This window comes from Peromyscus maniculatus, chromosome 4, assembly GCF_049852395.1.
Source record: "Peromyscus maniculatus bairdii isolate BWxNUB_F1_BW_parent chromosome 4, HU_Pman_BW_mat_3.1, whole genome shotgun sequence".
Taxonomy (NCBI): Eukaryota; Metazoa; Chordata; class Mammalia; order Rodentia; family Cricetidae; genus Peromyscus; species Peromyscus maniculatus.
Window position 1 is genome coordinate 9473791 of NC_134855.1, and position 68743 is coordinate 9542533.

General features: G+C 55.0%; 3 protein-coding genes across 22 annotated transcripts; 2 read left to right on the forward strand and 1 right to left on the reverse strand.

The window, feature by feature from the left end:
- Positions 1-286: 286 nt before the first annotated feature.
- Positions 287-4784, forward strand: Asb6 (ankyrin repeat and SOCS box containing 6). 2 transcript variants are annotated; one of them, XM_006983427.4, is made up of 6 exons: positions 287-543; positions 1529-1704; positions 2613-2719; positions 2817-2925; positions 3201-3287; positions 3398-4784. In XM_006983427.4, exons 1-6 carry the CDS (start codon positions 431-433, stop codon positions 4060-4062), a joined length of 1257 nt encoding a protein of 418 aa, XP_006983489.1. In that variant the 5' UTR covers positions 287-430; the 3' UTR covers positions 4063-4784. The 2 variants fall into 2 exon arrangements, with proteins under 2 accessions (XP_006983489.1, XP_076425097.1); XM_076568982.1 differs by lacking the exon at positions 2817-2925 and having other exon boundaries at positions 322-543; positions 2613-2725; positions 3210-3287; positions 3398-3637.
- Positions 4785-4870: 86 nt separating this feature from the next.
- Positions 4871-19506, reverse strand: Ntmt1 (N-terminal Xaa-Pro-Lys N-methyltransferase 1). Of its 8 annotated transcripts, none has more exons than XM_006983429.4 (4): positions 19337-19506; positions 7965-8104; positions 6984-7236; positions 4871-5555 (listed from the first exon to the last, which is right to left on the reverse strand). In XM_006983429.4, exons 3-4 carry the CDS (start codon positions 7132-7134, stop codon positions 5299-5301), a joined length of 408 nt encoding a protein of 135 aa, XP_006983491.2. In that variant the 5' UTR covers positions 7135-7236; positions 7965-8104; positions 19337-19506; the 3' UTR covers positions 4871-5298. The 8 variants fall into 8 exon arrangements, with proteins under 8 accessions (XP_006983491.2, XP_076425101.1, XP_076425100.1 ...); XM_076568986.1 differs by having other exon boundaries at positions 7901-8104; positions 19337-19459; XM_076568985.1 differs by lacking the exon at positions 19337-19506 and adding an exon at positions 19238-19261 and having other exon boundaries at positions 7901-8104.
- A 1764-nt stretch (positions 19507-21270) lies between these two features.
- Positions 21271-33657, forward strand: C4H9orf50 (chromosome 4 C9orf50 homolog). 12 transcript variants are annotated; one of them, XM_042274939.2, is made up of 8 exons: positions 21271-21858; positions 21989-22073; positions 22170-22262; positions 24272-24505; positions 25185-25348; positions 26936-27101; positions 27217-27358; positions 32672-33657. In XM_042274939.2, exons 1-8 carry the CDS (start codon positions 21405-21407, stop codon positions 32864-32866), a joined length of 1533 nt encoding a protein of 510 aa, XP_042130873.2. In that variant the 5' UTR covers positions 21271-21404; the 3' UTR covers positions 32867-33657. The 12 variants fall into 12 exon arrangements, with proteins under 12 accessions (XP_042130873.2, XP_042130870.2, XP_042130871.2 ...); XM_042274936.2 differs by lacking the exon at positions 32672-33657 and adding an exon at positions 28839-29242; XM_042274937.2 differs by lacking the exon at positions 32672-33657 and adding an exon at positions 28839-29242 and having other exon boundaries at positions 25188-25348.
- Positions 33658-68743: the final 35086 nt, after the last annotated feature.

Here is a 68743-nt window from a genome sequence, read left to right on the forward strand (position 1 = left end):
CACCACAACAGCCTGCAGCGTGGAGACTGAGGTGGTTGCTGCTCTTCCTTAGGGAGTGGCCCAAGTCGAGCAAGCTGCAGGGAGCAGTGTTCTGGCTAGGAACAGGGTCTGCGTCACCTCGGGAGGGAGCCGGCCGTTAGCCGGGCCGAGAGCCCCAGCGGAGCTCGGACGCCCTCTAGCGGCGCCGCGGGGAATCGTAGGGCGGGGCGGAGCCGGAGCAGCGAGGCGCGCCATGAGGTCCTCCCGGTGGCAGGGGGCACTGTGGACGCACGCGCGCTCTCACAGGCCCGCGCGGGCAGGAAGTAGGAGTGGTAGGGTCACTTCCGGTGCGGAACCGCGGCCTGGGCGGAGGACTAGTCACCGGCGCGGGGTCTGAACCGGTAGATCGGGAGGAGGTGGCGTGTGGGTGTCGGGACGCGCGGCCGTCGCCATGCCGTTCCTGCACGGCTTCCGCAGGATCATCTTCGAGTACCAGCCCCTGGTGGATGCCATCCTGGGAGCCCTGGGCATCCAGGACTTGGAGCGGCAGGAGCCCCTGGACGAGTGAGTGGCCGCGGTCCCCTGTAGTTGTCGCGGCGGGAGCTGCGTGGCTCCGAGCGCGAGCTCCGGCCCGAGGCGGGCCGGCATCGTCTTGCAGGGCAGGGGATCTGGGCCTCGGCGCCGCTCCCTGTGCATGGATGCCAAGAGACGAGCTGGCTGTGGCCGAGCGCGCTTTCTGCAGACAGCAGGCCTCGGATCCTCTGGGGAAGGAAGCCGGTGTGGTTCTTGTGCCCTGGGCAGGGCTCCCCGGGTATTCGGAGCATTGCGACAGGCCAGCACCCAGACCGGCAGCGTGATGTGGGATGCAGGGGGCGGGGTGGGACGGAGGTGGGGGCATTGGGAGAGGCATGAGCTGGAATGGCAGACAGATTCCCTCATCAGGGGCGTCTTTTCTCAACTCCATCAGATCTTTCCTCTGAGGCCTACTCTGTGGGTGCAGTGTGAGACTTTTCCAGAACTCCGAGGCGGGGCTGGAGGGCTGCACATCAGGGCGCTGCCGCCCTCCCTTGGCGGAGCCTAGCATATTCCCGAGGGCTGCCCCAGATAAGCTTTTTGCGTCCGGGCGTTGGTCGAATCTTGGGGCCAGCCTGTTGCAAGAGGCCTGGTGGGTGAGATTAGAGAGAAGGCGAGTGGTGAATATCGTGGGGGAGAGGGTGGCTCTGAAGGTGAAGGTGTTGGGGCCGTTGTCAGAGCTGGGTGCAGGGGTGGGGCAGCCCCCAGGCCCAAGAAGCTTAGTAGGTAGTGTTGACTAGGAGGGGTGAGAACGTTGGGGCCACCTTCAGGTGGGGCTAGAGAGAGAGAGCCCCTTTGATAGCAAGCCGAAGGATGGCTTTGAAACCACTTCAGACTCCTGACCCAAAGGCTTCTGCCCCCGCCGCCGCCGCCGCCGAGCCTGGGCAGTTTTGTGGGTGGCCGTGGAAGGGCACACAGGGCAGGGCAGCTGGTCCCCAGGTGTTGCCACCGCGTCCGCTTTTCCTCTGATGTGCAGTTACGCTGCCGGCGAGGAGAGCCGCATCCTAGTCCTCACGGAGCTGCTGGAGCAGAAGACCCACTCTCCATTCTACCAGGAAGGTGTGAGCAACGCCTTGCTGAAGATGGCCGAGCTGGGCCTGACTCGGGCAGCCGCCGTCCTCCTGCAGCGTGGGGCCAACCTCAATTTTGAAGGTCAGCGGGATCCCAGAGGGGCCAGGCCTAGGCAGCCAGGCCTGGCCTCTGCTTTTCCTCTTGTCTACGGGGTGGCTTCCCCGCTCCCGTGGGCGTTCCGGCGGATTGTAGCATCTCTACTCCCACAGAGTGGTGTTGCGTCTGTCATGTGATCGAGTTGCCCAGCTTTTCTAGCTTCCACTCCTAGTGTGGTGAAATTACCCTGGCAGTGCCCAGAGCTGAGGGAAGGTGCTTTTCTGCGACTTTGAGCTGTCCTACAGATTTTACCCAGACCCTAGAGGTGGGAAGATGAACCATAGTAGGTATCAGTTACAGGAGGCCTCACAGGTTCCTTAAGCATCAGGGAAGACGAAGAGCCAGCCTCTGATCCTGTCACTGGCTGTCCCCCCCAGGAGGTAGAAGCAGGTAGACTGCCTAGGAGCCAGTGGGGGGCCAGTGCTGACCCCCACACAGTACAGCCCTCGTGTCTTTGGGAAACATGCTCGGAGGCTGCAGGCACCTGCGAATCCTGCAAGCAGAGGAGGCTCGTGTGTTCCAAAGCCCGTCCACATGGTCACCCGGCCTGCCTGTGGTCAGGCATGGAGGGAGGCTGAGGCAGAAGGACCTCCAGTGATCCTGGGCTACCAGGCAAGGTCAAGGCCTCCCAGGGCAGTGTAGTGAGAGCCTAACTCAAGAAGACAGAGGCTGCATCGCTAGGCAGCCGCACTTTGTGCTCCTTGGGAACAGACCTGAGAGGAAATACTGACCGAGAGGAAGCTGAGGCCAACACACAGGTTGCACACCCATCGGAACACGCCGGGACTTCAGGCCTAGCACCTGCACACTTGAGGTGGCAGTGCTGGGGAGGGGACCTGATGCTAGGTGCTGAACCTTCGAGAATGGACTGACCTGTACTGCTCTGCCTCCAGACCCCGTTACCTATTACACAGCCCTGCATATCGCTGTCCTGAGGAACCAGCCCGACATGGTGGAGTTGCTGGTGCGCCATGGGGCTGACATCAACCGGAGGGACCGGGTAAGGGTCGGGTCCAGTCAGCTTGCGGGTGTGTGTAGATTTATCAAGCAGCCTTTCAGGCCCCAGGCCAACATGGCTGCCATCCCCTTTGGCTCAGATTCATGAGAGCAGCCCCTTAGATCTGGCCAGCGAGGAACCTGAACGCCTGCCCTGTCTGCAGCGCCTCTTGGATCTTGGTGCAGATGTCAATGCGGCTGACAAGAATGGTAAGTGCCTCAAGGATGGCATGGCCACAGCTGGCCTAGAGGAGGAGGGCACCAGCCTGAGTCCAGCAGCTGGAGAGAGTGGTCACTGTCACCATGCTGCCTCAGAAGGGAGTGTACCCTGAGTCTGTGTGTGGATGCAGACAGGTCCTGACCTCGCTGGCCTGCTTGTTCTAATTTCTGTGTGGATGAAAAGCCAGAAGCTCTTCCCTCGGCCCTAGATTCCTGCTTCCACCCAGCTCTGGGCACGCTGACCTCACCCTTCCTCTCCTTCCTAGGGAAGACAGCGCTCCTGCACGCTCTGGCCAGCAGCGACGGTGTGCAGATCCATAACACCGACAACATCCGGCTCCTCCTGGAGGGAGGTGAGGTTCCACATCTGTCCGCAGCAGCTGCCACATCTGCTCTCCACCCCCCACCATTGTTCGTAAGGACTGTCGGCCGCCTCTCACTTTTGTTCCCATGGCTCTTCCAGGGGCAGATGTCAAGGCCACCACCAAAGATGGAGACACTGTGTTCACATGCATCATTTTCCTGCTGGGGGAGACTGTCTGTGGGGACAAGGAGGAGGCCCCGATGATCAACCGCTTCTGCTTCCAAGTCACACAGCTTCTGCTGGCCCACGGGGCCGACCCCAGCGAGTGCCCCGCCCACGAGTCCCTCACACACATCTGCCTCAAGAGCTTCAAGATGCACTTCCCGCTGCTGCGCTTCCTGCTGGAGTCGGGGGCCGCCTACAACTGCTCCCTGCATGGTGCGTCCTGTTGGTCTGGCTTCAACCTCATTTTTGAGAGGCTGTGTTCCCACCCGGGCTGTGCCGAGGACGAGAGCCACGTCGAGCTTCTGCACAAGGCTGAGACCGTGCTGGACCTCATGGTGACCAGCTCCCAGAGGCTCCAGCTGCCCGAGAACTTCAACATCCACCCAGTGGGTAGCTTGGCAGGGAAGATCCAGGCCCTGCATGCCTCCCTGAGGCAGCTGGAGAGCTGCCCACCGCCTCTCAAACACCTGTGCCGCGTGTCCATCCGGCTGTGCCTGCGGCCGTGGCCTGTGGACACCAAGGTCAAAGCCCTGCCCCTGCCTGACAGACTCAAGTGGTACCTGCTCAGCGCACACAGTGGCACAGAAGACAGCTGCTGATGAGTCCTGGGATGGAACCACCTGGGTTGGCTGCAACCGACCTGACGGTAGACCTGGTACTGTGTCAGCCTTCGGAGGGTCCTCTCACTTGGGCAAGCTGCGCCCTTGACTGATAGATAAACCACTAGGGTAGTGCCCTGGAGGCCAGAGGCACGGCTGCCCCCAGGGAGGCTCCCACCTCCTCCCTCAGCCTCAACCACGTTGGAGGGGCGGTGCGGACAGGGACATCTGCCCTCTGGATCAGGAGCTGACCGAGGAAGCAGAGGCCAGGCCCCTTGGTTGGTCCTGGGGGGGCACATGCCTGGGTCTTTCAGGACCAGTGCCAAAACCCTGGGCCATCCTGTTAAGTCCTACTCTGCCACCTCAAGTATCACAGTGCCCTGAGGAGCTAGAGATGGCACCGAGGTCACCACAGTGGTGGTGATCTTCCGGGTTAGAGGCCTGCCTGATCCTGTGGCCTTTAGTGCTCTGGCACTGTGGTTGGCGGCAGCTCTGCCCATGCCACGTCCACGTCTTGGGGACCGTGCCTTCTGCTTAAAGGTATCATGAGCGCAACAGGACAGTCTGTCTCAAGAGCCTGGGTTTGTGAAGGGCTCCCCAGAACATGTCACTGAGGCCAGAAGCTGGCTCTACTCTCTAGCGCTGAGCCCTTACGAGATCTTCCCAGTTAGCGTGGCCTTTGGGAATGAGCAGAGATGATGAAATATATTTATAAGATTAAACTCGGTGTCCTTGTGTGACCGTTTGGCACTTTCAAGTGATCTGACCCACGTCCTCCCACACACAGCATCACTCCAGACTACCTGGGGCATTTGAGAACAGGTTTCACCCTTTTATTGACCAAAAATGCCTTTCAGGGAGGAGCTCCCAAGGAGCTGCAGAGGCGAGGGAGGAAACCCCCTTACTACAGGCACTGTGACCCATCACCAAAGAGGGTTTGGGACTGTGACCATTTCTTGTAAGTGGTACCATCCGGCAGGCACCGTGTGTGACTCTCCTGGCTGTCCTGGGTCAGCAGTTGGCACACTTCAAGTCTTGGCAGCCAGTCCTGTGGGTGGTACCCCAGCTTTCCATATGCCTCGTGGGGAGTTGCCCGGGTGCCTTGGAGTGACGGGTGTACTGCCCCAGTCCACAGCACACCTTCCCAGGGCTTGTCCCTCCCCACTGGAGTCAAAGGTGGATGGCAGGTGTGTCTAGTGGCCCGCCAGCTGCTGGCCCCCAGCCCTGGCCCCGGCCTCATCTCAGGGCAAAGCTGTAGACGTGGTAGATTTCATCTGGCAGGTTCTCCTGGCGCTCCTCGGCCAGGAGGCTGAGGCCTGCACTACGGATGATCCGGCGGACCACCTCGAGGTCACGGCACACGCTGCTATCCACATCGTCCAGGATCACACCCTCCTGGGCCATGTTGTCTTTGATGACGATGATGCCATTGGGGCGCAGGCCTTGCTTGCAGCGGCGCAGAAACTCAGCCAGGTGCTGATCTGTCAGGTGGCCTGGGGAGAAGAGAAGTGTGTGAGCACATACGTGTACACATGCGTGTGTGTCTGCACCCTCAGCACAGGCCCCAGCAAGCTGGTGTCTACCCTAAACCCTGTTTCATGTCAGAGGCCAGAGTTCTGAAGTCATTCACACAAAAGCATATACACCGAGTCAGAAGCAGGGATTTGACCAGGTGCCCTCCAGCCCTGGGCGCTGCACAGCATACCACCCCCTCTTCCTAGGTCTGAGGGTGGAGCTGAAAGCTCCCAAAGAGAAGGGCCGGGCCCACAGTGTCCACAGGGGTGCTCACGGCTCCTCATGACGAGGCACCTGCTAGTGTCGGCAGCCCTGTGCATAGCAGTCCAGATGAGTTGTGAGGCCTGGGGGGCACCCCCACCCCACTGCCATCTCCTTAAAAACCCTGGCCTGGCCTGGCCATGCACCCTGTAACTCCATCACTTGGCAGGAGGATTTGAGTTCAAGGCCAATCTAAGCTACATAAGGAGATTGGGGGGGCGGGGGGAGAGTCACAATAAAAGGTAAGAATTTAGGGACTGGGGAGATGACAGGTTAAGAGCACACTGACTGCTCTTCTAGAGGACGACGATTCTGTTCCCAGCACCTACATGGTAGCTCACAACTCTGGAGGAATCTGATGCCGTCTTCTGGCCTCCATGGGTATTGCACACACATGGTACACAGCCATGCAGGCACTCGTATATAAACTGTTTAAATCTTCAAAACATTCTTTCTAAGCTGGGTATAGTGGCACACACCTTTAATCCCAGCACCTGGGAGGTAGAGGCAGGTGGATCTGAGAATTTGAGGTCAGCCTGGTCTACAAAGAGTTCCAAGACTGCCAGGGCTACACAGAGAAACCCTGTCTCAAAAACAAAACAAGGGTTTGGGGATTTAGCTCAGTGGTAGAGCGCTTGCCTAGCAAGCACAAGGCCCTGGGTTCGATCCTCAGCTCCACACAAAACAAAACAATTCTTTCTAGCCAGATGTGGTGGTGGTGCACACCTTTAATCCCAGCATTCAGGTGGTAGAGGCAGGCAAATCTCGTGAGTTCCAGAATGGCCAGGGCTACACAAGAGAAACGCTGAAAAAATATCCTTCTAAATTTTTTTTTATTTATTTTTACTTTTCATGTATATGGGTGTTTGGCCTGCATGTATGTATTTGCGTTGTGTGTGCCTGATGTCTACTGAGGCCGGAAGACGGCCAGGATGCCCCACAACTACAGTTGAAGACGGCCATGAGCCACCATGTGGGCGCTATGAACCAAACCCAGGTCCTCTGCCAGAACAGCCAGTGCTCTTAACTGCTGAGCCACTTCTCTGGCTCCTAAGACTGTAAAAAGGATAAATCCTTCCCAGGCTGGTGGGGCACCTGCGTGGTGGGGCCCGCGGCCAGCCTGGGGAACGGCAGGGGACACTTACCTATCACCCACTGGATCCAGATCACATCATAGGAGCTGGGCTCTGGGCTGAAGTCCTGTAGCCCACAGCAGAAGTAGTTCCTCACCCTCTTGCCCTCTTCCCCCAGGTAGGTCTTGGCTTTGGCCAGGAAGTCCTCTGTCACGTCCACCATGTCCACCACTCTGAAGAGCGGCAGGAGCAGGCGCTTGGTGATCCTGCCAATGCCAGCGCCACAGTCTAGGGCACAGGAAGTCCCCGTCTTGTTCGGTCCTTCCTGAAACACAGGGCAGCATATGACCCACGAGGCACCACACTACAGGGCCCTTGTCCTGAGTCCCCGGAAGCAGAATCAGGCTACTGCTCTGGCCTATCATGGGAGGGCAGGTGGAACTCTTTCTAAGGCTGAAGGCAGCTTCCACTGCAAGGTGACAGCTAGAAAAACAGGTGCCATCCCCTTCACTCCAGAGCCCCCAGGGTGACAGTGCTAAGGATGCAAAAATGCAAGCAGAGCAACTGCAGAGCATCATGGGAAGATGGCCAATGGGGGCGTGGGGGTGTGGAGAAAGGGTGAGGGCTTCCTGCAGGGCTTGCCCTGTGCTGCCACACGCTGAGACGGGAGGACAAGGAGTCACGGGGGGGGGGGGGTCACCACCCACAGCCCAGCACCCTCAGGCCCAGGTGGGGCTGTTCCCAGACTGCCCAGTTTGGGCACTACTGAGTCCCCAGTGCATGGCCAGCTCCTGACTCAAGGCCCAGAGACAAAACTCACAGTCCACCACGAGTCCCACCCAATCACCACCTGACCCAGCTCTTCAGGGCCTGGGTGGCAGCCACCAACAGATGACCAGAGAACCTGCAGTGTGGTATGTGGATGTGGCTCCCCACACTGCCCCACCAGAGCCACAGCCTCTCCTGGAGAGGACATCAGACCTGCCTACCCTTAAAAACCTCTGCAGAAACTTCCGGGAGCTGTTGAGGTCGATGTTGGAGATGTGGCCATACCCCCCAAGCATGCCGTCCACCGTGGGCGGGATCTGCTTCCAGTAGGTCTTGGCCTTGGAATAAAACTGTTTCTCATCTTCAATCACTTCACTTGTCATGATGTCACCAGCTACGCTGTCACCAGCCACAGCTTTGCTCCTCTGAGGAAGGAAGAGGAAGAATGATCAGGGCACTGGACGGCACGAAGCCTCTAGGACACTGTGAGGCCGTCTGGAGAAAGCAACGTCCAGTCACCTAAACAGACATCTACTTCTTAGACGACAGCCCAGCACCCCAGACATTTTGCAAAACTACAAAGCAAGGGACCCTGTAGCCTGGTGTCTGGTTCCTGAAGCTGTGTGACTCTTGCCTTGATGACCTACAACCTCAGGACAGGCAAAGGACCCAGAGTAGGGTCCCATGCCTTCTGCTAGAGGCCTGAGCAACCTCCACGCCTCTCTTGTTCCTCAGTGGCAAGTGAACAGCTCAGGAGGGCCAGCCCTTCACTCCAGAGCAGGGTCTCTGCCAGGTGCCAAGCTGTGTCCCAGGAAGCAACAGGCAGGAGCGAGGCACACACTGGACCCCCACAGTAAGGAGGTCACTAAGAATCAGGGAGGCATCCCCGGGGAAGGAGCACAGAACAGTGCCGACAGGGATGGACGAGTGAGAGTTGGCTGACTGAGGAGGAAGAATCAGGTGGAAGGGTTAGCAAGAGTGTCATGAGGAGTCCTGAGCTCCTGAACACTGCAGGTAGCTGAGGAAAAATCTGGGAACCACAAAGCCATAGTCCAGCCCTGGCCCAGCCTGCCCTTCAGCAAAGTGACACTGAGTTGGCGACACCCACACCAGCTTGGCTTTGTGTTGTGGAGGACACAGGATCACAACAGTCAGGAGTGGATGGCCCTTTGTCCCAGCTGCTGCAAGGATCTGATGTTCATGGTCCAGTATGATTGGAAAGCGGGAAGCCGCTCAGCAGAAAACAAGAGCTCCTCCGTCTCGGCGTGGCTTCATAAAGGCTGTGAACACTCAATGGAGGGATCCCTTTCGCTTCCGGTACTGGGGATGGAATGCAGGCCTTACACCGCTAGGCAAGCTCTCCACCTCAAGAGCCTTGTGCAGGCTCCAAAGGACTCCTTTCCAAATGGGGGGCAGGCTGCGCCGGCACAGTGAAATTGGCATGGGCAGACAGGGCCAGAGTGCTGGTGGATGGGAAGCCGAGGAAGAGGAAGACCTTTGCAGAGGACCAGCCCTGGACTGCAGCCTGCCAGTGCATGCCGGCTGAGTAGCTCATGAAGCTGTCAGTCTCAAGCTAATCCTAAACTTGCAGTGCACAAGGAAGCACCCAGAACTAGCCTGAGGGGTCAGACGGTGGGTACCGAAGTGGCTGTGCTAAAAGACACAGGACAAGTAGCAGCAGCAGGGATGGTAGTGTTGGCAGCTGCGCAGGCATTGCCAGCACCCATGTTTTCCCCCAGAGTAGATACCACCGTTACCCACTGGGCAGAAGAGGAAACCGGGCACATGGAAGGTCAGGGAGCCCATGCACTGCTCTTCCCACACGGGCAGCCTGTTCCCATGATGCTGTCCTCAACTTAAGGGTCTCCACTAGAACACTGGATTCGTGGGACAGGACCCTGCAGCTCACACTTCACTACTGGGGCCCCCAGCACCATGTCTGATGGGGAATGACAGAGGCTCTTTGGAGGCAACGGTGTCTCACCCCCAGGGCAGAGCCTGGAGAGTCAGAGAGAAAGCTGGGACCCCTCGGGAACATGGCCAGCCTAGCAGCTTCTCAGCCCACCCACCTGGGTCCCACTATGATAGACAGTGTCGCCCAGCACCAGAGTCACGGTTCAACACCAACTGTCAACATGGGAATCCAGGAACAGAAGAGTAAACCCAGTGAGCAAAGAAAAGGCCCACACCACAAGGGGCCCCGTGGGCTGCTGGGAGGTCTCTGGGAAGTACTTCTGTGCCTGGAAGGAGAAGGAAACACAAGCCAAGTGGCCCCATTGTCACCAGCCCTGAGCACCACAACTGAACTTTATTACAGAGGTTGGGGGCCAAAGGAAGACACACCGCCATCCTGCACCCCCAAGGGGCCCTTGGAGTAACAGGCTGGAGACCTTGGTTCTAAATTCCACACTCCTTTACCACAGTGCCCCACCAGCGGCAGCACTGGCCCAGGGAAGACGGTGGCATGCTTCACTGTGACCCAGGGAAGACAGTGGCATGCTTCACTGTGGCCCAGGGAAGACAGTGGCATGCTTCACTGTGGCCCAGGGAAGACAGTGGCATGCTTCACTATGACCCAGGGAAGACAGTGGCATGCTTCACTGTGGCCCAGAGAAGACAGTGGCATGCTTCACTGTGGCCCAGAGAAGACAGTGGCAGTCTTCAGCTGTGAAGTCTCTGGCCCACAAAGGAACGTGAAGACCTGTCAGTCTCGCGGACCACCACCTCTACAAGCAGAACCATACTGTGACTAGAGAGCCAGACTGGACAGGAAACACCAACCTGAACGTCACTGTGTAGCTGGCTGGGGACTTACAGGATGACCTGGGACAAGTGGGCTGTCGGGTGCTTCTCCAGGCACCGCAGTAACTATGTTCCAGATCTCTAGCAACCCCCAGCTCGGCGACATTCAGTCTTCTTCCATACCGTACCAGTTCAATGCTGGCCCAGCAACCAGCCATGCCCCCTGCTCCCTGTGAGTCCTAAGAACATTTCCAGCTTGCTGGTCAAGGCTGTCTTCTTCAACACTGAAGATGACGACCTCAGAGCTTTGCTTGTGGCCCATGTAGCACACAGGCATCCAACGTGAACTTCGCTTCTTACCAGGCGAACAGGAAGATTGGAGCCCATCACAGAAGGAAGGTGCTCTACCTGCCACTCTGTCCCCTTCCAGGCTGCCAGGTCCCATAGGGCCATGACCTGGCATGCCCTTTGCACAGTGCTGGAGTCAAGGACACTTGCTAGCTGGGGGTAGGATGACTGAGTGAGCATACGCAGCTGTGGCCATTTCTCACTTTTGGAGGATCCTACGCCACCCAAAACAGATGACACTTCAGGCTGTCACCCACACCATTTTTTTTCTTTACTCAAATCCTATGGCATAATTCCTTTAAATGCCAAAGTCTCTTGAAAAGTCTGATTTACAAGAATCGCCCTTGCTTCTAGGAAGCGGCTGGGGGTCGGGGTGGGGAAGCAGAGCACATCCAGTCTGGGAAATGCAAAGCCAGGGCTGATTTGCTCTTACAGCTGACTCATGAAGACCCTGTCCGAACATGTCTGCTGAGTGGCCTGAAGGCTCCTGAGAATTCGGGACATCAAGAAAAACATCCCCCACCCCAGCCAGGCGGTAGTGGTGGTGGAGACGGTGTACGGCTTTAGTTGCAGCACTCGGAAGATACTGTGAGTTCAAGGCCAGCCTGGTCTACAGAGTGAGTTCCAGGACAGCCAGGGCTACATAGAGAAACCCTGTCTCGAAAATCAAAAAAGAAAAACATCCCCCTACAACATGAAACTGCATGGCCATGGGTAGGAAGGGTCAGGAAAGTGTGGCTATGTGTGTATGCTAGGCTAGCTCATGGGAAGACAGGCCTCTTGCTCATGACAGACTGTCACTTGTACAGTCTGAAGTCTTGGAGTCATCTAGCCACCTCCCACTCCAGGACCCAGGGAAGAAAGTGATGTAGGAATTGTCACCAGAGGCCTTCACCGTCACCACACTCTGTGACATTCCAATGAAAAAGGCTGAATGCAACTGGAGACAGCATCAACAAACCTGCCTGAAGTCCCAGCGTCCCTCCCGCGGCCTGGTGGGCGGGGCCTGTGAAAATAGCAGAGTGCTCTGGGGGTGGGGGTGGAGCAGAAAGGGGAGAGGGGGAGACACAGAGAATGTCGGGAGGTTGGCTGCAACCATACAAGGCTGGCCTTTTGTTTTGTCTTTTTGTTTTGAGATCCATCTGCCTCTACCTCCCAAGTGCTGGGATTAAAGGCGTGCACCACCACCACCACCACCACCACCACCACCACCACCACCACCACCACCACCACCACCACCACCACCACCAGGCACCATAAAAGGTTTCTATACAGGCTAAAAATGTGTCAGGTGTGGTGGCACATGCCTTTAATCCTACCATTCTAGAGGTTGAGACAAGTGGATCCCTGAGTTCAAGGCCAACCTGCTCTGCACAGAGAAACCCTGTCTCAAAAAACCAAAACCAAAACCAAAAAAAAAAAAAAAAAAAAGGGAGCTGGGCAGTGGTGGCACACGCCTTTAATCCCAGTACTCGGGAGGCAGAGGCAGGCGGATCTCTCTAGGCCAGTCTGGTCTGCAGAGTGAGAACCTGTCCAAACAACAAATGGCCCTCATTTGTGAACTGGACCTGAATCTTGGCTCTCCTCACCATCCGTGCAAGCTTAGATAGGACACTTAGCTGGGTATGGTGTATTACACACCTATATTCCTAACATTCAGGAGGCTGAGGCCGGAGGACCGTTCAAGACTAGCCTGAACTACACAGTGAGACCCTGTTTCAAGAAAACAGAAACAGTTCAGTTGGTCTGAGTGCTTGCCTGATATGCACAAAGCCCTGGGTTCAAGCCTCAGTACCCCAAAAAGTGGACATGGTGGTGCATACCTGTCATCCCAGTACTCCAGAGATGAAAGCAGGAGGGTCAGAAGTTCAAAGCCATCCCTGGCTACAAAGTGACTTTGAGGCCAGTCTAGACTACATGAGACACTGTATCAAAAATTAAAGGAAGAAACTACTCCACGCAGATGCACAGCATAGCCCTCACCTCGCCAGACAACATAAATGAATAAATAACAAACCAAATGCTTTTGTTTGTTTCTTCAAGACAGGGTCTTGCTATGTAGCTCTGGCTATCCTGTAACTCACTGTATAGAACAGGCTGGCCTCGAACTGTCGAACTATCGTTGGAGATCTGCCTGCCTCTGCCTGGGATTGCTGAGATTAAAGATGTGCATCACAACTGCCTGGCTCTTTGTTTTTATTCAATGAGGACAGTGACACTGAACTTCATGGAAAGGCTGTGGTGATTAAATGTGCCTCTGAGAAGTCAGGTGATCCACAGCATATACCCTCTTGAGCTTTTAGGTCTCAGTGGAGGTGCGGGTGAGATGGTTCAGCTGCACTGGCTGCTCTTCTCAGCATCCCACTTTGGGTTGCTCACAACCGGCAGTAACTCCAGCTCCTGTGATCTAATGCCCTCTTCTGGCCTCCAAGGTCCCTACACTCACATGTAGGGCCCCCATATACACATAATCGAATATAAAAATAAAATATTTCTTAAAAATCTCAAACTCTTTCTTTTTCTTTCTTTCATTCTTTTTCTTCCTTCCTTCCTTCCTCCCTCCCTCCCTCCCTTCCTCCTTCCTTTCTTCCTTTTTGGTTTTTCCAGACAGGGTTTCTCTGTGTAGCTTTGGAACCTGTCCTGGAACTCGCTCTGTAGACCAAGCTGGCTTCGAACTCACAAAGATCCGCCTGGCTCTGGCTCCCGTGTGCATGTGCCACCACCGCCCGGCTTTCAAACACAATTCTTAAGAAGATCAAGTGAGGAAAATGTGTTAAAAAAAAAAAAAAAAAAAAAAAAAAAAAAACCCCAAACCCATAGACCCTAGGAAGGTTCTATGAGGTCATATGACCAGTGAAACTGATGATCAATTTGGAAGAGACAAACACAAGCTCTCCTTCCCTGTACACCCAGAACTAACTCACAGGTGAAGACTCGGATCTCTTGATCTATGTCTTCCGGCTTCCAGCAGAGCATTCCCCAAGAACCTCCAACACTCCCAACATCACCCCCCCCACACACCTCCAGTTTAGAGACAGGAAAACCAGCATGCTAAAGGACATGATGTGCCTTAAAACACCATATAGGAAACAGGAGCCACAACTCAGGACAGGATCCAGGCTTCTTATGTAGTTCTGGGCCCTCCTAGTGGTCCCTCCCATCTCACTGGGTGACCAGCCCACGCATGCATTACTGCCATCGGCTACACCACCCCAGTCAGGGCCTCCAACACCAGCTGTTTCAAACGCTTATCAAAAGGATAAAAGACCAAAATGATCACACAGTTGGTGGAGCAGCAAAGCCTGGGCTTTTCGAGATGGCAGTCTCCCCGCAGAAAAGGCTGACCTTGGCCCCAAGGGCTCACGACTATCGCTGTGTCGGCCAGAGCTGGACTAGTTAAACATGATAGCAACCTGTGCAACTGGGCACTTAACCACGAGGACGTGGGCCGAGTACGGCGCCAATTCCCCCCACCAGCCTCGCAGTAGCTGCTTTCTTATCTCGGAGGGGAAACTGAGGACTGGAAAGGGCCTTTCATTGGCTTAGAGGCGCGAGTGCCAGCCTCCGACAACGTGGCTTCCTCTAACCCGATGCGCGGTCACCACCGTCGTTGCCCAGGTCTGGTCGGTGGACTTCTCCGGGACACACACGTGGGGCAGGCCCGGGTCACTTGACGATCGGGCCTTACCACTTTGGGCAGTTGGGGTGAGCACTTCCCTCCTCCTTGACCACGTCCCCTCCGTCCACCTCGCGCTACTCACCCGGGCAGGGGGCTCTCGGGATCCCAGGGACAAGGGTGAGGCGAGAAGAAAGATGGCAAGGACGAGAGCCCACGGCAGCCGCCACCACTCTACCGGACCAGACACCTCGCGGCCTCTGCCTTTGTCCGCACACGTCACTTCCCCGAGCCTGGAGGGGAGTGGACTCAAGCTCGCTCCGCCCCACGGCCAGCTCACCCCGCCCACGGCCAGCTCGCCCCGCCCCACGGCCAGCTCACCCCGCCCACGGCCAGCTCACCCCTCCCCACAGGCGGATGGCCCTTCCCCACGGCCAGATCGCCCGTCCCACCGCCAGCTCACCCGGCTCCACCTCCAGATCGCCCCGCCCAAAGCCAACTCGCCTTTCTCCACGTCCAGCTCGCCCCGCCCCACGGCCAGCTCACCTGGCACATCCAGCTCACCCCTCCCCACGCCCGGTCGCCCCTCTCCACGCCCGGTCGCCCCTCCCCACGGCCTGCTCGCTGAGCCACACGACCTGCCCCACAGCCAGTTCACCCCTCCCCATCGCTAGCTCGCCCCTCTCCACGGCCATTTCACCCGCCCCCCTGTCAGCTCACTGCTCTCCTGAAGGCCCCATCCCGCGGGTTCCTAACCCAGTTTTTTGCCTACACGGAAGGCCTTCCTGGACTTCAAGGTGAAGGATCCGCAGCTGATATCTCTCGAACTAAGTACGTGCACCAGTTTACTTAAGGATGTCCGTCTACGTAACTGAGTGCTGGCCTTAAAGTCCGCGAGCCTTCTGCATCAGATTCGCTGTTGCTGGTGTTACAGGCATGCCACATGGGCCACAAGGCTGGATTCTTTTTCTTTCTTTCTTTCTTTCTTTCTTTCTTTCTTTCTTTCTTTCTTTCTTTCTTTCTTTCTTTCTTTCTTTCTTTCTTTCTTTCTCTCTCTCTCTCTCTCTCTCTCTCTCTTTCTTTCTTTTTCTTTCTCCTTTCTCTCTCTCTCTCTCTTTCTTTCTTTCTTTCTTTTTCTTTCTCCTTTCTCTCTCTCTCTCTCTCTCTCTCTCTCTCTCTCTCTCTCTCTCTCTGTTTTGTTTTGTTTTTCGAGACAGGATTTCTCTGTGTAGCTTTGAAGCCTGTCCTGGATTTCACTCTGTAGCCCAGGCTGGCCTCGAACTCACAGAGATACGCCTGCCTCTGCCTCCCGAGTGCTAGGATTAAAGGCGTGGGCCACCACCACCCGGCAAGGCTGGATTCTTAAAAACCAGCGTTTGTGAGAGTTTTCCACTTTAAAAAAGGAATAAAGGCCATTGTTGCTCAAATCCACCCATCTCAGCCAGTATCTTAATACACCAACACAGAAAAGAAAAAGAAACAGCTTTGATAGAGGCAAGGAAGCAGAAATCTAGAAGTTTCCCCTCCAGAGGACTGCCTCCCGATCCATTCACAGACATTCTGCAGCAGTTTGAAAGAAAGATGAGCTTGATGCATGTAAACGTTTAACCTCGGTTCTAGTCCTCTTTTCTGACTGGTGGATGTAAGGATTCAGCTACTGAGCTCTGAGGGTTCGGTGTGTAGCATTTGCGGGCTCAGGCTTCAGCCCAGCGTTTGCAGTGGGTTCCCAGGCAATGAAAGCTATGACAATATTGGCACCTTAAGCTCACCTCTGGCAGCCAACATCCTGATGTCAGACATATCTACAATGCCTTCCCTAGGTTCTGCATACAGGAGGTGCTTAATGTTGTGTCTGCCTTTATGTTCTCAAAAGTCAGCGACTTGCTAGGTAACCCACGATGGCCTGGAATTCATAGTGATCCTCCTGCCTTCGGAATGCTGGGATTAAAAGAATGCACTACCACACCCAATGTGTATGTTAAGGAAATGATAGCTATGGAGACTTGAGAGGCTGAAAAACCACAGCCACAGGTGAGTTCCCATCCTAAATTTGTGTACATGTTATTTGATATCTGCTCTGGACTATTCTAGGTCATACCTGGTTTCAATAATTTCAAGAGCTATTCACCACCATGCAGTGGCCAGCGCTTACAGTCCTAGCATTTCGGGGGTGGAGGCAGGAAGGCCAGAGGTTAAAGGTCATCCTCTCACATGTAATAAATTTAACACCAGCCCACTGTTGCTCAAATTGCTAACTGGTCTTTTAATAAAAAAACCCAGATCCAAGAGCCAGGCGGATCTCTGTGAGTTCGAGACCAGCCTGGGCTACAAAGTGAGTTCCAGGAAAGGCGCAAAGCTACACAGAGAAACCCTGTCTCGAAAAACCAAAAAAACAAATAAATAAATAAAATAAAATAAAAAAACCAGATCCAGCTATTGGGGTAAATGCTGCAAGATCAGAGAGACAAAGGAACAAGCCACTGCCACGTCTCACCTCACCAACATGAATCCTCTGTTGCCGAAAAGCTTTAGTTCCTGTCTCCTTGTGCCCTATATACCTTTCTCCGCCCAGCCATATTGCTTCCTTCCTAGTGCTGGGATTAAAGGCGTGTGTGTGCTTCCCAAATACTGGTAGAAAAGGCATGAGATCTCAAGTGCTGGAATTAAAGGTGTGTGCCACCACTGCCTGGCTCTGTTTCTCTCCTGGACTGAATCAATCTCTTGTAATCCAGGGTGGATTTGAACTCACAGAGATCCAGATGGATTTCTGCCTCCCAAGTGCCACCACTGCCTGGCATCTATGTTTAATCTAGTGGCTTGTTCTGTTCTCTGATCTTCAGACAAATTTCATTAGGGTACACACTATATCACCATAGCCCACACTACCTGAGATCTTATCTCAGAAACAAAAACAAAAGCCAAGGGCATGGAGAGATGGTATGGGGCTCGGCAGTTAAGAGTGCTTGCTGCAGGTGGGGTGGTGGTGGTGGCGGCAGCGGCGGGCAGATCTCTGAGTTTGAAGCCAGCTTGGTCTACAGAGTGAGTTCCACGACAGCCAGAGCTACACAGAGAAGCCTTGTTTTGGGGAGAGGGAGGAATGTTTGTTTCTTTTTCAGATATGTAGAATTCAGTTCTCAGGCAATCTGACCCTTCTGGACTCAAAAGAAAATAAAACTCATGGGGCAGAGGCAGGCAGATTTCTATGAGTTTGAGGCCAGCCTGTTCTATATAGTGAGTTCCAGGACAACCGGAGCTACATAGTGAGAACCTGTCTCAAAATTATTATTATTATTATTATTATTATTATTATTATTATTATTATTATTATTATTAATAAGCAGGTTTGGGGGCTGCTCAAAAAAAGCAAGTTAAGAGCACTCACTGCTCTTGCTGAAGATCTGACTTCAGTCCCCAGCACAAGCATTGGGAGTCTCACAACGCCCTGTAACTCCGACTCCAGAGGATCTACTGCCCCTTGTGGCCTCCAAGTGCACTTGCACCCATGTGCACATGCCCACACACAAGTACACACCTATACTCATAATTTTCAATAATTACACAATAGTGATGTAGCTCAGTCGGTAGAGCGATTGCCTGGCATGCATGAAGCCCTGGGTTTGATGCCCCAGCATCACATGAACCCAGGTGCAGCTGTGCATGCGAACCCGAGCTCCCAGGAGGTAGAGGCAGCCTTCACCTGGTAGAAGGATCAGAAGTTCAAGGTCATGGAGAGCTAAGGAGATCCTGTCTTAAAAAAAAAAAAGAAAGAAAGAAAACAAAAGAAAGAAAGAAAGAAAGAAAGAAAGAAAGAGAGAGAGAGAGAGAGAGAAAGAAAGAAAGAAAGAAAGAAAGAAAGAAAGAAAGAAAGAAAGAAAGAAAGAAAGAAAGAAAGGAGTTTAAACCTAGATGCCCCTCAACTGAAGAATGGATTAAGAAAATATGGGCTGGGCTGTGGTGGCATGCCTTTAATCCCAGCACTTGGGAGGCAGAGCCAGGCGGATCTCTGTGAGTTTGAGGCCAGCCTGGGCTACCAAGTGAGTTCCAGGAAAGGTGCAAAGCTACACAGAGAAACCCTGTCTCAAAAAAAAAAAAAAAAAAAAAAAAAAAAGAAAGAAAGAAAATGTGGTACATATACACAATGGAGTACTACTCAGCAGAGAAAAACAATGACAACATGAAATTTGCAGGCAAATGGATGGAACTAGGAAATATCATCCTGAGTGAGGTAACCCAAACCCAGAAGGACAAACATGGTATGTACTCACTCATAAGTGGATTCTAGATATAAAGCAAAGAACGATCAGACTACAAACCACAGAACTATGGAGGCTATATATATATTGCATGGGGGACCCTAGGATGACTGTGGCTTATAATAAGTTTTGGTTTTACTCAATCACTGGACAAGCTTCAGTGAAACATTTCATTATTAGGATAAGAATTTTTTGAGTAAAACCAAAATTTATTATAAACATACCATGTTTGTCCTTCTGGGTTTGGGGTACCTCATTCAGGATGATTTTTTTCTAGTTCCATCCAGGATAAGAATTTGTACTGTATGTATTAAGCTGTTGATCTATAGATAGATAGATAAATAAATGAAAGAAAGAAAGTTTATCTCCCCCACTTTATTTCCTGAGGAAATGTGTTCCTCCATCCCTCTGAAGCATGTTATAGCAAATGGAATACATGTTTCATGATGCCTCTTCTACACATGTGAGCGATACTCATTTTTTTAAATTATAAAATTATACCATACCTGGGTATCCTTGTCTCAACTGAATCCTCATCTCCCAACCTGAGTTCTACACTCCCATGGGCTTCCTCCAGCTCTCTCCCAACCATGACTCACTGGCTTGTCCATCTCTCTGTCCTATTGGCTCATGGAACTCCCAGGAAGAAGAAACCTGTTGGCATCACACAGCTAAGAGAAGCAGAGCATGAACTTGACCTTGGTTCTTGGATTTCCAGACCCATTGTGTTCTTTCTGTCCTCTGAGAGTAGGACTAACAGGAAGTCCTCCCCTTCCAGCTCAGCCAAGTACAGCCACTCTGGGGCTGGAAGAGTGGCTGAACCTGGCCTCGTCTCTGGATTAAGCATGGCCACCCTGGCCAGAAGTGCCAAGACCTCTGTGGGTGTGGCCCTGACATCCAGGGCACACCAGCCCCACCCTAGTCCCCAGGCCACAGTGCCTATCGCTCCCCAGTGTCTATGGGTGAGCACGGATCACAATGACTCCAAGAAGACTTGCAGGTATCTGGGAGGGGCTGCCAGAGGCGGCAGGTAGGAAGATGGGCTCCCCCAGCAAATAGCCCACCTGTTGGGGGGCTCTAAACTCACAGGACCTTCCAGGGTCTCACCCAGCGGACCACACACGGTGAGTGTCTTTAGAACTGATGACAGTCTGAGCATAGGATATGTTTGGGGAAAAAGCAGGCCTGGAGACTGCCCCAGCCCCCCCAGCCCCCCCAGCCCTCTAACCCCCGTCCAGTGTCAGCTGAAGGATAACTGGGCTTTCCTCCCTAATTGGGAGTTTGCTCAAAATGTGTCTTGACTGTGGATGTGGCTTGATCTTGATGGTGGAACACTGGTCTACGCTACATCAGGCCCTGCCAGGCCCTCTGTCTCAGGCCCAACCCTGGGGACGGGGCAGTGAAAATGGTCTTGGCTCCTCCCCAGACCACTGTCAGAGGCTAGGCTAGGAGGTGGGAGAAAGCCACATGTATTTGCAGCTTGTTCCAATTCTGAGAGCAGGCTGCCAGATCCGCATGGAATTCTACAACCATTGAGCCCCAGCTGTCCTAGGCCTCTTTCCTCCATGGTTTTCAGTCATGTGTGAGCTGCAGGTGGTAGCCCAGGTTTATAATCCCAGAACTTGGAAAACAGAGGCAGGAGGATAATGGAGTCTAGGCCAGCTTGTGCCAGGTAGGGAGACCCTTCCTCAAAATGAATGAAGAGAGAGGCAGGTGCGGGCTGTGCCTTATTCTGTAGCCCCGAGAACTGACTGGGAGAAGTTCTCTGGTTGTCCAGACCTCAAGGCTAATAAGGAGCAGAGCAGAGACAAAACTCCAAATCATGATATATTTTTGAGACAGGGTCTCTCTCACTCAACCCAGGTTGACCTTGAACTCGGTATGCATCCAAGATCTGAGTTTATTTTTTGTTAATTTTGAGACAGGTTCTTACTATGTAGCTCCAGCTGGTCTGGAATTTGTATGTAGACCAGACTGGCCACAAACTCAGAGATCCTCCTGCCTCTGCCTGCCAAGTGCTGGATATAAAGGTATGCGCCATCACACCCAGCAATAATCTTGAATTTTGTTTTTCAAGACAGGGTTTCTCTGTGTAGCCCTGGCTGTCTTGGAACTCACAGAGACACAGCTGCCTCTGCCTCCCAAGTGCTGGGATTAAAGGTGTGCACCACCACTGCCTGTAGCCTTAAATTTAGGAGAAAAAAAAATATGTGTATAAGTGCTTGGCCTACATGGCTTTGCACCACGTGGTGCCTGGTGCCCTCGGAGACTAGAAGAGGGTGCTGATTCCCCTGGAACTGGAGGTTGAAAACTGTCCTGTAGGTTTTGGGAATCGAACCCTCATCCTCTCGCTGATCCATCTCTCCAGCCTCTGCCTCCCAAATTCTGGGATCACAGGCATTGGCCGCCACGCTCAATTTCTCGCACATTCTAGGCAAACCCTCTCCCAACTGTGCTAAATAATAAGAAAGGCGGTCTTGGGCCGACAGGTGCCCGCGCCCTGTACTGTGCTAGGCGCCCGGCGTGTACTAGATCACGTTAACGTCACAGCCGCCCCCAAAGGGCTGGCGTTCCGCCGTCACCGTCTTTGCGCGCGGGCACAGCAGGGAGCGGACCCAGCAGGGGATGGTCCTGCCCGAGGAGCCAGCTCCGCTGCCCCTACCCGGCGCTATGGCCTGCGGGCTGGCGCGCGACCTCCCCGCGGTCCCGCTCGCCCCCGCGCGTCCCCCAGGCGCGAAGATGTCCTGAGCTGAGCTCGGACTTACGATGTCACGGCGCCAGCCCGCAGCGGGGACCCCGGCCTACGAGCCCAAGGGGTGTCCCAACGGGGCCGCCTCCCGCCGCTGTACTCCGCTGCTGCCCCGGCTGTTCACGCCCGACCTCCGTACCGGGCGAGAATCAGCCGGCGCGTGGTGGCAGGACTGCGAGCGCCTGCCCTACCTGTCCCCCGGGATCCCGTACGGGCCGCGGGGCCGCGGGACCCTGCGCGCGCTGCTGCTGCCGCCGCTGCTGCCGTCTGGCACGGCCCAGGGGGCGGGGGCCCGGGGAGCCGGGGCCCGGAGGGCGGGGGCCCGGGGGGCGGGGGCTCGGGAGACACGGCAGCCCGCGGCCCGCGACAACCCTGACACCTTCGGCGTGCTGCTGGGAAAGTTTCTACCCACCAAGTTCCGCGACTTCCTGCACCAGCTGCGCGCCAAGAGCGCGGAGCCGGAGGAGCATCGTGAGGCCGCGGGAACGCGGGTGGGGTGGGGTGGGGTGGAGACTAGGGTCCCCAGTGAGGACCATCTCCAGTTCACTGGGCTTTCCTCCTCTTCCCCCTTCTCCTTTTCTTCCCTCTCCTCCCCTCCCAGCACCCTCAGCGCCACAGTACCCCAAGGGTGCATCAGAGCACTACCTAGATTTGTGTCGCAGCTGCTCGTTCCTCCCAGACCTGTGGTAAGTGGAGATACCTTCTTGGTCAAGGAGGCGTTGTCCTGGTTGCTACCGAAGTGGGGCTCTGCTCCCATCAGCTGTGACCTCTTTGTCTTCAAGGGACCAATCATTGCACTCAGAGGACAGTTTTAAAGAGAAGACTACCCTGGGGCCCCCAAGAGGTGAATTCATCACAGCCAGAAAGGCCAACCCGTGAGTAGTAGCTGTGAATACACACACACATGCTATAGCTTTGTGGAGCTGACTCTCTCCTTCCACCTTCATGTGGGGGGGGTGTGGGGCAGACAGGGGTCGCTAGGCTTACCTGTCAATCACCTTTGCCCATTGAGGCATCTCATCTCCCCAACCCATGAGTTATAGGAGTGGAAGCAGTAAGGCATTCCTTTGCTCCCTCGATTCCAGTCATTCACTAATGGATTTACCATGTATCCATTGATCTATCCACCTATCCATCCTTGCATGCACCTCAGCCAAGAACTAGAAGCTATTGTGAATATCTCATACATCTATCCATCAGGGGCATCTATTGGCCATGAACCTGTAACTGCCCCCAGACAGTCAGATTTCTATCTATTCACAAATTCTCCCTGGTTATAGCTGCAGAATAACTATCCTTTCATTCACTTAGAAACCCAGGCGCCAATCGCCTCTCCCTGAGTAATAAAGCTACCCGCAAGCTTACACATCTGTCTGTATCAGCATCCAGCTCCCCACCCTGAGATTCAGCCCTTCAGCTCAGAGCCTGTCATAAATCCCACGGCTGCATCCTTCTCTCATATCCTATCGTTACCCGTTTGTGAAGTTTTACTGTGTATTAAATATTAGCAGAAAGACAAAGAGAAATGGAAGGAAGGAAGATCCTGGGGCACTAATGATGCTTCCCTCAACCTGGATGCTAGAGAGCTCTTAATGGAGATGGGAAAGAGACAACAGCTTTTAAACAGGCTACAACAAGGGTGAAGAGCACTGTCTGGGAGTTTAAGGACTAGAGACCTGGGTGTGGTGGGGTGGTCTTTAAAAAGAAAATTCTTTATGTGTTTTTTTAGGTATGAGTGCTCTGTCTGCATGTATGCCTGCATGCCAGAAGAGGGCATCAGATCTCATTATAGATGGTTGTGAGCCACAGTGCTGGGAATTGAACTCAGAACCTCGGGAAGAGCAGCCAGTGCTCTTAACTGCTGAGCCATCCATCTCTCTAGCCCTAGTGGTGCACATTTTTAGTTTCAGCACTCAGGAGGCAGAGGCAGGCAACTCTGTGAGTTGGAGGCCAACCTGGTCTACATAGTGACTTCCAGGGCAGCCAGGACTATGCAGTGAGACTGTCTCGATAAATTTAAGGAAGGAAGGACAACTGGACTGAGAGCAGGCATACACAGCAAGCATACTGTTACTGTTCCATCTGTACCCATGGCAGACAATACTAATGGATCACCACGCATTTCTCTGTGAGCCTCAGAACCCTTTCTGACACAGTTCTCCAGGATCAAAGTAAAGACTAGGAGGCTGGAGAGATGCCTCAGCCATTAAGAGCACTGGCTGCTCTTCCAGAGGACCTGGCTTCAATTCCCAGCACCCACATGGCAGCTCACAGCTGTCTGTAAGATCCAACACTCAGACATACATGCAGGAAAAGCACTAATGTACACAAAACAAAAATAAGTAAATCATTACAAAAAAAACCATAGACTAGAATTGGACACTTATTTGTATGTAACATTCCCTTGGTACATTAGATCACTCCAGTGATCTTCCCTAGGCAGGGAAGCTATGATCTCACACTGGCAGGCAGAGCTAGGAGATGCCTAAGCTTGGCCCTGTGGCCAGGACAGAGATGAGGTTTGTGTGCATCCAACTGTGGCCTAAGTGAGCCCAAACGCCTATAGCCAGGTTCTACCCTAGGCATCCCAGCTGCGTGGCTCTTTGATGGACAGATGAGAAACACACCCTCTGCGTTCACAAAAAGATGACACAGGATAAGTGGGTACAGAGGTGTAAATGTGTGTGCCCAAGGTGGAAGTGCAGTGGGTCATTTCCGAGTGACTGAGTAACCGAGCTTGCAGCCCAGCCCCTGAGGGAGAGACGAAAACACATCTAACCTTTTTATCTATTACATATAAAGATACCATGCCCTTCAGGGAGCACAAGCCCATGACAGGCCCTGTTCCAGGTGCTTCCCCACACGGGGTGTTCCGCTCTCCCAGCTCCGGTGACGGCGGCATGATCCCGCCTGTAACACAGCATATGACCGGGAGGAGAAAAGTGAGAAGTGGAGCCTTGAGGACAGTGTGCCCCAGCTCCCACGGCCTCGGTGGTACAATGGAGAGTGACAGCTGCCGTGACAGCTTGAAGCTAGAGATGTTCCCTCTGCCCGGCATCCTCTCGGCAGGAAGCTCCTGCAGCCCACCCTACCTCTTCACGCCAGTCCTGAGAAAGGGGTGGGGCACCACGATCTCCTTATTTTTATCTCCTTGTTTGTCCCTGCACGGTCTCACATAGCACTCACTGTGGCACCGAGGATGACCTTGCACAGCTGATCCTCCTGCCTCTACCTCCCAAGCGTCCCACACGGCACTGTGCCTGGCTTGACCTCCATTTCACAGATGAGGAGGCAGGTTGCAGTCTCTTAGGACCTCTTGCTTCCTGAGTGCAAAATCCTGCCCTCTGGCATGATGCTTGAGTGACAGCTGTGGGCCAGAGAACTCTGTGCCTCGGTCTCCCCACCTATAACTGGGAGCAGTAACAGGGCTTCATGGGCACTGTGCAGGTTTGGTGGGATAGAGCACGTCACACTATAAGCCAGAAGAAGCCCTTGGAAAAGGCCAGCTGATGTGCCTAGAGCAGATCATCTGCCGCCAAGCAAGAGCAGATCTCTCAAAGATTTGGGGGGTGTGGTGTGCACATGCACCCTGGTGCCTGCAGAGGCCTGAAGAGGGCCTCAGAGACGCCTAGAGATGAAGTCACTGCAGTTGTGAGCTGACAGTTGTGGGTGCTAGAAACAAATCCAGGTCTTCTGCAAGAGCAGTAGTACACTCCTAGTCACTCACTGGGCGTCTCTCCAGCCCCGTCCAAGATCTTCCAGGAGCCCCAGCTCCCATACCCTCTCATCTCCCTCAGCAGACTCCACAGCACACAGGTCCCCAAAGTGAAGACTCTACTCATTCACAGCCCCTCTGGAGAAGGCTCCAGGCCTCGCAGACGCTATTGTCCTTTTCGGGTGCGATTTGCCGACGAGACCCTGCAGGACACTGCACTCCGCTATTGGGAGCGCAACCGTGCAGGTGAGCAGACAGCTGCTTCTAGAGCCCTGAGTTCCAGAAAACTCCTGCCAGGAGTGCAGAGGTCAGAGGCTGTGGCTCTGGATCCTCCAAGAGCCAGGTAGGCCATTGACTCCAAAGAGGAGGGGTTGGGGATGTAGCTTAGTGGTAGAGCGCTTGCCTAGCAAGGGCAAGGCCCTGGGTTCGGAAGACTCCAAAGAGGAAGTACCTATAGAGACCTTTTCAGAAGATGTCAAGGTGGTTGTCAAGGTGGTTGTCAAGGACAAAGTAGGGGTCCTGAGAGCCAGCAGAGGTGAGTGGCATCGGGCAGGTGGTGTCAAGGACTATGACCCAGGAAACAATGGCAGCCAGGCCTGGCTGCCATGAAAGAGTCCTTCCTTGCTGCCACCCCAGCATGCACAGCCTCTCATTCCCTCAGCAGCTTCCTGAAGCAGCTGCTTGACAAATTCTTGAAAGTAGACCCCAGGGTCAGGCTGACCAGATGTCTAGACTCTGAGAAGAGGGAGTCTGTTCTCTTGAGAACTGCTGCAAGGGTCCAACAGAGAAATTCAGAAACCCCGGCATCTCCACTCTCAGGCCGAATGCAATGGTTTCCTTTGACATTTCTGACTGGGTGCGAGGAGGCAGGCAGGATAACGAGGAAGACAAGCGGTCGCCACACACCCCACTTTCCCGGTACTTGGGGCTCAGTGGCCCCCGGTACCTCACCTTACCACTCAAGAGTTAGAGAAGCCCAGCTTCTGGCTAGTCATATTTTGTACGTGTGTGTGTGTGTGTGTGTGTGTGTGTGTGTGTGTGTGTGTGTGTGTGTGAAAAAATATAATTTCAACTAATGGACTTAAGAGCTTTTGTGCCTAGGACTAGCAATATTGATTTATTGTTCTTTTTGGAGACAGAATCTCATGTATCCCAGGCTGTCCCACTACATAGCCAAGGATGACCTTGAAATATCGATCCTCCTGCCTCCACCTCCCAGCTGCTAAGGTTACAGGCCTGAGCTACTGCCGCGTCTCACCTCCGCTTCTGGTTATTTGATTGATGAAAAAACTGAGGCAAAAGGTGTTTGTGAAAGAGCCATGTAAGCCTAGAATAGAGGTCAGAATGTTCCAGAAGTCCAAGGACAGGCCAAGCACTGTGGCCATACCCCATGGCACCAGGACTCAGCAACGTGCTTTCTCAGGCTTTCCTGTCTGAGGCAAACCCTGGGACTCTCAGGTTCTAGGAAAAGCACCCTGAGACACCCCTCCCTCCATCTCTGGCAGATTCTTGGCATCCTCTCTGGAATTTCTGTGGTGGGGTGCCTGGCCCTCCCACTTCAGAAAAAGGGGTCCACTGGAGGTTGGAGCAGGGGCAGGAGCAGGGGCAGGGCACAGTTTGGTAACAGCAGCAACAGTCACTGGAGGTAGTTTTAAAACCCAGGACTTCTCTGGAGGCAGCCAGAAGGCACTAGGGAGCCTGTGGTTGCCATGGAGACAGGGCTCCGTCTAGCCTTGCCAGCCAGAGGGAGGAGAGAGGGTGGGGGCGTCGGTGTGCCCCTCCCCCGGGGAGGGGACAGGGAACTCACTCTGCTCCCCTCTCTCTCTCTTCTAGTCCGGCAGAATATCTTTCCATGTGAGCAGACGGCTTTGCCGGCTGTGTCCGCATCAGAGCGGGTGCTTGGAAGTGTTGGGAGATGGCTGGAGAGTCTGCCCAGAGCCCTGTGTCCCAGGGCCCAAGACACTGTGGCCGGCTCCTCGTGCTGGAACTGCCCCCGAGTGTGAGGCTCTGGGTAGAGGAAGCAGGAGGGTTGTGGTCCAGGCCCTCCCGGTACAAGCTGTAGATGGGTCTGGGACTCGGGGTCACAAAATCAGAGACTCCTATCGCCCCACCAGGTCAGCTCAGGAACCACAGCTCTACCTTTCTGAGGACGCCACCATGAGCAGCCGCCTACCCTTCATCTCCAGGGCCACCACCTTGCCAAGGCCACGGGGAGGCCTCAGGACCTTCCTGGACACCCCTAACACTATGGAGCAGGTGGGCAAATTGCCCTGTCCCCGGAACCAGAAGCTGGTGGGCAGCCCGGGGCAGCTGGCCACCAGAAGCCACAGCCCTGAATGACTCTGTAGGGGACCCTCTCAGCTGAGTCCCCGTGGGGCTGACTGCTTGGCCTTGTGGGGCCCAGCCTCCCTCAGTGAGGAGTCCTGCAGGCAATGGGGAGGAGGTGCTTAAGCCAGGCCATTAGCTGCTCTGCTGCCAGTGAATGGGTGGGCTGTGCTTCAGCTAGGCCAGCTGCAGAACCACCTGAGCCCTCGGGGACCTGTCTCCTCCCACCCGACCTCCCCCCCAGGAGGGGGGGGCGGGGGGCTGTCTCCTCCCACTGGGCCTTGGAGGACCTGTGTCCTCCCCGTCTCCTCCCTGAGGTCCCCTTGGCAGTGCCCAGCTGGGCAATCCTTCTCACTCTAGGAGTCCTTTCTGCCCAGCTTGGTGCTGCAATCCGTCCTGAGGAGAGGCCACCCTAAGGGCTACCGTCTCCTGCCGTCCACAAACCGGCAGCAGGCTCAGAGGTGGATGCCTGCTGGAGGCCCAGCCCCGGGGTGTAACCAGGCCAGGCAATGAGAAGCGTGCTCCCTCATCCCACAAATAAACACACCTCCCAGGTGGCTGAGATGGATCGCTAGGTCTCCCAATACAAGCCACTCTGGGTGCCTGGTTTGGGACCACTCGGGGTTCCTGGGTGGGGGAGGTAAGGGTGGACTCACATCTGGGATGAAGCTGAAGAGGGTGAGGTATTGGAGGTGGAGAGGACAGGGCATCCCAGGGCCTCAGCCCCATCCAGGGAATGCTTGCCTGGGGGGTGCCCAACTCACTGCACAACCTCGAACCTAGATCGGTTCACACCTGAAGTAGACCCCCAGCCATTGTCTTAGCCGGGGGCAGCGGAGAAACAACTCAACTCCTTCTGGTCTCTAGTGCCAGAGGCTTCTCTGCCCACCATCTGGTAGAGGGTGAGGGTATCCAGACCCTAGCCCAGGAAAAATCACCCCGTGTGTGGGCAAACCTTAGCCCTCTTAGCCTGATAAAGTGTTCAAAGCCACATGGGGAAGTGGCCCGAGACAGGATGGCAGGCATCACCTAGAGTTTATTTGCTGCATTAACCTAGCCACCTCCATACACCTGGGTGCCCTACCACACCATGTCCCAGCCCCTGGAGGAAACTTGGGAGCCTCCCTCCCTTTGGAGGCTCGCCTTGTCCTTGTGCTCTGGCCAGGTCTTTATCGCCACCTGCTGGCCGGTGAAGAAACAGCTCGGACTCGCGGCGGAGCTCGGTCTAACCGGGAGGACAGGATGCTAAAGCGGGGTTGGGCTGGACTGGGCTGGTCATCTTAGGGACCAGGTGGGCTGGGGATGGTGAAGGGCTGAAGAAAGGTAGATCTGGACCTGGCTTGCGGCGCGATGCAGCAGCGTCCCCAGCGCTGGGCTGGAGCTTGGCTTGGTTCTCTTTCTGGGCTTTCAGGCTGCGATCCAGAACGAGGGCTCCCCGTTTCCCCGGAGTGCTGCGGGCCGCGGGTGCCCTCTCTGCCTCGGTTTCCCCGACCGCCTGCAGCGCCGCGTCGCGCCGCGCGGGGGCAGTATTGGCCTGGCTTTAGGCCGCAAAACTTCATCTATCGCCCGGGATCGGAAACTTTCCTTAGCGCGGCGCCCACTGTGGATCCCTGAATCCCGGGCTCCCCCCGCCAGACCGTGGGGAGCCTGGCCTCCAACCTGAGACCCGGGACATGGCCACCATGGAGAATCTGAGAACTTATGGAACAGACCCACGCAGAGAGAGGGACTTGGACGCTGAAGCAGGACATAATGCAGAGGCATGAGGCACACAGCACACACACACCACTACATACCACATACACTACAGAGACCCCACACACCGGAGGCCTCCGGCACAGAAGCAGGACACAGGGAGGCACACATACACCAGAGACCCCCCACACAAAGAACAGCACATACCACCTGGAGACCCCACACACAGGGAGAACACCCCAGACACACACCATACCACAGCAATGGAGACCCCACACACAGAACCACACCACACATTCACACCAGATGCAGCCAAGGTATAAAACACACAGTAAACACACTCTATGCACACCATTTATAGACCCCATGCATGGAGGAGCACACCACACAAGACCACACATTCCACATAGCTACTCCACATATATGGGGACACACCACAGATACACATGGACATGGAAAGGCACACATAACACAACACATGGAGAAATACTGATGCAACACCCCCCCCCCCACACACACACAGAGATGCATGCAAACCACTGGTGGGCACATCACACACACACACACACACACACACACACACACAGCACACTGACACATCGGACCATACACATGGCACACAGACACCACACCCACCCACATGGAGAAGACAGGCATGCATACACCAGAGACACCACACACAGAGTGCATGCTACAGAATCAGAGATAACACACTTCAGAACATGTGTTGCACAGTGAAGCATGCATGCACCATGGGCCTCTGCACTACCAGGGTCCTGCAGGCCCTCAGAGGTGTTATCTACATGACAGCTATGACATGCCAGTTCATGTGCCGCCTGAACTTAGGTGACAAGAAGAGGCTGGGAATGCTGAGGCAGGGGAAAGACCCTTTTCAGATGACTTAGTCCTAGGTCCTCCGTCCTGGGAGTGATTACATTCTCCTTCCCAGAGTATTCATGGGCCTGCCTATTGGTCTGTTTTGTCTGGTGTCTGTGTGCTGTGTGCTGACCACCACAGGCCATCTCTCAAGGCGGGGAGCTGGGTCTGTTGGGGTGACAGGTGGTGTCCCCTCTGCAGGGTGGGACAGGAGGCTGTGCTTCTTTCTCTGGAATGTTCCCTGCCTTGTGAGCCTCTGCACACTCAGGAGGTGGTTCCTTAGGCCTAGAAGTGAGGGGTGTTGCTTATGCTGTGCTATGTGGGGGGAGCTGGGTCCAGTCCCCCTCAGTGTGGGGCTGGAGAGATGGCTCAGTGGTTAAGAGTACTTGCTATTCTTGCAGAGGACCCGGGTTCGGTTCCCAGCGCCCACATCCGGCTGTTTACAACTGTCTGTAACTTCAGCTCCTCTTCTGGACTCAGTAGTCACTTCACCCACATTTAGTTGTGAGCACCACACACATGTACACAATTAATTTTTTTTCTGACACAGGGTTTTTCTGTGTAGCCCTGGCTGTCCTGGAACTCACTCTGTAGATCAGACAGGCTTCAAACTCACAGAGATCCTCCTGTCTCTGCTTTCCTCTGCTGGGATTAAAGGTGTGGGACACTATGCCTGGCTTTAAAAATAAAAATCTTGAAGGAGAGGGAATGAAGCCAGGTGGTGGTGGTGCACACCTTTATCTCAGCACTCAGAAGGCAGAGGCAGGAGGATCTCTGTGAGTTCCAGGACAGCCAGAGCTATATACAGAGAAACTCTGTCTTGGGAAACCATAAATAAATAAATAAATAATAAAATAAATAAATATAATAAATAAATAAAAAATAAATAATGATAAATAATAAATAATAAATAAAATCTGTATCTTTAAAAAAGAGAACCTTCCTCTATGGGGCTGGAGAGATGGCTCAGCAGTTAAGAGCACTGGCTACTCTTCCAGAGGACCTGGGTTCAATTCCCAGCACCAACATGACAGCTCACAACTGTAACTCCTGTTCCAGGAGATCTGATACCCTCACCAATGTACATGAAGTACAAATAGAACTTTTAAAAAAGAGGGAATGCTAATGAGAGAGAGCTGGGTACGGTGGCATACAGCTTTAAACCCAGCATCTGAGAGGTGGAAGTAGGTAGATCTTGGAGTTCGAGGCCAGCCTGGTGGTCTACATAGTTCCAGGTAACCCTGAGCACCCCAAGTCCAGAGAACAGAGACAAGAGGTCTGCCAGGCCTCAGCTGTACATGGTTTCTTCAGAAGCCATGCTCAGGAGAGCTCTTCCCTGGGAAACCGAGGCTCAGAAAGGTCTGATCCACCCTCAGGGGCACAGTTATGCAGTATTGCTCCCACTGGAGACTGCATGTCCTTCTCTGCCCCCGCCCCCGCCCCCACCCCCATGAGTAGGGAGGCTCTGAAGACCCAGCAGGGAGGGAACTTGGCAGACTGGCCTGAGGAAGGACTGACCAAGAAGGTGTGGATATGGAACCGTAGGTCTCCGGGAGTCGGAAGATTCCCTGGAAGTCCCTCACAGGGAGGCCCCTGGAGGGCCCTCACAGAAGGTGGCAAGTCCAGATGGGCCTAGGGAAGAGGATTTCCAGTGATGCTAGGCTGCTGGTGCCCCAGGGACACCAGTTACCATTCTGCCATAATTCCAGAAGGACTAAGATCTTGCGTCCCCCAAGCTCTCAATGAGAGTTCAATTGGGCTGGGCGGTGATGGTGCAGCTGGGTAGTGGCGGCGCACGCCTTTAATCCCAGCACTCAGGATGCAAAGGCAGGCCGATCTCTGTGAGTTCAAATCCAGCCTGCTCTACAGAGCGAGTTCCAGGACAGCCAAGACGTGTGTGTATGTGCGTGTGTGAGACCTCAATTGGATATGCTGGTGTCAGTGGGGCTTCTGAGAGCTGATGAGGTTATAAGGCCGTCCCTCCAGACCAAGTGTCCCATGGGAAAGACCACTGGCCCATGTTGGTAGTGCAAGGTGAACAATCCTGGGCCGGAGAGAGAGCTCTAGTTAAAACACCAGCTGTTCTTACAGAGGACCAGGATTAGGTTCCTAGCACCCCCACGGCTGCTCACGACTGTCTAACTCTAGTTCCAGGAAACCAGATGCCTTTTTATGGCCTTAATGGGCAACAGTCATGCACACCCACACACATCAAAACGAGTGGGGGAGGGGCTCCTGGCTGCTCTTCACGGCTCATGGCCTTGAATTTTGGCCTCCAGACACTGAATGAATTTCTGCTCTGTGTTGTCCCCCAAGTCTGGGGAACTCGCTACAGCAGTTTGTCTCTTGAAGGGCCGACTAAGCACCCAGTACAGGCCATACAGATGCTGCCCCACCCCTGAGCTCATGGTGGGTACTAGGTTGTCCAGCACTGCCTTCAGGAGCCCATGGCCCAGTGGAGGCTCTGGGGACCCTGTAGGGATGGGGACTTGGCAAGTCGGCATGAGAACAAAGGACTGACTGGCTATGACTACATAGCCCAGGCTAGCCCGGAACTCTTGAAAATCCTCCTGCCTCAGCATCCCTCATACTGGGATTACAGACGTGGGCCACACCAAACCTGTTCCCTAAGTCACTTCTAGAACAGCCTGGCATCTGTTTCCATAATATCAGGGCAACGAGGAATCAGCCGCTGAGATGGACCTGGGGCCTGCTTCTGAAGCAATGGCGGCAAGGAGCCCCGAGGACCAGAGGAGTACCTGCGTGTGCAGACCAAGGACTGTCCTCTTCCACACCGAGCTGGCCTCCGCTGAGAGAGGGAGACGTGGGGAAGTAGGCAGCATCTCCTCTGTAAGAGGGGTTATGTAACTGGAGGGAGCTCACACAGCTAAGCATCAGATGAGAGGCTTCTTGGGAGCTGTGGTGGGCTTTGCAGATGCTGTCCCCTGATGCCACTTGCGGCAGCCACCGTCAATCCCATGGTCAATTCCACGGTCAATCCCACGGTGTTCCTCAACGTCTCGGCAGAGGTCAGGCCCTTGGGTCTCGCCTCAGAGCTGTTTGCAAATGAAGTTCCAATGACAGAACACTTTCCTGCCCTGAGCACTGGAGAGAAAGGATTTGGACATAAGGACTCCTCCTTTCACAGTCACTCCAGGATTCATGTGCCGGGGTGGTGACTTCACACGCCGTAATGGCACTGGCGGCAGGTCCATCTCCGGGGAGAAATTTGAGGATGAGAACTTCCTCCTGAAGCATACAGGTCCTGGCATCTTATCCACAGCAGATACTGGACCAAACACAAATGGATCGCAGTTGTTTAGCTGCACCGCCAAGACTGAGTGGCTGGATGCGAACGTGTGGCCTTTGGGGAGGTGAAAGATGACATGATCGTCGTGGAAGCCGTGGAGCGTTTTGGTCCAGGAATGGCAAGGTCAGCAAGATCACCATTGCCAACTGTGGACAACTCTAATTCTCTTGACTTGTGGCCATCTTACCCACCAGGCCATCCCTTCTGTAGCTCAGGTGGGCACCCCCACCCCATCTGTTTGCAGTACCCTGTAATCTCTGCTCTCACGGGAAGTTCTTCGTTCCGTATCCTCCTCATTCCCCCCAAGTCTAGCTGGATTGCAATGTTAAGTTTATTATTATGAATAAAACTAAATAAGAAAAGGGGGGCCTGTGATAGGCAGAGAAGCTGCCTAGATTTTTCCAGAACCGCCCAGATTTTCTGCAGTCAAGAGGGCAAAGCCCTGGGAAGGCAAAGCTGTAACTACTGGCCCCTGTTGACTGGTCTGGCGAGCCCCGCCCACTGCTGGGCCGTCCTTCACTTCCTGCTTCCTCCATCTGTACTGTCCTCCGTCCTGGGGGAACACAGCCTTTCTGACGCTGGCAGGAGGGGCTGGCCTGCTGATGAGATGAGCAGGTCCCTGGAGACCACAGAAAGGTGTCACCTTTTTCTGCTGACCCCCAACGCTTGTCATAGGACTGTCTGGGTATAAGCTGGCATCAGGAGGGAGGTCGGGAGAGAACGCCAACTCCCATCTATATCCACTGTCAAGGCATGCATATGTGTCCAGGACAGAGTGTGTGAAAGTCAGAAGGCCCAGGAAGCAGGGAGGAGATGCCTGGCCCAGCCTCTTGGGCTGAGTAACCCAGCTTCCCAGCCTTGGGTCAAAGTAGCATTGCACAGAGCATTTGCTGATTTTACAGAAACCCTGCTTCTAGCTGGTACAATGGTTGTGATTCCAGCACTCAGGAGGTAAAGACAGCATCAGGAGTTAGAGGCCAGCCTGGGCTACATGAAACTCTCTTAAAAACAAAACTGGGGGCTGTAGCTAGCTCAGCAATTAAGACCACTGGCTGCTCTTGCAGAGAACCCAAATTCTGTTCCCAGCACCCACATGGCAGCTCACAACCATCTGTACCTCTGGTTCCAGGGGACCTGGCACCTTCTTCTGTCCTCCTCAGGCACCAGAAATGACTGTAGTACACAGATATGTATGCAGGCGAAACCAGTTGTACACATAAAACCAAAACAAATCTTTGAACAAACAAGCAAATGCAGACTTCGTAAGTCTGCCTGCCTGGGATGAGAGGCTTTCAAGGCCGTTGAACTGTATGGATAGAGACACTGAGCTCCCGAGGATCTCATGGCAAATGTGGGTGTTCTGATCGCCCTGTGAGGAGCTGTGGACCCTCTGTCCATGCTTCCAGGCCTCCACACAGGCCCTCTCCTTCTCTGATCTCAAGGCCTGCCACAGAGGAAGCAAAGGGACCGGGTGATTTCATAGGAGACTCAGAGAGGTACAGCCACTGGGTGAGGGTCACACAGCTGAGCCAATGAACTCATGCAGATTGTCTGTCGGGAGCAGGCCCTGACCACCCAGGAAACTGGACACCAATGCCTCTCTGTGTCTTTTTCTTCTCCCCACGGCCAGGCAGGGGAGCTCCACATCAGAAGGTGGGGGTTGGGTACAGGTTCTCCCAGGCTGGTGGAGCTGGAAAGAGACCTCAGGCAGGAGAGGTGCCTGGTCCCCTAGGTCCCAGCACCAGGAACCTGGGCCTGTCTGGGCTCCAGGGAGGGCTGAGATCTATGGCTAAGAAGCCTGGGCTACCACTCTTGGCTTGAGTCTTAGGCTTAAAGCATTATTTGATGTGTGTGTGTGTGTGTGTTTTGTTTGTTTATTTTTGTTGTATTTTTGTTTTTGTTTGGCTTTGCTGTTTTGAGACAGAATTTCTCTGTGTAATTCTGTCTGTTCTGGAGCTCCAGGCTGGCCTAAAACTCCCAGAGATCCTCCTGCCTCTGCCTCCTGAGTACTGGAATTTAAGGTATACATCACCACACCTAGCCCTTATGGGTGTGTTTTTAAATTTTTATTTTATATGTATGTGTGTATGTGCATCAGGTGTGTGCAGTGCTCACAGAGGCCAGAAGAGGGCATCAGGTCCCCGGGAACCAGAGTCACAGGGGCTTGTGAGCCACCTGATGTGGGTGCTGAGGACACAAATTTCACTCAGCAGGCTGCTTTTCCCTGAGCACATACATGAGTGGGTGCCTGTGGCAGGTCTGTGGAGTAGCCGGTCACCACCAGCCAACCTCCAGACCCTGTGATGCCAGCCTCCAGCCCTGAAGACAAGATCAGACAGGGACAGACTCCAGGTGCTAGGGACCAAAGACCTTCTGTGTCCAGTACAACATTTCCCAACACATGCTCTTACAGTTAATTCCAGGACCTTTTGAAACTGGTACACACACACACACACACACACACACACACACACCTGCTTAGGGCCCTCTGGTGAAGGAACCCACGGCTGCCCACTGTGGTAAGAGTTTTGGTAGCTGAAACCTGGGCGGCTCCGGTGCCATCATCTTGCTCCTCACACTAGCAGTACCGAGAGGTTGGGCCGCTCACACAAGGTCACGTGGCTAGGAAGTCACTGATGGAGGATCCAAGCAGGCGGTCTGGCCCAGGCCACATCCCTAACAAATCACACAAGTGTGCATGCCCTAGTGTGCACACGTGTACACACAGCCCCTCCACCACCTCCTCGGTCAGGCCTGGGGCCTGGGTGGACAGCTCTGGCTAAGCAGCGAGGCAGGGAGGCAGGCATGGGCTGGAGACTCCAGTCCCTTCCGAGGCCCAGCTGCAGATGTCTGGGAAGGGCCAGCAAGGGGTGGTGCAGACACGACAGTGAGGGACAAGAGGACAGTGGGGCTCCCCTACCCTCTGCTATCCTTCTCCCAGCCCAGGGCCCCATCTCCTACCCACAGCACCCCCACCCCACCCCTCTCCAGCCTCCTCTCCCTCCTGGCCAGCATGTCTGTCCCTTTCGTCCCTTCCCGCTGTCCCCTCTCCCTGCCCCTCCCCCACCGCAGCCAGGGTGTTTTGTCTCCCCCACCACCAGCTGACCACGCTCTGAAGAAGCCGCACAGTCCTGTCCCCGGGACTGAGGAGGGGGGCTGCCTACCCCTCGCAGGAGCCTTAGCCCCAGGCTGAGCCCACAGCCCAAGCAGGACCCAGGGCAGCCAGCTGTCCAAGCTGGGGGAAGAGAATGTCTCCTTCATGCAGGGATCTCCCGAGTTCGTGGGGTTGAGACCCTAATAATGTTTCCAGTGGCTCCTGAGGTTTAATTTAACTTGCAAATGCCCCCCTTTGATCTCCCTCCTTTGGTCGTTGGGTGCTGGGTGGAGCGTGGTTGGGAAGGGCCTGGACCCAGGCCAGCCAGCCCCTCAGCAGCTGCTCCCAGCCAGGCTGTTTCTTCAGTGGGGTGAAGTCCTGCCTGCTCAGGTTGGATTCCTGATGCTCAGTATGGACACCCCTGCTTACCACCCTGCTCTCCGGCACCAGCATCCACTAGGCACTTCTCCAAGCCCCATAGTGGGTCCTCTGCCCTCCCCTTCTCCTCAGCTTCTGCCCCCACCCCCACTCCACCCCCCATTTCTTCCTCCTTTTTTTGTTTTTTTTGAGACAGGGTTTCTCTGTGTAGCCCTGGAACTTACTTTGTACACCAGGCTGGCCTCGAACTCAGAGATCTGCCTGCCTCTGCCTCCCTAGTGCTGGGATTAAAGACATGCACCCCCCCCCAGCGGTCTCTGGTTTCTTTATGCTTTGCTCTTGAACCAAATTCATCTGTGCCCCAGGGCCTTTGCACATGCCCCCCTCTAACTTGTACTTGATAGCCCTGTTGAATTTGACTGAGCATGGGATCCGAGATGCCTCTTTCAGGGGAGCTTTCCCACACTCAGAACAGAGCTTCTCTCGCACCCTTGCAGATGAGGAACAGTTCTCAATGGACACCCCCCACCCCCAGAGCCTGCCTTCCTGTGGGCAGAGCCTGCACATGCTGGGCAGAGGCTGGACCCTATCGGTGGGCATCTCATCTCCTGGGTCTGGGGGGAGGGGCGGGGTCCCGAGCCCTGTGCTCGCTGTCTGCGGATTCTGCCAGGAGCCTCTGGGCTCGCAGGGCTCACATTCATTTCACGCTATCTGACTTCCGTGATTATCTGATTTTTCCAGGAAGGAATTTTAAATCTCCAGGCTGAGGAGGTGTCCCATCCCACCAGCCCAGATGCACCTGGTGCCCTGGGGGAGGCTTGGGAAAACGGCCCCTCCCCAGCAAGTGAGCCTGGTACAGAGGAACCTCAAGGGCTCCGTAACTACAGCCTCGGGCCAATAACATGGACTGTGTGTGTGTGCGCGTGTGTGTGTGTGTGTGTGTGTGTGTGTGTGCGCGCGCGCGTGTGCGTGCGTGCGCGTGTGTGTGTGCGTGTTTCTGCGTGCGCGCACCCTTTGTGTGTGGCATGCACATGGGGAGATGCTCAGGACCCAGACAAACCAGCTTCAATTGTGACTTCCGGTGAACCCAACTCTCCGTCACAGTACACCCCCCCACCGCGCCCCCTTTAAAGGGTAGGTTCGCCTATGTAGCCTTGGGTGGCCCAGAACTCTCTGTGTAAAACAGGCTGGCCTCAAACTCAAGGAGATGCGCCTGTCTCTGCCTCCCGAGAATTCCCAGCCCCACCCGGCTTCATCCTGGCCATCCGGCTTCATTCTGTGCACCTCAGTCGCCCCCCTGTGTGGGGACGAGATGACCACACCTTCAGCCTCTCTCTCACCTCCAGCCTCCCTCTGTGTGGGCGGCTTCCCTGCCTGGAACAGGGCACTGGATCTGGCCCTGCCGTCTCTGCCAGAGGCAGTGGTGTCATCTCCAGGGTCCCAGGCCAGAGCTGCCATCCTGCTCAGCACCCAAGCTTGTTTTCACCAGGCCGCGTGACGTGGTGCCTCAGTTTCCCCCTGTGTAAAATGGAGGAGCTATGTGCACCGGAGGGGGTGGTCTGTACTGCCGTTCCAGCGTCTGCCCAGGCAGTTCCCAGCCTGTCTCACCCACAATCCTCTTGCAAGTGTCTGGTGTGGGTGTCAAGGTCAGAGCCTACAGCCTATCTATTTTCCCTGAGGACTGTGTGACTTGGGGCAAGTCACCTGTCCTCTCTGAACTTGTAAAAGGTTACATGGGCCCTGCACCAGGGTCGGCCGTGTGTGGGCAGCTAGAGTGGTTTCTAGTGGTTTCTACAGCAGGTAGAGCTAACCTCCCCAAAGACCTCTCCCCGAGACCAGCCCCAGCCTGGGAGACAGGGAGGCGGGCAGCTGGGGAAGCTGAGGCCCAGAGACAGGCAGTGGCATGCGCGAGGTCACACAGCGCAGCCCCACGTCCTCCCTCCCCTGGCCTGCAGGGACTCGCCGGAGCCCAGATCGGCCTCCCGGGGGTCGGCTCCCAGCCGGGATGAAAGGGAGCCCGGCGTAGCACCTCCTCTAGGCCCGCCCGCCCCTTCCGCAACCGGATCCCGCGGCGGCCGCTTTGATGTCCCGGCCCTCGCTGGGGAGGGCGGCCCGGGGGACTGCCAGGGCCGACTTGAAAGGGTGAGCCGCGCAGCCCCGGCTTCCCAGGACCGCCGGGTTGGGAGAGGCGGGGGCAGGACGAGGGTGGGAGACAGAGATCGCCCCCCACTGCAGTCCTCCCAGGAGCCCAAGGGCGCCCCAGGACCCTGAAACCAGTGGCCGCGGCACTCAAGGCCTTGCATGGACGCTCTGCTTCAGACATCTGAGCACGCCAGACAGGGAGGCTGGGGTTGGCATGCAAGCCCATCCGGGGCCTTAGCATGTGCTGGTCCCTCCGCCGAAACTCCCTTCCCGTCCTTCTCTGGGGCTGCAGACTCAGCTCTCCTGACAGGCAACCTGTTTGTGGGCCTGGCTGAATCTCCCCCCAACCCCTTCCCTCCCCACCACACACATCCCTCTATTTGTGAGCCTTGCTGAATCTTTCTCTCTCTGTCTCACACACGTACAACACACACACACACACACACACACACACACACACACACACACACACACACACCTCTCTATTTGTGGGCCTTGCTGAATCTCTCTCTCTCTCTCTGTCTCTCTCTCTGTTTCTCTCTCTCTCTGACACACACACACACACACACACACACACACACACACACACACACAGCCTGCCCAGGCTGGACTAAAAGGTCCCCAGGCAGCAGCACAGTGGTGGCGCACGCCTTTAATCCCAGCACTCGGGAGGCAGAGGCAGGTGGAACTCTGTGAGTTCGAGGCCAGCCTGGGCTACCAAGTGAGTTCCAGGAAAGGCTCCAAAGCTACAACAGAGAAACCCTGTCTCGAAAAGAACAAAAACAAACCAAACAAAAAAAGGTCCCCAGGCTGTGGATTTGCGGGATCTCAGATCCTGGGTCACTGCTGGGTGCCCTGTAGGCCCAGCCTCCTGTGCTGGGGTCCCACCTAGATCTGGGGGCCCCACCTAGATCTGGGGTTCCCACCTAGATGTCATTCCATTCTACCCAGGCCTCCTGAAAGTCAAGCATCCATCCATCCGTGTGTCATGACATGTGGTGTGGGGGCTTCAGCGGATTAACCCAGGGCAGCCTGGGGTCTCGTCCCTCCAGGAGCCACTGCTCTGGTGTGCTGGGACTCCACACGGGTTGGCTGTCTGTGAATGCCCAAGGCTCAGTGAGGAATCAGGAGCAAACAAGGCCCTCACCGTCCCTGGGCCGGCGGCGGCTTTCTCCCCGACACTGGTCAGCCTCAGGACCATCCTTCAGTGTTCCATGGTAATGCTCCCCCCTTTGCAGACGGGCCCTGGGCTCGCTCTCTCTTCAGTCCTTTCCTTCTTGACTGGTCCTCGCTCTCCCCAGCTAGACCAGGGCCTTCTGGAAAGACAGAGGCTATGAGGAGCTCGAATATAAAATGTGCGTGCACCTGCCTCCCCCTTCCTCCTTTTCCTTGGTAGAACCCGGGATCTTGCACACGTAGGGAGTGCTGTACCACCGAGCTGCATCCCCCACTTCCTACTTCTGTTGTTGTTGTTGTTGTTTGTATCTTTTTCCTTTTGTGTTGCTTTGTGGCAGGGTCTCAAATTGTTGAGGGTTTCAGGCCGGCTACAGAGTGAGACATGGACTCAAAACCATCCAAAGGAAACCTATGGCTTTTAACCTCACAGCACACAGTGGCTGCTCCTGCCCCAGTCTCCACGCTCCTGTTCTGTCAACGGGAAGGAGAAAATGGCGGGGTGGGGAGGGTGGGGGTGGGGGAGGGGGAGGAGGATGGGGGAGGGGAATAGGAGTTGCTCTGCCCTCAGCTATTAAAGAAAACTTCTAGAAAGTGGGACCAGACTACTTCTGCTGACATCCCATTGGCCAGCACTTGGTCACATGGCCAAGGAAATGGGAAATGTAGTCTCTAAACTGCACAGCAAGCCACCCAGCAAACATTGGGGATTGCTCTTCTTCTGGAGGAGAACAGAGACCCAGAGACCCAGAGGCCTCAGCTCCACCCTCCTGACTCACAGCACTAAGAACAGCTCACAGCTACACAGCCCAGTGTAGTCACGGCCTTGCTGAGGATGGACTCAACTTTGGCCGCCTGAGCCAGCCCTCCCCACCCAGCCCTCCCCACCCAGCCCTCCCCACTCACCCAACCCTCCACCCCCAGCCCTCACGACCCAGCCCTCACCACCCAGCCCTCCACCCCCAGCCCTCACCACCAGCCCTCACCCCCCAGCCCTCACCCCCTACTCAGCCCTCACCCCCAGCCCTCACCACCCAGCCCTCACCACCCAGCCCTCACCACCAGCCCTCACCACCCAGCCCTCACCCCCAGCCCTCACCCCCCAGCCCTCCACCCCCAGCCCCCTACCACCCAGCCCTCCACCCCCAGCCCTCACCCCCTACTCAGCCCTCACCCCCAGCCCTCACCACCCAGCCCTCACCCCCCAGCCCTCACCCCCAGCCCTCACCCCCCAGCCCTCACCCCCCACCCAGCCCTCACCACCCAGCCCTCACCCCCCAGCCCTCACCCCCCAGCCCTCACCCCCAGCCCTCACCCCCAGCCCTCACCCCCCAGCCCTCACCCCCCAGCCCTCACCCCCAGCCCTCACCCCCAGCCCTCACCCCCTACCCAGCCCTCCACCCCCAGCCCTTACCATCCAGCCCTCCACCCCCAGCCCTTACCACCCAGCCCTCCACCCCCCAGCCCTCCACCCCCCAGCCCTCCACCCCCCAGCCCTCCACCCCCCAGCCCTTACCCCCAGCCCTCCACCCCCCAGCCCTCCACCCCCCAGCCGTTACCACCCAGCCCTCCACCCCCCAGCCCTCCACCACCCAGCCCTTACCACCCAGCCCTCTACCCCCAGCCCTCCACCCCCCAGCCCTTACCCCCAGTCCTCTACCCCCAGCCCTCCACCCCCAGCCCTCCCCACCCAGCCCTCACCACCCAGCCTTCCCCCCCCAGCCCTCACCCCCCAGCCCTCACCCCCAGCCCTCCCCACCCAGCCCTCACCCCCCAGCCCTCCCCACCCAGCCCTCACCCCCCAGCCCTCCACCCCCAGCCCTCACCCCCAGCCCTCACCCCCAGCCCTCCCCACCCAGCCCCCTACCCCCCACCTCTGCTTTGGTGTTTTGATCCTCCCCTGACCTCAGGTGTGGGGGGAGGAGGCCTGAGGTCCCACCACCTGACTGTAGGTATGGAGCTGGGACTTCCCCAGGCTTCCTTCCTGGGTCAGAGCTGGTGCATCTCCAGCCCGTAGGTGGGAATGAGGGACTGTCCCTCCAGTTTGCTGTTTCCACGAGGCTGGGAACTGGACTAGGAGTCATCAGTGTGGCTTCCTTCTCCTGCCACCTGGGCTGGCCCAGGTCTAACCTGACCCAAGAAGATTCAAGAGGGAACAGCTCTTGATGGCTCTTGTGCTGAACCAAGAGAGGGGCAGCTGGGGTGGAAGGCTCTAGAACATCAGTGCAAAGGACGTAGCAATGAATGGAGCAAAAGTGCTCCACTCCAGGCCATGTAGTGTGGGGGTGACCCCACGGGTTTGTGTACCTGACCTTGTCTGGTCCCAAGAAATCCAGGGCTGCCAGCCAGCATGTCTGGAACCCCATGCCAGGCCCTTTCCCGGGTGGCTGTGCCAAAGGGTCTTCCCAGGGACAGTTTTCCCACATAATCTGGGTTTGGTGCCATGGAGACCCTGGGAAGACCTGACTTTCAGCCTATGGAGTCAGCCTTCAGGGAGAGAACCCAGGCCCCCATGGCTACACTGTCCCCCAACATATCCCACCCGGACACGCCCATCCCCACCCAGCCCTGTCATCTGCCAGCAGGCCTCCAGAGCCTTCTGCTGGGTTCCGGAAGCCTGAGTCCTGCTTCTTACTCACGTCTCCAAGGCCTCTTGGACTTTTCTCTGCACTAGCCGCCATAACCTGTCCTTTGCTGTGACTGGACCATCGGGTGACTCAGAGCCCAGGCTTGTGTGTGTGCCTGTCACAGGAGTAGGGCCGCCCAGGTGCCGGGGTCTGTCAGGTGCCTTAAAATCTCCCACTGTCTGCTTGGTGAGGCAGCACCTGTGGATTCCAGCACGGGGGAAGGTGGACTTGGGATGGTCAATATGTGGCCAGCCTGGGCTACACATTGAGAGTCTATCTCACAACAAGTGAAGGAGAATGAAACATACCAACTCTGTGACACAGCAGTCAAGGCTTCCACAAAAGGGCTCAGCGGAAGGCAGGAGGCGCTGAGAAGTTGGGACCAACATGGATGTAGCCAAGGCCACCTTTGGTTTTGCTGGCCGCTGGGCTCAAGGGTGTGCTGGCCACTGCAGGACCTGGAAACTGATTAGAGGCCAACGGGGATGCATAGGGGGTGATCTTCACGTCCAAGGTCAGGAACACACTGTGCACACCCCAGGTTAAGAGGCATGGCTCAGGGCTGAGCTGGGAAGAAGGCTCGGCAGTTAGAAGCATTTACGGCTTTTCTAGAGGACTCAAGTTCCGAGCACTCACAACCCCTACAACTCCAGCTCCAGGAGACCTAGCGCCCTCTTCTGGCCTCCCAGGGTACTGCAAGCCACCTACCCCACCCCTCCTCCATTCTCCCTTGTACACATGCACATAATTAAAAATAAAAATAGACTGGGCATGGTAGTGTACGCCTTTAGTCCCAGCACTCAGGAGACAGAGGCAGGTGGTGGATCTCTACGAGTCAGAGGCTAGTCTGGTCCACATAACAAATTCCAGCCCGGTGGTGGTGGCTCACGCCTTTAATCCCAGCACTCTGGAGGCAGAGGCAGGTGGATCTCTGTGAGTTCGAGGCCAGCCTGGTCTATAGTGTGAGTTCCAGGACAGCCAGGGCTACACAGAGAAACCCTGTTTTGAAAAAGAAAAAAAGAAAGAAACAAAAAAGAAAAAGAAACAAATTCCAGACCATCCAGGGCTACATAGTAAGACCCTGTCTCAAAAAATAAATAAAAAATTAAATAAATAAATAACAAATTAAATTACAAAAAGATACTTTGCTGTCCTCCAAGCTTACTATCTGAGAGGGGAGGGCTGTTAGGGGAGGGGCTAGCGGCAGAGCCAGGGGCTAAGGGGCAGAGTCCTGGGCAGACGGCAAAGTTAGGGGATCAGGGCCAGAGGCCTGCAGGGCTGGACAGAGTTAGGGTCAAGGAGAAACCCTCTGGAGAGCAATGAGAAAGCCCTCTGAGGTTGCCCTGACCACCTCATGTGTGCATACAGGCACACTTGTGCATGTAACACACACACACACACACACACACACACAAATAATTAAAATGTATTTTAGACAAAGATACAGAGATATGGAGGCTGGTTCTCTCTTCCTGTTGGATGTCCACTTTGCCATCTGCCCAAGGATGTGGTCCAGCCTTCCCTAACTTCATTACCTCCAGCCACATTCCAGGAGAGCTGTGGCCTTCTAACACACCTCTCCCTCTGCCTGCTCTGACTTCCTTCTGCTCTGTGTTTAGATCCTGGAAAGCCATGGCCTCCTCCGGGTAGTCCTCCTTGACTTCCTTTCTCACTGCAGTGACTGTTCCTACCCTTCCCTGAAGCACCATGACGCCTTACTCCTGAGCCCCCCTCTGTCCTACAAGCCATGACTAGCTCTCACTCGGGGGAAGCCCCTCTTCTCTCAGACGTGCTTCTTGAGGGCACCCGAGGGCGTGGGGCCCGCCCAAGAGCTGGGACTCTTCGGATGTCTGGGTGCAAGGAGGCTGATCAGTGGCGGGTGTGCAGTGCCCATGTGCCAAGGTTTCTTTCCCCATTTAAAGATGGGAGACAGTGGATGATTTGGCCAGGACCATACCTTGAAGAAGGAAAATGGACTGATGGAGTCAGTCCTCAGGGAGGCTTCAGGTCCTCTGTGACTGCCTGGCTGTGAGGGAAATGAAGAGTGACCTCAGGAGCGGAGAGGGAGAGGGGGGGAGAGAGAGAGACAGGGAGAGCAGGCCTGCACTGGCTCCTTCCTCCATGACCTCTCCGTGACCCCACCTGCACAGCCTGGGCCTCTCCACAGAGCAGGAGGAGGGGCTGAGACCTCCCAGCGTCACCAGGGAACCAGAGCCCGGACAGCCATTCTGTCCAACGTCCCCATCCCCCAACTTCTGCCCGGGTCTCAGGCCAGGCAGAGGTCAGAGGAAAGGGGGGCCGCCCCCCGTTGCTGGCTAGTGTGGGCCTGAGGAGCTCCTATGGTGCTGCTTTGAGCCAGGCCTCCACCTCCCTGACACTGAGCCTGTGCTGGGTCACCCCAAACACCACACTGCACTTCCTACAGCACCGTAGCTGGGAACGAGCTTGTCCAGTCTCGATCCGAAGGGCTGGGATGTGGCTCACTGGTACAGTGCCTGGCTAGCATGCACAAAGCCCTGTGCTCAGTCCCCAACATCTCAGGGGTGGTGACAAGCACCTGTCATTCCAGCCCTCGGGAGAGTCAGCCCTTCCAAGCCACCCCAGGCTACAGAGGGAGTTCCAGGCCAGCCAGAGCCGCAGAGTGCAACTATGTCTCAAACAAACAATTCTAAGCCGGGAGTACCTGAGGAGAGGTGGGCAGGCTTTGTTTCCACTTTCCTTCTTCCCATATTCAGGACCCTGCAGAATGTCCCAGGATGCCCAGAGGGGCTATGACAGGCCCCTGTTTTCCCTCAGTCTCAGCATTAGAGTCAATGCGGGTTTGCGGTGTGCAGGGACACCAATTCTCCACTCTGTGTACAATACATAGTCGACCTTAAATACAACCCTGCGCCAGAGAAAGACAAGCGGCCTGGTTTCTGTTTGCTTTTTGGCAGTGCCAGAGGTGAACCCAGGGCCTTTGCACACTCAGGCGAGCGCTGCATCTCTCCCAGCCAGAGACTGGCTTCAGACACAGTCCTTAGGTGGCTCGTGGCTCGAGGCCTGACAGACAACACAGTCCTTGGGAGCCTTCTCCATCTCTTCCTGAAGCCGCACCCCAGCTCCCGTCTGTCCTAAGCCCTTCACACATGACATCCCCTCAGATTGCAAGCCCCCACTCGTGAGCTGTCTGCTCTAAGGCCGCTCCTTCCCAGCTTCTCCCCCAGGGGTCAAATAGTCCCACTGCCTGCCTAGTGTGGCATCGCTTCCGGTGTCCATCATGGTCAGTCAGTCATGCCTACTGTGCCCCATCCCACCCCCACGAGGTCTCAAGACCTTGCCAGGGTCCTCTCTCACCAGGGCAGAGACCTCTGAGGCTGCCCCAGTTAGCCTCCTTCTGCTGTGATCAACACCATGGCCAAGAGCATCTTGGGGAGGAAAAGCTTTATTTCAGCTTTCAACTCTCGGGTCACACTCTGTCACTGAGGGAAGTCAGGGCAGCAACTCAAGGTGAGGACTTAAGAAAGGCCAGGGAGGGGTGCTGCCTACTGGCTTGCCCCTCACTGGTTGCTCAGCCTGCTTCTTACAGCACCCAGGACCGCCTGCCCAGGGGTGGCACCGCCCACAGTGTGCTGGGTCTCCACATCAATCCCTAAGAAAATGCCCCACAAGCCAAGCTCGATGTTCTCTCTTCCCAAATGACCTTAGCCTATGCCAAGCGGACACAAAGCTGGCTAGGACACGGGTCTCTACAGAGTGCCCTGGGGTGTCAGGGGTCACAGCAGAGTAAGCATGGCATGAAGGAATGGTGGGGAACCAGACTCATGATCCCCTCCCCCATCACTAACGGCCCACAGGAAAGGGCCTGTGTTGGCTCCATTTCTTGAGACTCCTTCCTGTTCTCAGAGTTCGCTCCTCCTGGGGAGAAGCCTGTCCTGAGGCCAGGGAGGAATCCAGTCTACATGTAACTGCTGTGCCTCCTTAGGCAGAGGCCCTACCTCTCTGGGCCCTGGATTCTCACGTGTAATTCAGAGACCAGGCTGGTCCTGACGCAGGGACAGGAGGGAGACAACCCCGTGGCTCATGGGACCAGGCTCGGCACAGGCAGGGGGCTGCCACCTTCACCCTGCAGTGGTGTTGGGGGAAGGCACAGGGCATGGTCTCCCCAAGGGCCTCTGCCCTGGTTTGCAGCAGGCGTTAAGAGACTCTGTAGAGAGTACTTTGAGGGCCTGCCTGGAAGGGGTGAGGGGAGGCGGAGGCGAGCTACTGCGTGCGTGCGTGTGAGTGTGTGCAGAGCCGGCAGGAGAGCCTTTAAAGGGAGGAGGGATGGGAATGAGCTGGAAAACAGTGCGTCAGCGCAGAGCAGAGAGGCCTCCAACAAGGCTGAATGAGGAGCGGGGAGAAGCTTCAAGAAGCCAGGAGGAGACACCCTGGGTCCTGGGGCACAGTTTGAGGCAAGGCTGTGCACTCTGCTGTGGAGACCCCAGTTGGGGGTCTGGGCTGGTGTACAATCTGAAGTCCAATCCAAACCCATCCTAGTCCTGGGGCCTGATGCCTGGGTCGGATGGCCAGCACTGTTTGCAGGTGGCACCCCCCCCCCCATCTCCCTAACAGTGGCCTTCCCCCTGTGGGTGTCTGTACCTCGCTTTCCTCCCCTCAGGAAAAGCCCAGTTCTACTGGATCTGGGCCCTCTGAATGGCCCAGATCCACTCTGAGTCCTCTCTGAGGACTCCACGGCTCAGTCTATGCTGCTATAACAAACAAACGCATGGGCATGGAGGGCGGCTTGCAAACAGCAGACGTTCACTACTCACAGGACAAAGGTTAAGGCGCATGCGTGGTGATGACCTGCTTCCGGGTTCATTTTATTGCTGGGGCCACACTGTGAGGGGGCAAGCAGGCTCCTCCAGGCCTCCTCCATAAGGGCCATCCTGGCACCAGAGCCTCCCACCGCCACAGTTCATTACTTTTGTTTGTTTGTTTTATGCTTAAGAGTGTTTTGCCTCAAACTGGGCAGTTGGTGGTGCACACCTGTGACCCCAGCACTCGGGAGGCAGAGGCAGGCGGATCTCTGTGAATCTGAGGCCAGCCTGGGCTACAAAAAAAGTTCCAGGACAGCCGGAGCTGTAACACAGAGAAACCTTGTTTCAAAAAAACAAAACAAGCCTGGCGGTGGTGGCACACGCCTTTAATCCCAGCACTCGGGAGGCAGAGCCAAGCGGATCTCTGTGAGTTCGAGGCCAGCCTGGGCTACCAAGTGAGTTCCAGGAAAGGTGCAAAGCTACACAGAGAAACCCTGTCTCGAAAAACCAAAAAAAAAAAAAAAAAAAAAAAAAACACGAGAGAGTGTTTTGCCTCATGATGTATGTGGATTGTGTGCATGTGGTGTCTGTCCATCCAGGCCAGAAGAGAGTGTTGGATCTCTTGGAACTGGAGTTACAGGTTTTAGACTGTGAGCCTCCATGTTGGTGCTGAGAACTGAGCCTGGGTCCTACGCAAGAGCAGTCAGTGCCCTGAACTGCTGAGCCCACCTCCCCCAATTTTTTTAAAGTTTTGAAATATGTGTATGTATGTGGGGAGAAGGATATATGTGTGTGAGTACAGATACCGAGGGAGGCCATTGGATCTCCTGGAGCTAGAGCTAAGGGTGGTCGTGAGCCGGGACATGGGTGGGAGGAACCAAACTCTGGTCTCCTGGAGGTTCGAACAGCAGCAGCCATCTTTCCAGCCCCGCCAGGCACTTCTTAATACCATCCATAGCAGAGACTGCCATTGAACAGGGAGGCTGTCGGAGGGTGCCGTTCAGACCACATACCTGATCTCCAAACACAGCCACTTATTGTGTGTTTGATTGTTTTGAGACAGGATCTCATGTAGCCCAGGCTGGCCTCAAACTCACTAGGATGACCTTGGACCGTTGACTTTTTTGTCCCTCCCTCCTTTCTGGGATTATAGGCAAGTCTTGTTGAAGTCACAGACCGAATACTGGGGGTTAGGACTTCAGCCTGTCTATTTGAGGTCATCATTCCCCCCATGACAAGTCTTGGTCTAGGTTCTCTTGAAGGAGGTATTAAAGAAAGATTTTTTTTGGGGTGGGGGAAGTGCCCCTAGGGGCAAGGGTGAAGGGCAGGGACAGGTAATAGGCAGCAGGGGAGAGAATTAATGTGGACACGCACTGTTGATTCTCGGTGGCCCTTGGAGGCACCAGAATTGCCTGTTCAAAGGTCTCTGCAATGGTTACGATTGATTCTAAATGCAGTATTGATAGGGTCGAGAATCAGCAAGGAGTCGAGCCTCCGGACATGCCTGTGAGGGATCATCTGGATTAGGCTAGCTGAGCTGATCTATGCTAACTGCCGGACTGGATGAAAAGAGAGAGCTAACAGTGGCACTCATCCCTCTGCTTCTCGTTTAGGGACACAATGTGACAAGCTAACTCAAGATTCTGCAATCATGATGTCCCCACCATGGCGGATTGTAGCCCCCAACTGTGAGCTAGATCAAATCGTTCCTTCCTTAGCTGCGTGTGTTATGGTCTCATCACAGCAACATGTCAGACTTGTGCCTCTCAGTACCTTGTGCTCGGGTCCCCTCCTCTGCCCACCTCTGTGTGACTGCTGAGGTTTCTGTGGGGACGATGCCTTCTACCTGGGGGCATCAGAGAAGGAGGTGAGTCGTCGGCGCAGGCCTCCTGTATGTGCCTGAGCCACAGGGACCGGTTCCACAGTTGGCCTGGGTTATGCCACCAAGCCAAGAGGCACCAACAGGCCAGCTCATCCACCTTAGCAGCCGCAGCTTGGCCCTGCTCCCAAGCACCCCCTTGGAGGTGCTGGCTGCCCGCGGTTCCTGCAAAGACTCTATAAAAGTATATGGGAACCTTCACAGGTGATTCCCACACAGAAATGGCAACGCCTCTCTTTGCCTGATGGTCCTGGCTTGAAAACCCCATTGTCATCAGATGCAGCATGGCTTTGAGTTCAGTGAGTCTTATGCTGTGCTAGGAGGAAAAAGTTTCCCTTTCCTTCCTCTCTTGTCCCAGGTAACCAAGATTTCCACCCGCAGACCGGAGCTATGTGAGGAGAAACGCAAATCCACCCATGAGGTATGGCAGGGCCCAGAGACCATGTGTCCAGGGCCTGGCGACACAACACCACCCCTGCTGTTAGCTCTGGGCTCAAGGTGCTGCACCCGGTTGCTTGCTCCAGGGAAGACCAGTGGGCATCTTGACCATGTCCCCATTGTAACCCTCCCAAGCCACTGAACGTGTCCCTCGGTCTTAGCCTGGTGGGCTCCTTTCAGTCAGCCACTGTGGCCATTTTACACCTGGGGAACCTGGGACCACCTAAGGGCACAGCACGGGACAGCAGAGGTGGCTGGTCCTCCTGAGGCTGCCCCATCTGTCCAGCTATGACTGCCGAGCTCCTGTCTCTCTGTAGTGACGCTTGCGGGCTGGACTGGCCCAGGGCACATCCAAGAGGCCAAAGTCACCAGATGGTCATGCAAAACAGCTGCTGTTTTGACCTACAGAGGCCTTTTGGAGATGGCTGGCAGCCGGAGCTACCACTGAGGGAAAGGCCAAAGGGCCCTGAGACCCTGAGCTATACCCATGGCCAGTTTCTGTCTGGGATGCTGTGGTCCCTGGCAAGGGGCAGGCGCTGGGGTCAGACAGACCTGAGCTTATTCCTCCTGGCTGTGTGACCCTGAGCTGCCCTTGGTCTTGGGTCCCTCTTTTTACTCTGTCAGACAGAGGGGCTGTACGGCATTCTAGATGGAAGACCTGCACCTAGACATGCTGTTAATCCAGCAGGACAAGGGCTCTATCTACTCTTGGTCCTTGACCAACCAAGACACAGAGAGTTCCCTGGGTCTGCCCAGGTCACATGACAGGCTGAGGTCCATCGCTGACTCTCAATCTAGTGTTCCTGATCAAACTCCAAAGGACGGCAAAGGTGGATCCGTGGGGACAGGGTGCGGGGGCAGGAGGAAGGAGACAGCCTTGTGTTGACCCCACACATGGTACCCAATTCTTGCTAAATAACCTAGTGTGAGGTAGGAAAGATGTAGAGTATTAGGTAGGAAACTAGTAGATGGATGATTGGATGGATGGAAGGGCAAACCGACCAGCGAAAGGGTGACACCCAGTTCTGTATTGTCCTGAGTCCCAAGCGCAGTCAGCACCCTGCCTGCCAGCAGCCTCCTTCTTCCTGTGGGCTGAGTCACTGCACTGGGCTTGTCCCTGGGCTGGATACACGGAAGGAAGGAAGACACGGAGACCACCATCAGCTCCAATCTGAGATGTGGAAACTGAGGCAGGCAGGGCAGAGTCCTGACCTCACCACTTCCCCAGCGGCTGTGGGCCTCTACCCCTGCCCGGCCCCCTCACTGCCACGGGGAGTCTTAAGCCTCTTTTGCTGGGTTTCTGGAAACTGGGGGTGGGGTGGGGCCAGTCAGCACATCTGATTCCCGGAGGCCCTGTCAGTCATCCTGAATCCTCCACGTGGCTCCCGGGAAGCCCTGTGGCCTCTGCCCAATGAAAACCCCCCACCCTCCCCACAGAGACTCTTCCTCGTTATCCTTTCTCCTCAGCCTCTCTTGCCCTCCTCCAGGGTTGGGTAGCAGGACACAGGAGCCCAACTCTGTCTCTTGTGACCTTGGGGTAGTCCCCAACCTCCCTCTGGAGCCCAGCCCCCAAGGCTCCAGGAGTCCTTGGCCACAAACAGGGGCTGTCTTCTTTTCTCTCTCCTCTCTCTGTCGGTGGGTACCCACCCCCCCACCCTGCTCTCCAGCCCGGTTCTTTTCTCTCTCCATCTCATGGACTCTCCCATAGGGAGACTCCCACCCACAGCCGGCTTCTCCCTCCTCCGCCCTCCCTCCTCAGAGAATGCCAAGTCTGCAGCTTTCCTGCGACCTTGAACAGGCAGCAGCTTGGAGCTTAGCTGGGAGAGCCCGGGGAGGGGCCTCGGAGCTGAGCCCTGCAGGTTGGTCCTGCCTAGGTGTCCGGGCTGCACTGTGATGTCCCCCAGCCTACCCCGTTCACCTCGGCCTTATTTCCGCCTGCAGCCCCTTGCCGTCTCTCTCACTGTTTCCTTCTTCCCTTGCTTTATGGCACATCCTACTGTTAGAAGCCAGTCGTAGGGAGGCGGAGATTCTTGGCTTCTCGGTTTAGAAACCTGAACCGGGCCTGGCACACCGTAGCTGCTCAAAGCCACGCTGGGAATCGAAAAGCACTCTCTGCTCTAAACACCACCATTCACTGAGACGTCCCTGGGCGCCATCTCACAGGTCTACGTGCCTAACACGATGCCTAGGGTAAGAGAGGGAAATCGAGGCACTCAGTAGGAGGCTGTGGAGTCTAGACCTGAACCCACTGCGTCCTGGGTCCTTCCTCCTGTCACCGCCTCTTTCCAGCCTGGGGTGGCAGGTGCCTCTTGGGCCCCCTCTGGAGAAGCAGAAGGTCAGCCGATCGCCCCCGCCCAGGCCTCACGGCCACCCCCAACCCGGCCACCGCGAGCTCAGCCCGCGCCCACCGGGAGCCGGGGAGGGAGAGAAAAATGAGTTTTCCCGGCGCCCGGTGGCGGTGTCAATTGATCGCGCGCGGGCGGGGGCGCGCGGCGGGCTGGGGGCCTGGCTCGCAGCTGCCGGCGCGCAATTATCGGGAAAAAACCCGGGCGGCTGCGGCGCTGAAATTAGTTATCGATCCCTCGGCGGGGCCGCGCTCGTCGCTGACGGCTGCAGACCCCGGCTGGGCCCGCGGGGCGGGGCCTCCCCGGCACTCCCGGGCATCCCCCTGCTCCCGCTCACCCCGCCCTCCCATTGGCGCGCAGTAGACCGCCCTGTCCTCCACTGCCAAGGGCTCAGGGACGGCGCGCCTGCTGGGCAGCCAGGCGCCTGGGAAAGTTTGAGCATCCTCTGAGCCTCAGGCTGCTTGTCTGTAAACTGGGTCTGGGGTCTTACTGAATCTTAATCCTGGGAGAAGCCTCTGGCCGGCGTGTTGGGAACATTTATACAATTTATTTTATCGTTTACATTTATTTAGTGTGTGTGTGTGTGTGTGTCACACGTGTGAGCTGGTGTGCCTGTGGAGGTCAGAGGATATAACTAGTGGGAGTGGGTTCCCTCCTTTCACAGTGCACGTCCTGGGGATAGAACTCATGTTGTCCGGTTATGTGGCAAGTTCCTCCATCTGCTGGGCCGTCCGACCCAACCTGGGTGTCTATACCTTCTATCCAAGGCACTGATTCTTGCAGAGGTTCCTGGAGATGTGACATCCCGCCGTCCAGATGAGGAAACCAAGTCGGCAAAGGTAGACAACTGGACATACAAGTGAGCAACTGGCCTCAACACTCCAGAACCCAGACCCCAGCTGGGAGAGAGGCTGGGGAGTGGCCTGGAGTGGCCTGGCTTCTCAGGGCAGACTGAAGTAGTCAGGCTGGGCCCCCAGATGTGCTGAGGAATTGCAGTAGGCGGGGTGTGGAGAGAGGGAGAAGGCAGCTTGCACACACCTCAATCTCAACAGCTAGGAGAGGAGGGAGGCTCCAGCCTGGAGGGAGGGCTCTGAGTTCAAATCCTGAGCCTGGCGTCACTGCTCTCATCATGATGTGACTGCAGCAAGGTCTTCCTGCCCCAGGCCTTCTATACTTTAATGTGGGGGGAGGGGGAGCGTGTATCCCCTGAGGCTCTTTTGGACACTACTGCCCATCCGCCAGCCACAGGTCGGTGGGCGGGGTTAAAACAAAGTCTATGTAGCCCAGGCTAGCTTGACTCTTGAGCCTCCTGCCTCTGCTTCCTGAATTGTGGGGGACTGAAGGTCTGCACCAGCCTGCCAACACTGCACATGTTCATGAAACACCAAGAGCTGTTTGTCCTGGGTATAGGGTGTGCCCCTGGGAACGGCACAGCCCCTCCCTCCCATGGGGCAAGATGAGGAGTAAGCCATCCTACACTACTCCACGAACCCACGGTGAATTCAAGGGGCTGAAGGGTGGGACTAGGCTCTGGTGAAGGTCAGTCACCAGGGAACACTAAGGCCAACTTGAACAGGAACAGGAAGCTTAGAGCAGCTGAAAAAAAGCCACTGGGGGGGGGGAGGGGGGCGGAGCAGATGTTGCCCAAAGGCCAGCTGCAAAGACCATAGATTTGGGCTGCGCACAGCTGGGGTAACTCAGGGAGCACGGGAGGAGCTGGGACAGCAGGGAGGTTCAGCCCACCTCCTCCATGGAGCCTCTGTTGTCGGGTCCGGGCTTGGACTGCAGGAATCCCGTGTTGGGGGCGTGGCCTCTGTTGTCTGGTCCTGGCTTGGACTGCAGGAATCCTGGGTTGGGGGCGTGGCCCTGTGTGACCTCAGCTGGCAGAAGGGCTTGCCTGATGTGGGAGATTCTCCGGGCTCCATCTCCAGTGCACCGTAAACCTGAGCATGGAGGTGGTGTCCGCCAGTAACCCCAGCACTTGGGGGGCGGAGGCAGGAGGATGGAGGGTGTCAGGCCATCCTCATCCACATAGCTAGTCTGCAGCCGGACTAGGCTGCAAGCAACCCTGTCTCAAAAACAAACAAGTGGTTGCTATGGAGCCACCATGAGGTTCTGAGTCCTGACTCAGGAAGAGAGACTTCCTTTTCTTGTCTTCCATCTTTCCTTCAGATGCTGGCGAGTCTCGGCACTACCATTTCCCTGGTTCTTTGGGTTTTTCAGTCTTTCTTTCAGGCCCCATCTCACCACATGGCTGCTCGTCTACGACATGGCTGACCTCCATGCAGGCTCAAAGGGCATGGATTTTTCTCTCCTCGGCATCGACCTCCTCTGGGCAGCCACTGAGATTGGCAGCTTACTGCCCTGCAGAGGGCTGGCTTGCTTTATTTCTTTGATTTTTTTTTTTTTTTTTTTTGAGACAAGGTCTTGCTATGTAACCCAGCTGGCCTGGAATTCACTATGTAGATGAGGTTAGTCTGGAGCCTACAGAGATCCCCCTGCCTCTGCCTCCCAGGTGCTGGAATTAAAGGTCTGCACCACTAAGCCTTGTTGGGGTTTTTCTTTTAAACTGTAATGAAATCGTCTGTGAGATGCAAAACAAAGCAAACAGTCAAACAAAAACACCCCACGGACTGGAGAGATGACTTACAGTTAAGAGCAAATACTCAAGCACAGAACCTGAGTTCTGTTCCCAGCACCCATATCAAGTGGATTACGACCACCTGTTGCTCCTATTCCTGGGGACCTGATATTCTTCTGGCCTCCATGGGTACCTGTGCTCACATGCACCTCCACACACACAGACACAACTACGGTTATATTTCATTTGTACTGAAATGTGATTTTATTTGTATGTTAAAAAATGAAGTTACCCCGGGGGTCAGAGCTAATAGCATGCCTTTAATCCAGATCACATGACAGGCAGATCTCTGTGTATTCAAGGATACAGCCAGCATTGGAGACACACGCCTTTAATCTCATTACCAACCATAGAAGACCTGGAGGTCTGTATAGAATGGCAGTGACAAGGAGGTCATGTGGTTGGGTTTACAACCAATGAGAAGGCAGAACAGAAAGTCAATAAAAAGACAGATACACAGGAAGTAGGTTTCTTTCTGAGGGGAAGGACAACAGCAGCAGTGAAGGGTAAGAAAGGTTTTTTAGTATCAGCTCTTAGCTACTGCTCTGACGACCTCATGGGCTTTTAACTCGGCATTTGGCTCTGTTTCTTATTTAATAAGACTGTTACATCTACACACAACAATGAAGACAAAACTATTAAGTCTTAAAAAAAAGTCTCTATTAACAAAAACAAAACCCCACCCATTTCTTCACACTCAGTCAGTCAATCAAATGGGCAAATGGGCTGGGTCTGAGGGGCAGGTCTGCCCTCTGGTCCTCTCCTGGTCTTCCTGGCCTTTCCCACAATGGGCACTACAGAGCCAGTTGGTCCTCAGGCTCTGATCTCCTTTGGGACAAGTGTCAGGCATTCTGCTGGTCACAGCAGCCCTGGCCTGGTGCCAAAGGGAGACAGAGTTAGATGGATGGGGTGAATGTCGGGTGAAGGGGGTTGCTGTTCCTCCTCCCTTCTGGGATATGGAAACGGGGAGTGTGAAGAAATGGGTGGTAGGTGTCTCTCCCGACTGGCTGGCAGGAGAGACAGAAAGATGGGGGACAGGACTGCTTCATGATTTGCGGAGACTGATGCTCCCTGGCTTAGGGCAGGTGGTGGTTGGGAGGTTGCAGGGTCCCACAGATGAGCCTTGCTGACCTTCTGTGGGACTGCGCGAGTTCTCAATATCCCACATAGGGAATGTCTGTGCTGAGAATCAGGGTGTCTCTGTGACTCAGGGCCTGTGCTCATGGGGAGCATTCTGAGGAGTGGGAACACGCACACCTGAGTGTGTATCTGTAGACGTACGTGTGCAAGGACATGTGTATGTCTGCAGGTGTAGCAGGTAAGTGCCTGTATCTGTGGCATGGCGGTACCTGATGCGGGTCCACAGGTGTGTGTGTGTGTGTGTGTGTGTGTGTGTGTGTGTGTGCTGCTCCATGTCTACACTGCTGAGTGTGGGTTGGCACACCTGTGTGTATTTATGTCCACAGGCACCTGTGTGTGTCTCGATTGTGCTTGTGTGCAGATCTGCTGGCACTTAGTTTTCAGGCTGCACTTACGTGTGGGTGAACGCTCCTGCACGCAGGATGAACCTCACCATGGTCACACAGAGATGGGTGAGTATGAAACAATACATATGCTTGTGTAGCTTCGTGTGATTCCATGTGTGGCTTCGTCATCTCTGTGAACACCTTCACGGTTTCACACGTGTTCGTGGGTAGTTCTGCATACATGTGCACACACGCAGCTCCTCCAAGTGCATAGGTGTTTCTGGATTTGCTAGTGCCTCCATGTGCTTTCAGAATGTCCTGAGTGTTGTGTGTGACTGCACACTCGTGGGGAGCACAGCACGCCCGTGGGGAGCACAGCACGCCCGTGGGGAGCACAGCACACCCATGAGGAGCACAGCACGCTCATGGGGAGCATTGCATGCCTGTGGGGAGCACAGCACGCCCATGGGGAGCACAGCACGCCCATGGGGAGCACAGAACGCCCGTGGGGAGCACAACATGCCTGTGGGGAGCACAGCACGCTCGTGAGGAGCACAGCATGCCCATGGGGAGCACAGCACGCCCATGGGGAGCACAGCATGCCCGTGGGGAGCACAGCACGCTCATGGGGAGCACAGCACGCCTATGGGGAGCACAGCATGCCCATGGGAGCACAGCACGCCTGTGGGGGGCACAGCACGCTCATGGGGAGCACAGCACGCCCGTGGGGAGCACAGCACGCCCGTGGGGAGCACAGCACGCCCGTGGGGAGCACAGCACGCCCGTGGGGAGCGCAGCACGCCCGTGGGGAGCGCAGCACACCCGTGGGGAGCGCAGCACGCTCGTGGGGAGCACAACACACCCATGGGGAGCACAGCACGCTTATGGGGAGCACAGCACGCCCGTGGGGAGCACAGCACGCTCACGGGGAGCACAGCACGCTCACGGGGAGCACAGCGCACCCATGGGGAGCACAGCACACCTGTGGGGAGCACAGCACACGTGGGGAGCACAGCATGCCCGTGGGGAGCACAGCACGCCCGTGGGGAGCACAGCACGCCCATGGGGAGCACAGCACGCCCGTGGGGAGCACAGCACGCTCACGGGGAGCACAGCACGCTCACGGGGAGCACAGCGCGCCCATGGGGAGCACAGCACGCCCATGGGGAGCACAGCACGCTCACGGGGAGCACAGCGCACCCATGGGGAGCACAGCACGCCCGTGGGGAGCACAGCACACTCATGCGGAGGAAGGCATTCTCCTAGCTTCTGCTGCACTTGAGAAGACAGAGAGGACACAGTGGGGCTTGGCTGCCCACTGCTGGGTAGAGGATAGGAAAAGAAAAGCAGGGGCCACCAGTGCAGCCGCCAGCTGCTCCTCACCCAGTTGGAGTTCAGGGAAATGCTTTCTCCTGCCTGCTCCCCCAGGCATCGGGGCTGGCAGGGCCAGCAGACAGCAGGTGGCTTGGAAGAGCAGCCTGAGGCTTTCCGAGGCCCTTGCCAACAGAGACTCATCGGAGCCTCTAAGCTTCCAGGATCAATGGCCGCCACCATGTCCACTATGTGCCTCCTGCACCTGCATCTGGGCCTGGCTCCTCTCGACTTTTTCCCTGTCCACAGCCCTAGCCAGGCAGCTAGAAAAGCCTCCAGAGACTCCAGGTCCAAGCACCTACCTGAGTGAGTGTGATGGAGCCCGGGGTGCAGGGTACCAGCAGGCTTGGTTCTCTCTTGCTCTCTCCTCTCCTCTCCTCTCCTCTCCTCTCCTCTCCTCTCCTCTCCTCTCCTCTCCTCTCCTCAGTTTCTTCCTGTCTTCCTCTCCATGTCTATTGTTTTCTCGATAGTTCCATGCCACCATCCCAGCTTACTCTGCTCCCCTGAAGTCTCTTCCCTCTGTGGTTCTGCTCATCCCCCTACCAGGGATGGACCACAGTTCTTCATCCTCTGAAGACCATGGTATCACTCAGCATCCTTCTGTCCCCACTCAGAGTGTCCCTCTAGTCTTCCCCAGGGACCTCCACCTCACCCTGAACCGTGGCTGGCTTGCCTCTGAGGACTGACGGGTAGATTCCTGGCATCTCTGTCTCCCTTCGACCTGTCCATCAGAAGGATGCAAACTTGCTACCCTCTTCCAGACTCTATCCTAGACCCCTCTTTCTCCACTATTCCATCCTCCCCTTCCCCTTCCCGTCCCCTCCTGTGCCTACCCCTACTTCCCAGCATTCCTCTGGTTAACTCTGTACATTGCCTGGGGCAGACCCACCCTAGTGCCTCATGGGAAGAAACCCAGATCAACCTACTGAATTCAATTGCACCCTATTTCCTTGGTATGTGTCCCTTCAGGCCACTTGTAATAGTCATTTCATTTTTAATTTATTTATGTATGTATTTTATGTATGAGTGCTCCATCTGCATGTATGCCTGCATGCCAGAAGAAGGCATCAGATCTCATTATAGATGGTTGTGAGCTGCCATGTGGTTGCTGAGAATTAAACTCAGGATCACTGGGAGAGTAGTCAGTGCTCATAAGTTCTGAGCCATCTCTCCAGCCCGATTTTTTTTTTTTTTTTTTTTTAAGACAGAGTATCATTGTGAAGCCCTGGCTGACCTTGAACTCAAACTCACTCTGTAGACCAGGCTGGCCTGAAACTCACAGAGAACAGCTTGCCTCTGCCTCCTGAGTGCTGGGATAAAAGGCCCCACTGAAAACCAGTCTTGATCGTTAACTTAATTGGATTGAGAAGCACCAAGATTAGTAATTGCACACCTGTGGGAGAGTTGGGGTGGAAGGAAGATTCACCCCTACCTTCAGTGACAACATCCAGTGAGCTCCAGACCAAGGTGGGAGAGGGGGAGAGAGGAGGCCAGCGGGTTCCGGCTGCCTCTCTCTGCTTCCAGGCTGCTGTGACTGACTTAAGTGACTCTGCTCTACCAGGTTCTCCACATGAGGTGCCTGAGGCTCCCGAAGCCACGAAACAGAACAAGCATCCTCATTTCATGTTTTCTTTGTCACCGAAAAAGCATACGGGACAGAGGTGCCGAGGTTCCTGAACCCGACCACATGACTCTTATCTGCCTTACCAGGAAAGGTCTGGAAATGCAGATCTGAGTGTGGTGCATCCCTGGCGTCTCTATACTCAGGAGGAAGAGGCATGCAGATCACATTCCAGGCCAGCCTGGGATACGTGTGAAGACCCTGTCTCCAAAAGTTAGTTGACCATGCCTGTCAGCCCGTACCTTAATCCCAGCACATGGGAGGTAGAGGCAGGCAGATCTCTGTGAGTCTGAGGCTAGCCTGGTCTACATAGTGAGTTCCAGGACAACCAGGGTTACATGTTGAGATCCTGTCTCAAAACATTTTAATTAATTAAAAATAGATAAATAGAGATCAGGCTGGAGAGATGGTCCAGTGGTTGAGAGCACTTCCTCTGTAAGCATGAGGACCAGAGTTGGGATCCTGGCCCCCACAAAGCAAGATGGGTGTCCTAGCAAACATCTGTAAACTCAGCTCCAATATGGGAGAAGAAAGAAGGATTTCTGGGGCTTACTGGCTTCCAGCCTCGGAGAGAAAACCTCTCCCCAGGTTCAGGGAGAGACCCTGCCTCAAAGGAAAAGGTGGAGAGTGTTAGAGGAGGACACCCTGAACACACACACACACACACACACACACACACACACACACACACCACACCACACCACACACACACACAACGCACACATACACACAACACACATACACAACACACACAACACACACACATGTTAATTTTTAAAGTGGCATGCAGTTCTGGAGGCAGAGGCAGGCGAATCTCTGAGTTTGAGGCCAGCCTGGTCTACAGAACGAGTTCCAGTACAGCCAGGGTTATACAGAGAAACCCTGTCTCAAAACCCACAAACAAAAAAGTGACATGCAAACTAAATAACTGTAGGGTGCTGTCAACAGAGCTGACGGCAGTTCTGATAGCTGCTCAGAAGAGTAGCATGCCCGTAGAAGTGGGGACTCTGAAGATGTACTTGTGACGTTTCAGATGGGAACAAGGACTGAGCTGGGAGCTGGACTAGATGTCACTCCGTGATGCCAGCAAAGAATTTGTTGTCGTGTTGTCTGTGTTCTGAGACTTTGAGGGAGAGCTAACAGTGACAGGATAATTGGTTTGACAGAAGGAATGTCAAGGCTGTTCAGAATTCAGGCTGTGGCATGGTCATTGCTGGCTACTATTAGCCAGATTGATGGTGAAAATGAGGATCAGAAAGTAGAATTACTCAAAATGTGCTGTTCAATCAGAAAAGTCGGTGAAAAGTTGAAGCTACAGAGGGGAAAGTTTCTGAAGAGATTGGAGCCCCTTAAAAAAAGCCAAGGTGGGAGCTGCAGAGATGGCTCAGAGGTCAAGCCTGCGTACTGTTCTTGCAGAAGACCCGGGCTTAGTTCTTAGCACCCACATCAGGCAGATATAACCATCTGTAGCCACAGTTCTAGGGGATCTGATGCCCTCTTCTGGACTCCATGACACCTGCACTCAGATGCACATGCCTGTACACAGACACAAACAGACAAGCCTGACGACCTAAATTCTATTCTCAGGATGCACAGGGCAGAAGGAGAGAACTGACGTCTGTAAGTTGTCCTCCGACCTGTGTGCATGCCTCCTCATGTGCACTCAAACACGTATGATAGATAGATAGATAGATAGATAGATAGATAGATAGATAGATAGATAGATAGATGGAAAGACGGATAGATTGGTAGATTGATAGATAGAGGCATGTGATAAAAGAATTTTGAAAAGCTAAATACCTTGCTCTGGAACAATAGGAAAAATTCCTTGAAACCAGTTCTTGAGAACTGGCCAGACCCCACCCATAACAGGCTGAAGGATATGATAGAGTAAATTCATTGAAAGATTTCCTATTGAGAAGCAAGTGCCTCTTGGGTCCTCTTCCAGGACAAGGCCCTTTAGGAAGTTGTTTTTCCACGGCTCTTTACTGTGCTGAGCTACCCAGGCACTCAAGGCTCCTGCAGCCACTGTCTAAGAGGGTCTGCATTTGGTTGAGGGACAGGCCTTGTCTCGTCCACGTGGTCTGTTTTGCCGATGGGCAAAATAGAAGAGTTGTGGGCTCATGGAGACGTCCACCCAGACTTCCAAGGAAAGCCAAGGAGATCAGGAGGAGCCCAGATCCCCGTGAGAGTCCCCTATGGGTGATGTATAATGCGGTTACACCAAAGCATGAACTGCAGAGGAGACCCCAGGATGCTGGAGATGCCAGGAACGTGGGACATCTGCCAGAGGAACCCACAAGCAGCAAGTGGAGCCAGCCTGAGCGAGAGGCCATGGGAGGTAAATTGCAAGGCCATGGGCGGGGCTGTGGGAGCTGCTGAGAACTCTGATGCTTTGGGTGGAAACCACAGGATTTAATGTTTCCCCTTATAGATTTTCTTTCTCCTTGGTCCATTGCCTTCCTGTATTCTCCCTTTCAGTTTACCCTGTGTCATTGTATACGAAAGCATGTAACTTGCCTTTCTTCCCTAAAAATTTATTTTATTTTAAGTGTGTGTGTGTGTGTGTGTGTGTGTGTGTGTGTGTGTGTGTGTGTAGGGCTGGAGAGATGGTTCAGTGGTTAGGAGCACTGGCCGCTCTTCCAAAGTTCCTGAGTTCAATTCCCAGCAACCACATGGTGGCTCACAACCATCTATAGTGGGATCTGATGTCCTCTTCTGGCATAGAGGTGTACACGCAGATAGAGCACTCATACACATAACAAATAAATCTTTATATTTGGGGGAGGGTTGAGTGTAGTTGCCTCAGAGGTCAGAGACAGCAGATCCCCTGGATGCTGGAGTTACAGGTGGTTGTGAGCGGCCTACAGTGGATACTGGGACCCGAACTCAGGTTCTCTGTAAGAGAAGTAAACACTCATAACTGCTGAGGCCTTTCTCAGTCCTGTGATTTGACTCCTTATTTTAAAGGGGCTTACAGACAACACATTGCCTTGAATCTCAGACGGGAATTTGAACTGAGCTTTGAACCGTCTTAGGACTGTTGAGGGAGGCTGTGGGGATTGTTGGAGATGTACTGAGACTACTGGGCAGTTGGCTTCTAGGATGGAGGCGAGGGCGGAGGGCTGTGGTTTAAGCAGCATGTTTCGGTGTCAGGTTGACAGGGGTAGACGGGACGTTCATTTTGATTGTCCCTTAAGTGCTGATCTTAGAAAGTATATCTCTGGGTGTGTCTGTGAGGGCCTTTCCAAAGAATATTAATTAAGGTGGCATATCTTTTCTGAACGTGGGTGGCCCCACAGATAGAATAAGGGGGGGGGGGAGAAAAAACCTTGGTGTAAGCGTATGTTCTCTTTCTCTCCCTCCTTCCCTCCTTCCTTTAATGATAGACTCACCCAGGAATGAAAACAAATAATCCTGCATTTAGTAGTCCCTACAGTTGTGGGACGCTAACATCACATCACTCGGGTAGCTCTTTCTTCTCTGCCTCTTGGTTAACTGATGTCTATGGAGGTTTAAATGAACACGTCCCCCATAAACTCATGCATTTGAACTGAACTCCTGCTCCCCAGTTGGTGACTGTTTGGGGATGCTTAGGAGGTGTGGCCTTGCAGCCGGTGCAGGCTTTGAAAGCTTAAGGCCTTGCCCTCCTCCTAGCCTGCTTTCTCTGCTTTGTGTTTGTGGTTCAAGATGTGAGCCCTCAACTTCTGATCAGGCTTCCATGTCGGCTGCTTGCTGCCATGATGGACTCTTCACCCGCTGGAACTGCAAGGCCAGATCAGCCCTTCCTTCCGCAAGCGGCCATGGTCGTGGTGCTTTATCGCGGTGACAGAAAAGTAGCCGACAGACTGTATCTGGGGTTCTGCCCTCTGCCCTCACCCCCCACAGGCAGTGAAGCCTCTGACTTCCCGCACTGCTAGGTCAGTCAAGGCACCCCCTAAACACCCAGATTCATCACGGCCGCCACCCTGCGGCCTCTCCACCCACCATCTCAGGTCACATGCGTCCACTTCCTACCCTGAACTCATCCAACCTGCTCCTCCTCCATGCTGGCCTTCCTGGGGAACACAGTCCAGCCAAGGTCTCTGTCACCTTTTCCTGGCCTCCAGCTCCCCCTCAAGCTCTACATCTAGACAATCACTGTCTGCCCTCAGGGTTGGTTAAGCTCTGGGTGGTGGGTTTTGTTATGTGGGAAAAAAAAATCTGTGATTATTTCTCCCTGGTTGATACTTCTCCTTCTCCCCTTCTGGGACTCCAATGATACATATATTGTGTGCCTGGGGTGACCTTGCTGCTCATGCATGCTCTCCTCTCTGCACCCAATCCTCCTCCTCCTCCTAATTATTTTTCTCTTGCTTCATTTTGGATAATTTTATATGTTTTATATGTTACTCTATGCCATTTATCATACCCCATGTATTTTTCATCTCGGACACTGTCAACCCTAAAACTTGAATTTAGAGCCTGAGGAGATGACGGAGTGGGTAAGGGTGCTTGTCGCCAAGACTGACTACCTGGGTTTGAGCTCCAGGATCCGCATGGTGGGAAGAGAACTGAATCCTGTAAGTTGTCCTTTTAAAGAAGGGGAGATGGTCTTGAATTACAATCCTCCTCCTGACTCAGCCTGCTCAGTCTCTGAATTCCGGGACTAAAACCATTTAGCATCCTATCCAGCTTATTCTTTTCTTTCCAGGGCATTTTTTTACTCCTAAATTGCATATCTGTTTATGCCCCATGCTGAGATTGAGCCATGGCTTTGTGTTCCACCACTGAGCTACATCTCTGCCATTATTATTATTATTATTATTATTATTATTATTATTATTATTATTATTATTAATCCTGTTTTGCACTGAGTTGGCCTCAAACTCAGGCTCCTTCCGCCTGTGTCTCCTGAGTGCTGGGATGATCGCTGTGTGTGAGCACACTGGGTTATGACTGTCAATTTTTTTTATTAGACGGCAAAGACTGCAAATTTTGGGTATTTTTGTATCTGTGCAAACCTTCATCATTGTTCTGGAAAGCAGTTCCTGGGGAACCAATCCGTCCTTTCAAGTCTTGTTCTCTGATTTATCAGGCAGGACCGGAATGCTCACTTTAGGACTAGTTACTGGATATCTCAGAAGCCGCCCTGCCCAGGGTCTAAAGAGCAGCAGTTCTGAGGTCTGGCTGGTGGGAATACACCATTCCCAGGCCCATGTAAGCACCAGGTACAGTGCTCCAACCTCCTCTACTGGTCCTTGGGCCTTTTAAAAACAACTGCATGAGTCAAGCATGGTGGTGGCACATGCCTTTAATCCCAGCACTTGGGAGGCAGAGGCAGGTGGATCTCTCTGAGTTCAAGGCCAGCCTGGTCTAAAAGGGAGTTCCAGAACAGCCAGGGCTGTTATACAGAGAAACCCTATCTCGAAAAACCAAAAACCAAAACAACAACAAAAACCAAACAACTGCATCAAGCCATACTAGGCGACTCAGCTGGTAAAGGCACCTGTTGCCAAGCCTGGTGACCTGAGTTTGATCCTCAGGACCCACACTGTAGAAGGAGAGAACAGACAAGTTGTCTCAATTCCACGTGCATGTCATAGAACACACACACACACACACACACACACACACACACACACACACACGCGTGCACGCACACACACTGCATGCAATAAGTAAATCTAACTTTAAAGGGGAGGATTTAGACACAGCAACAGTAAAATCCCGCATGGGAACTGGGGACTTGGTTGGTCACATGCTTGCTGCTCAAGCATGAGGCCCTGAGTTTGGGGAGCGCCTGGCTTGGCACTGAGTCTGCTGAGGTGGCAGAGACAGTGAGACCTCAGGGGCCAGGCAGCACCTAGCTGGCTGAGGGTTGGTCATGAAGAGTGACTGAAGACACCTGACCTTGACCTCTGGCCTCTACCAGCACCCACATACTTGCATGAGTATCCATGTGAATATGGACACACACTCACAAACAGGAGCGTACGCCACAGCCTCACATAGACACGAAATAAATAATTAATTAAAAATCCAACACAAGCCGGGTGGTAGTGGTGCACACCTTTAATCCCAGCACTCGGGAGGCAGAGCCAGGTGGATCTCTGTGAGTTCGAGGCCAGCCTGGTCTACAGAGTGAGTTCCAGGAAAGGCGCAAAGCTACACAGAGAAACCCTGTCTCAGGGGAAAAAAAAAAACAACACAAGCCTACCACATCATGTGTTTCTGACCAGAAGTGACCGTCAATTGCCAATGCCTCTTGAATCTACTAAACTCCTCACACCTCTCAGACACCCAGACCGCATCACCTCTTACTGCGTGATGCCCGTGGGCACCCAGGGCTTGGGCTCTAGCCGGCTCCAGTCCTCATGGCCAGAAAACACATCCATCTTTCCAGACTTCAGACCCCACCAGTCCTCTCCCAGCTCTTGGCCCTTCCCTCCTCATCCCCTCTGGGTTCATCTCAAACTCCTGCCATGGCCGCAGCTGAGCAAGCTGAACGGCTTGTCCCTCTCCCAGGGGCGCTCCTCTTCAGCAGGCTGTGCTCACGAAGCTGCTCCTGCCAGGAACAGGCCTCCTCTATCCTTTTGCTTCTGCTCCAGTTCAGCAAGGAGGTGAGGCCAGTGCAGCAGCCCTGCAGGAGGGGAGGGCAGACCCCGGTTCACTCTGGCTCTCCATGCCCAGCCTGTGAGCCCTGAAAGGAGTGATGAGTAGAGGAGACTCCTGGAGGGACGGGGCCCAGCAGCAGAGGAGGCCAGGACCCTGTCAGGACCCTGCTCTCCTCAGTTCTGCCAGACACAGGTCACTGCCCCAGCCCAGTTTCACAAGACAAAAAAGTTAGGAGGTCCTTCCTGGCTCCAGCTGTTACACGCTTGCCCACGTATACCACACCATGGAATGAATCGTGACCATATTTCAAACCACCTGCCTATGAACTTTGGGAAACTGAGTCTCAGTGGGGGGTCCCTGGGGTCAGGAGTTAGCTGGGTTCAGTGTTAGTGGTAGAACTTGCTGGAGGTCCAGTGCCAGCTCCCAGGACTGCTCCTCTGGTTCAATGGAGTCTGCCTCTGAGTGGCCTTATGATGGAGTCCAGGCCTTCCTGCTGTCTGGTGCATTCCCAGAGCTCAGATCCTGCAAACAGAGAGAAGGCAGCTCACCCTGAAAGTGGTCACATACTCCACCAGGAAGGGAGGCTGCAGGAAGCCAAGAACCTAAGGACAGCCTGAGGTCAGACCCTGTCCAGCCTAATTATTCATTAACAGAACAAGCCAGGGCACCGAGTTAATGGCCTGTGGAAAGCTGGGGAAAATTCTTCCTGGGAAGGCAGGAAGATCTGCAAGAGAGGGAGGCCTAGGTGTGTGTGTGTGGGGGGGGCTGTCATTCATTCACAATCCCTCACACACGCACATGCACATGTGGTATCTGTCTAGGGATGGGCAGGGCCCTTGAGGTCTGGCTGCTGGGAGAACACGAAAGGATCTAGGGACCATCCGGAGTGTTCTTGTCGGTGGTAGAAGCTGTACGGGTCTAGTTGGTGCCTTGGCCTGGAAAGGTGGCAGAGACCAGCCGATTCTGCCCCACCCTCCCAGCTCAGTGCCTGTGGCATACTCTCTCTCTCTGGGCTGGTGGCAGGGAGCCAGCCCCCATCCCCATCAGGGATTTCTCCAGGGTCACTGGTCTCCCTCAACCTCCTGGCGTCAGCACAGGGCTAGTGTTCAGACCGGGCCAAAGAGAGGCAAGCTGTGAAGTGTGGGCCAGGGAAGGGAGTCCCTCAGGACTGGGACCCCAGGAAGGGCTAAGAGACACAGAGAGCGGCTGGGGGCCTTGTCCTGGAACCTGTACTGCTGGGGGGCTTGGGTTTGGGGGGTCTTGTATGCTGGGATGGGGAAGGGGTTGAAATGAGATGTGTTCTGGGGGAGCAGGTAGGCAGAAGAAAACAGAAACTTACAGACTAAGTCCAGAAAACAAGAGCCCCAAGAAGTTGGGACCCCGAGGTGGGTATGGGGATGAAGAAAGGGCTCCCTTGGAAAACAGCGGGAACCACTTTCAGAGGACACTAGAGGGGCTCAATGACCTGGCCTTGGAGCTGAGGCAGGCCTAGTGTGAGCCTGTGTGAGCATGTGCAGGCTGCCCCGTGGTGACACATGGGGTCCGTCACTGTGCACACTGCTGTGGTCACAGGTAAGGGGGTCCCTGTCTCCACTCAGGATCTCGGGGGAGAGCGCTTCAGCTGGAATCTGCCTGTAAGAGGCCAGGGCCCCAGAGCTGTGTTCCACCCAATGTGGCAGGTGTGGGGGTGTGGCAGGTTAGTCCCGGGGCCACAGCCTCCTCCCTCCAGCTTGCCTGCTTGGGAACTGCTAGAGAGCAGTAGACAGAGGGCTTTTATTGAAATGCAAACAAACCTCCACAGGGGTTTGAGAATACAATTTTGCAGTGGGCACCCCTTTCTGGCCTCTGGCTGGGCCTCATGGAACAGTCTTGGTCATGGGGATGATGGGGGTACCTGCCACTTCTCCAGTTTGTCTCAGGCTTCGAGCTGAATCTGACCCTGCCTGGTGGGCCACTGGTAGAGTCCCGCTCAGGTCAGAAACCTTAAAAGGTGGGGAGAGGGGTCCTGAGTCTGCTGCTTCTCCCTCCCCACAGGATGGGGGCCGTGGGGTGTCAGCAGTAACCCCAGCCAGAGAAACGTCAGTGACAGCTTAGGGTGGGGCGGCTCCCCCAGAGGCGGGAGGAGGGGCTGTTTGTTCAACACTGAGAGGGCCCCGGAGGTGAGATTTCAAAGCCTTCACCGTTTGTTAGCCTTCCCTGGGCCCCGGCTACATTCCAGACCTGAGGGGGTCCTGCCCCTGAGAAGCCCAGGAGAATCGAGTTACAGCCCAACTGTGGCGCCCTGCCCGGCGGACAGTCTGGTTTCTGCTTCTGGCAACGGTCCACCTCCCACTCCCTACCCAGGAACAGCTACTGCTTGCTTAGGCTCTGGACTCAGGATGGAAGAGAAGGAGACGTGCCCCACTTTCCAGATAACATGGTCTGGGATCCCCCCAACCCCCAGAGCCGGGAACCCTTGTTACCGCTGTGGCTCTGCCTAGACAAAGCTGCCAGGCATTTGGAGGAAGGAGGTGTTCTGGGCTGGCTTCTTTCCTATGCTCCAATCATACTTTATTCTCTTTATTTACATTATTTCCTGACTTTTTGAACAGGATCTCATTGTAGCCCAGGCTGGCCTCCAACTTGACGGGAGCAAGGATGAGCTTGAATTTCTCATCCTCCTGCCTCCACCCTTTCCAGCCCTGACCGTGGGGGCACTTGACATGTGCTGTCCTTTCCTGTGCTTCGCCAACGGAGGAGTCACAAGCAAACATTTGTGGGTGCCTCTATGCTGTGGGGAACCCTGCTGGGCTGAGGAGCCCAGCTCCCTCACCAGGAGTGTCCTGCATGGGGACTCTTGGCCTGGAGACCCAGCATGGCCCCTACACTCCAAGTGCGGTCCA

Bases quoted from the DNA above. Each gene is read 5' to 3' on its own strand.
- C4H9orf50 (XM_042274936.2), top strand. From the start codon at position 21,405: ATGTCACGGCGCCAGCCCGCAGCGGGGACCCCGGCCTACGAGCCCAAG. The intron at 24,506-25,184 runs GTGGGGCACCAC...CATCTCCCTCAG, and splicing joins ACGCCAGTCCTGAGAAAGGG to CAGACTCCACAGCACACAGG. The intron at 27,359-28,838 runs GTGGGCAAATTG...CTGGGCTTTCAG, and splicing joins CCCCTAACACTATGGAGCAG to GCTGCGATCCAGAACGAGGG.
- Ntmt1 (XM_076568983.1), bottom strand. From the start codon at position 9,485: ATGGGCTCCCTGACCTTCCATGTGCCCGGTTTCCTCTTCTGCCCA. The intron at 8,105-9,440 runs GTGGGTAACGGT...TTCCTTCCTCAG, and splicing joins CCGGTTTCCTCTTCTGCCCA to AGGAGCAAAGCTGTGGCTGG. The intron at 5,556-6,983 runs GTAAGTGTCCCC...TCTTCTCCCCAG, and splicing joins CTGGATCCAGTGGGTGATAG to GCCACCTGACAGATCAGCAC.
- Asb6 (XM_006983427.4), top strand. From the start codon at position 431: ATGCCGTTCCTGCACGGCTTCCGCAGGATCATCTTCGAGTACCAGCCC. The intron at 544-1,528 runs GTGAGTGGCCGC...TCTGATGTGCAG, and splicing joins CGGCAGGAGCCCCTGGACGA to TTACGCTGCCGGCGAGGAGA. The intron at 2,720-2,816 runs GTAAGGGTCGGG...CCTTTGGCTCAG, and splicing joins ACATCAACCGGAGGGACCGG to ATTCATGAGAGCAGCCCCTT.